Below are 72089 nucleotides of genomic sequence, written 5' to 3'. Positions count from 1 at the left end.
TCAAATTTGTCTTTTGTGTGCGAGTTCCAAACAACATGGCTCATCTCTTGTTCAATATCAATGTGTCCCTTGTAGCTATTTAGTTTGCTTGGGATCTTCTTCATGATGTGCCAGATACACCAGCGGTGAATTGTTGTTGGCATGCATAGCTCAATTGCCCTTTGAATTGACGCGCATTGATCGGTAAGAATACCTTTTGGTGCCTTCCCTCCCATGCAACGTAGCCAACACTCAAATAGCTATTTGAATGATTGGATGTCCTCATTTTTCATCAGTGCGCATCCAAGAAGTGTCGACTGGCCATGGTGATTCATGCCAATAAAAGAACCTAAAACCAAAGTGTACCTGCATAAATAACAAGCACACGGTGGTGAACCGAAATATATACACTCACTGAACATCAAATATATTTTTGAATGAACCGAATACCTGTTTGTGTTATAGGTGGTGTCAAATGAAACCACGTCTCCGAAATAATCAAATGCAGCCTTGTTTCTTGCATCAGCCCAGAATGCATGTTTAATGCAGTAATCACCTTCAAGGTTGAGCTCAAAGAAGAAAGGTTCTTCTCTTTTATTCTAACTAGGTACTTCCCAAATTCTTTGGCATCGTCTTCTTCGAAAATATTTCGTACTTCCCTTGTGATGTAATTCCTTACGTCTTTTTCTATAAAAGCTAGTTCACGGTGGCTGCCAGCTGCTGCAACAAATGATTGGTAAGTTTTGCTCGGTCTGATTCCGGCTTTCTCGTGGGTTTCAATGGTGTGACGCACGAACATGCTAAGCTCCCTGTGTTGTTTGAGCATTTCAGCCTGGTCTGGACAACAAGGATGTGAGTGATTCAAAACAACTTTGAAAATTGTCTAAAGACCAACATCCTTCATTATGTGTACATAAATTCTGGCCGGACAATTTAACCCAGCTGAAGGGTTTGTCTTCAAAGTTGGAGATATCTTTGATTTCCACCTCCCCTCTCTAGAGCATACAATTAGTTGATTCTTAATCTTGTCTCCGTCCTGAGTCGTGTTTCTGATTTTGGTGAAAAAACCAGCAAGTTTGGAATAATATTTGTAGAACTTTCTAGTTTCTTCTAGGGTCTTGAAAATAATTCTCACCTTTAGGACAAATTTTTCATCTACAACACAGCTGGTCTGCATGGTGAACCGAAGTCTTAATTATGGTGAAGAAATCTTAATTACGATGAAACTATTATATACTGCTTAGGAATGAAAACAAAACATATTTTGTTCTTATTATATTAAATTGTTATAAAAATGATTTTATTGTCATATATATTTTGCGTTTACTATTAACAAATTTTTTAGAACCATAATCTCTAACTATATAGATCCACTATTGGACAAAATTAAACAAATTTATATCGACATATTTATTATATCTATGTACGTAGGTCTTTGAGAAGAAATTGTTCAAAATGCAATTAAAGGATAAGTGTGGTGAAAAATTCAGCTCTTTTTTAGCCGACAAAGTGGCGGCAGTTGCAGGTGATGTTTCTCTTCACAATTTCGGAATCAAAGACCAAATCCTCATTGAAGAGATGTTGGATGCGATTGATATTATAGTGCACACTGCCGGAACTACTACACTTGATGAAAGGTGAAAAATGATGTACAATAAGATTTCATTAATGTAAGCAATAATAATAATAAGTAATGACACTTAGTTCAATAAAAATACTAAAAATATTTTTTATAAAAATATTAAGATATTTATTTAAAAATTTATTTTTTCATTTAGTTACATTTTAAATAAAAATAATATTTTTATAATATATCAAAATCAAAATCTATAAACTATCTAATAACTGAAAAAAGCATCTTTACATAAAGATAATTATACAATTTTCATTCGAGTATCCATTATAATTAATAAGCCGCTATATAGCTTTATTTATTTGGTTATTGTTATCTTGTTTATTTTTTACAGATTTGATGTTGCAATGGATATAAATACAATGGGAGCTTATAACGCTATAAACTTTGCTAAAATGTGTCATAGAATAGAAGTTTTTCTTCACGTATCAACCGGTATGTAATATCTCAATTTTATAAATATGTGAAGCCTCTACTAGATAGTTGAAAATCCTACCAGACATAAATGTTATTTTCAACAAAAAAGCATTAAAACTTGGGGAGAAAAAAAATTAAAAATTCCCTAAATTTAATTTCATGATCTAATTTTAACTAATACTATTCTAATGATACGGAATTTTTTAAAAAGGCAATAAAAACTAATTTTGCACGAAATCTTAATTTTACAATTATTTTCATTAAAGACTTTAAAACTTTTGATACAAAAATCAAATAACGATTTTTATTTAAAAGAAAAATGTGGCCTAACAAAAAATTATGGTTATATGCTTAAAATAGTAAAAAGTATAACCACGGTACCATAAATATCATAATCATAATTTTTTTTTGTTGACTACAATCATAATTATCATAAAAGCTTTAAATATTTACGATATGTTTGATTTACATGCAATATTCTCTCCCTTCACGTAATGCTTAGCCACCTAGGCCCTAGCTATCTAGTAAGCTAAGCTCGCTATTCATCAAATTTTAACCTTAAAAAGAAAAAATTTTTGATAAATTTATATTTTGGATTCAGCTTATGTTTGTGGAGGAGCAAAAGGATTAATATCTGAGGAACCATTTCGCCTGGGCCAAACACTTAAAAGCTCATCAGAATTGGACATCAACTTAGAAAAGCAGTTGATTGAGGAAAAACTTAGTGAACTCCAAGCACAAAATGCTAATGAAGAAACAATCACCTCAATAATGAAAGAATTTGGAGCAATAAGGTAAATCATAATTATATATACAAATCCTGAAAATTTGAGTTCTGCATGCAACGATTATATTGATGATCCATGCATACTATATTCTTTTAAGGTTATGTTTGTTTCTGTAAAAACAGAATAAAATAATACACTGAAAATAAGATATAAAGAACAGAGACACAAAATTTAGTATTTTTATATTCTGTTTAATGATAAATACTATGATATTGTGTTTCTATCTCAGTATCATGTTACTGTAAATAAATATAGCCTTATAGTCCCTTAATTTTCTGGTTATGTTTATGAAAATTCTAGGGCAAATATGTATGGATGGCAAAACACGCATACATTTACAAAAGCCATGGGAGAAATGCTTGTGATGAACATGAAGGGAAATATACCATTGATCATCTCACGTCCTACTGCTGTCATCGGCACTCATTCAGAACCTTTCCCGGGTTGGATTGAAGGTGTTAGGTAAATAATCACTCAATTTAATTATCACATATGTGCGTGTGTGTAATATATAATTATTTGAGTAATTAAATGATATAATTTTTTGTGACTACAGAACTATAGACTTTGTGTTCGTTGAGTATTTCAAAGGAGCAATAACTAGTTTTGTTGGTGATCCAAATAAAACTATGGACATGGTGAGTCTCACAGTATTCTTCAGATAATTTTTACTTTGAATTTTTTATTTTCGCACTCTTAATGTTACATTTTGCTTCTCTTACTTGATAATTAATTTTTTAAAATAAGATATCAAATGAATGAAGTGTGGATGGTGCAGGTACCAGCAGACATGGTGATAAACTCAATGATCATAGCGCTGTTGGTTCATTCTAAGTGTAATCTTTCCAACAATTTCATCTGCTACCATATTGGTACTTCCCTAAGAAATCCAATTAAATTTTCGGATATTCAAGAAATAACGTATCTTTATGTTACAAGCAATCCCTGGCTAAGAAATTATAAAAAGTCAGGGGCTTTGTTTGAAAAAATGGTATTCAACCCAAGAATTACTGAAGATCATGAATTTCACCAAACCAAGGTATTGGTTCAAATAAGTTACTATGGTTTATATTTCCAAAATGTTTATCCATATTGAATCATAATCTTCTATTCTTTATTGATAATACTTAATTATTGTCCCCCTTTACGGTATCAAGGATTCAAGGTTGAAGAGGACAATGAATCTTTATAGGCCTTATGGTCTCTTCGAGGGCATGTACGTACCCTATGCTATATATTCAATAAGATGGAAACTCAAGTGCAATCAATTTTACGTAAAGTTTATAATGGAGAGTCGTGAGATGAAAATTTAGTCAAATCAATCAAATTATTTATCAGTTCTCAGCTATCAACTTCACATGAAGTTGACTGTACCTGAGCTTTTATTATATGCATGTTGGAAATACTGTATATATGGAATTCGATCATTACATTGCTTTGTATATAATTTATTAACAGTTTTGATGATGAGAACACAGAGAAGTTGCGAATAGCAATAAAAGGAGTTGGCAATATGGATAAGGAATATAACTTTGATCCTAAGAGCATTGATTGGAAGGACTACTTGATGAATGTTCATTTCCCAGGTCTAATTAAGTATACTATGCAACCAAAGATGTAACCTTACAACAACACTCGTCCCTTTTGTTAGGATTTGGTGATTGCAGGAATTGCATTTGAAATTTCGAATCGCCTTAGTGTTATTTCAGATTGCTGGTTACACCTCTTTAATTTTGTATTGCCTAAGTGTACTAGCTGATATATATAAACCAAAGCAAATAAATTCTGTTGAGAACAGAACCAAAGCAGAATATCTCCCTAACTAACTTTCCCTCTTTCAATCTAATTTTCCTAACTTGGTGCTATCTCTATCAAAATCCATTGCTAAATATAGAAAGAACAGTAGATGGTGTCATCACAGTTCAAATCATGACAAACACAAGATACAAATGATTATATCCGAATTTTCAATTTCACAGAAATTGATAAATGAGAGTGTTATCTCCAAACACAACATATTTGGCTTTGATTTTGTTAATAATTATGTCAAACAATGGAAAAAATTTTGGTTAAATAATTATGTTGAAATTTGTTGAATGAATTAGAATGAGTAGTTGAAGATATATTTTGTTAGATGGGTAGGTGAAATGTGAGGTGCTTGGCTTCCCCAAAAAATAGAAGGCATATATATTGGCACCGTGCAATAAAAGAAGTAAAGCAAAACAAACCTTATATGGGCATGGATGTAATCATATTGTCTATAGTCTAACACTTTATTTTGGTTCATTATTTTCGTTACATTTCTCATAGTTCCTTTGCATTGAAATTTCTCCTTCTCATCACAAGAAGAACTACTTAATTATCTCAAATGGAGTTGAAAAGTGTATTGCATTTCCTTGAGGACAAGACCATTCTGGTCACTGGTGCCACTGGCTTCCTTGCGAAAGGTAGTCATATATTATATGTTGTAAAACAATGCAAGTTGTTTTGGAGTCTAATTACTAATACGTTTAATTTTATATGCTTTTAATTAATTATTAATTGTTATGGATTATTGCAGTTTTTGTAGAGAAGATACTAAGGTGCCAACCAAATATAAAAAAACTTTACCTTCTTTTAAGAGCTACCGATACTGAATCTGTCTCTCATCGTTTGCACCATGAGGTGACAAAATATTTTGGTGCAATATATATGATAATGTAAATAATAAACAATGTCCCTTATTATTCTAATTGACCAAATTTTTTATAATGTATAATTTATAATAATAAAAATTTTAAATAATATCACAGATATTAAAACTTGAATATTTAATTTAGCATATAAATGTATAAAAATTTTATTATACTATACAAGAGGTATCACACACTATTTTTTTGAGAAAGCATTACCATTGACATGTATGTAGGTCTTTGGGAAGAAATTGTTCAAAATACAAAGAGATAAGTGGGGTGAAAAATTTAGCTCCTTTTTATCCGAGAAAGTGGTGACAGTTGCAGGTGATGTGTCTCTTCACAATTTTGGAATCAAAGACCAAATCCTCATTGAAGAGATGTTGGAAGAGATTGATATTATAGTGCACAGTGCCGCAACTACAAGACTTGATGAAAGGTGAAAAAAACAACGTACAATGAGATTTCATTTAATGTAAACAATAAGCCGGTGTGTTTTGGAAATATTTAGTAATAAAAATTAAGGAGCCAAAAACTATCAAAATTTTCTTTATTTAATATTTATTAATTATTTAAATAACATAAATTTTGACTGTTTTTTTCATCTATTATTACCATTGTGTTAATTTATTTATTTAGTTATTTAAAAATGTTTAATAACAAAAAAATATTAAAAAAAAAGTAAAGTATCGTTTTTGTCCTCGACGTTTGGGGTAAGTCCCAAAGTTGTCCCTAAGTTTCAATCGTCATATTTAAATTCATAACGTTTCAAAATTGATTCAATGTTGTCCTGCCGTTAGGGATCCGTTAATAGAATTGACGGCGCGACAAAATTGAGACGATTTTGAAACGTTAGGGACTTAAATAGGACGAAAACATTGGGAATAAAAATGATACATAGAAATAAATCTTAATTTTATCCTTCAATAATATCATTTTTTTACTATACATAGTATTCAATTATTTTTTAATCACATCTAAATAAATTACACTTAATCATATTACTTTCATTTTAAATAAATTAATTTTTTTTATAATTTAACTCTTAAAGATTTTTAGTTATCATGAAATGTTTGTAGAATGACTAGTATATAAACTGGCAGAAAAGAAAAAAATAATATATATATATAATAAAATATAAATTATGCCTTTTATTTTTAATGTATCAAAATTCTTTAAAATTATAAAAAAAATAAATTTATTTAAAATAAAAGTAATGTAATTAAGTGTAATTTATTTAGATGTAATTAAAAAATAATTGAATACTATGTGCAGTATAAATTATACCTTTTGTCTCTAATGTATCAAAATTCTTTAAAATTATAAAAAAATTAATTTATTTAAAATGAAAGTAATGTGATTAAGTGTAATTTATTTAGATGTGATTAAAAAATAATTGAATACTATGTATAGTAAAAAATTGATATTATTGAAAGATAAAATTAAATTAAAATTTATTTTTATGTATCGTTTTTGTCCATAACGTTTTCGTCCATAACGTTTTCGTCCTATTTAAATTCATAACGTTTCAAAATCGTCTCAATTTTGTCCTACTGTCAATTCTGTTAACGGATCTCTAATGGCAGGACAACATTGAGTCAATTTTGAAACGTTAGGGACTTAAATAGACGATTGAAACGTTAGGGATAACTTTGGGACTTACCCCAAACATTGAGGACAAAAACGATATTTTACTCAACAAAAAATAGTCAAAATTTATTTTATTTAATATTTATTAATTATTACAACAATGAATGAATATTAAATAAGATAAATTTTAAAAAAAAATTTCCTCTCTAACATTACCATTATTATTATCTTGTTTATTTTGTGTAGATTTGATGTTGCAATGGATACAAACACAATGGGAGCTTATAATGCGATAAACTTTGCTAAAATGTGTCATAAAATAGAAATTTTTCTTCACGTATCTACCGGTATGTAATATCTCAATTTTATGAATACGTATAATAACACATACATATATAATCTCTTACTAGCTAGTTGAAAATCGTACAACACATGCAAAACTGAAATGTTATGTGATAAATTTGTATTTTGGATTCAGCTTATGTTTGTGGAGAAGCAAAAGGACAAATACCTGAGAAACCATTCCGTATGGGCCAAACGCTAAAAAGCTCTTCAGAATTAGACATCAACTTAGAAAAGCAGTTGATTAAGAAAAAACTGAGTGAACTCCAATCACAAAATGCCAATCAAGAAACAATCACCTCAGTAATGAAAGAATTTGGAACAATAAGGTAAATTGTACATATAGAGTCTATACATTAAATTTTTCTTATGAAACTTATCTGACATAAATAAGGCAGTTACTCCCATGAAGATGTCAAAAACATCTTCTCATGATGATCTTTGTTTAAAAAGTGTAACTTATTTATTTTACAACACTTTAAATAAAGATAACAGTTTTACTTTAAATAAAATCAAACCTTACAATCTATCATCCAATAGTCAAAATGATATATCTTCACATGATGACAATCATTAAATCTTCATTGGAGTAGCCACCTATAAATAATCCTAAAAACTTAATTTCAGCGTGCAATGATTGTAGTGATGATCCATGGTGTTTTTAATTACTTTATATAGCCCTCTAATTTTCTGGTTACGTTTATAAAAATTCTAGGGCCAATTTGCATGGGTGGCCAAATACGTATGTATTTACAAAAGCAATGGGTGAAATGGTTGTGACAAACATGAAGGGAAATATACCGCTGATCATCACACGTCCTACTGTTATAATCGGCACCTTTTCGGAACCTTTTCCGGGTTGGATTGAAGATGTTAGGTAAATAGCCACTGAATTTAATTAACATACATCTAGACATTTTTTTAAATGGAACTATATATATTCCGATCCATCCTATGAATAGATGATTATTTCAGTAGCTAAATGATATAATTTTGTGATTATTATATTGCAGAACTATAGACTATGTGTTTGTTGAGTATTTCAAAGGAGCAATAACCAGTTTTGTTGGTAATCCAAAGATAACTGCAGACCTGGTGAGTCTCACTCTTTAAATAATAGATCGTTTTTATTTTGAATTTTTTGTATCCGTTTGGTTAAAATATCACACAAAACTAAACGGATATGAAGTTGTGAAGCTAGTTTTTAACTTTTCATAATTATTTATTGTCTTTGGAGGAGATTATTAGTTTGATGTTTGAAGCGGATAAGTTTTTGAAACTCTTAGGTAGCGTTTGTTTTGAGATACTAGAATGGAGATTAGGAGATAGACTGAAATTTTTTTGACGGAGACTAAAACTTTAGTGATATTTTATATTTAAACTACCCTCATTTCAATTAATTCCAACTCTACCCTTTGTGCAAATTAAATTAGAATTTCATTCTTATTTCAGTTTCTGTCTCTCATTTTATACCAAACACAATACTAAAACTTCTCTTAATCCCTATTTCTCAGTTTCAATCTCTCTTTCAAATGTTACCTTAAGTATTATATTGTTTCATTTTTCTTCTGTCACTTTTAATTATATATACCATAAAATATCAAATCATGGAATTGAAATGATGATGCAGATACCAGTAGACATGGTGACAAACTCAATGATCATAGCGATGTTGGTTCATTCTAAGAATAATACTTCAAACAATTTGATCTACCATATTGGCACTTCGTTAAGAAATCCAATTAAACTTTCAGAAATTCAAGACATAATGCATCTTTATATTACAAAAAATCCATGGCTAAAAAATTATGGAAAGTCCGGGACTTTGTATGAAAAATTTACATTCAACCCCAATTATACGGATGATCTTGAATTTCCCCAATACAAGGTATGGGCTCCAAAATTAAGTTAGCAGTTTGTATTTACTTTGAATTTTTATTTTATGTTATAACTAATAATTTATTCTAATTTTCCCTTGATTGTTACGGTGTTAAGGGATCAAGGTTGAAGAGGATAATGAACATGTATCGTCCTTATCTTCACTTTGAGGGCATGTAGGTATCCCAATACGATATCTAACTAATAACTAATTATGTTATTGATGTATATATAAAAATGCAATAGTTTTTATTTATTTGTCAACAGCTTTGATGATATGAACACGGAGAAGCTACGAATGGCAATAAAAGGAGTTGGTAGTGTTGAGAGGAAATTTAACTTGGATCCCAAAAGTATTGATTGGAAGGAATATTTGGTGAATGTTCATTTTCCAGGTCTACTTAAGTACTCTATGCAACCTAAGATGTAACCTTACAACAACACTTGTCTTGTCTCTCTTGGAAATTGGGGTCCCAAAATAGTTTCATGATATTTTCAGTTTCGATTATGTCGTTTTAGATTGCCAGCTAAGCTTCTTATTATATGTTTCATCTGTGTGTTTGCGTAATGCAAATAAAATAGAAATAATCTTGGGTTTCTGGTTACATATTACATAAACAGTCTTTTATTATTATACTATTTAAAAAAAAAACTAAAATAAATACATATAGATAGATTTTATGTTTTTTAAATTTAAAATACAAATTTAAAAAATAGTTTAAGTAAAACTAATTAAAATTCAACAATTTAATTTTAAATTTTTTAAACTCTAAATACCTAATTATAACACATCCTGAAACAATCCTTAAATATTACAAAACACATGTTTTCATTTCATTAAACCTTTCACCCTTTACAACCTAAATCTGCAGTGCCTCACACCCCTCCTTTATCGCTGCACTCCTCCTCTTGCACCGCACTCTTTTTCATCTTTGCTCTTCTCATTTTCGCCGTACTCCTTTGTCAGCTTCATCAAAGCAATCTTTTTTTGTCACACTTTTTTATCAAAATTTAGATGTGTAACGTGCTCTTCATGTTCCCTACTTTTTTTAGTAATAGATTCTATCTTTTTAATTTATGTTTTTATTTGTAAAGAAAAAAAAATCATTCTTATAGGAATGATTTTGAAACTATTATAATTTAATAAATATACAATAACGGCTATTTTTATATTCATCTTTTTATTATTTTTAATAATTTTAGATGTGTTTACAAAATATGTAATTTATTATTTATTATTTTAGATGTGTTTACTTAATTTTACTAAAAAAATTTATCTTATATGTATTTTCAGATGTATTTTAAAAATATTTAATTTATTATTTATTATTTTGAGTATGTCTTGAATATAATTAAAAGATTATATTATAAATTAAATTATTTTTTTTAAAAAATACTACTAAAAAATTATAAATAACATGTTTTTTTTATCTTTTACGTCTCTTTTAACAAAAGATTATATCTTTTTAATCTATGTTTTTGTTTGTATTTGAGAGAAAAAATTTTAGTTTTATAAAATTTTGAAACTATCATAACTAAATAATCATAGTAATTATTATGTTCGCGCTTGATAATATCTATTTTTTTATTTTTGATAACTTTGGATGTATTTATAAAATATTTGGTTTGTTATTTATTATTTTAGATATATTTATTTAATTTTACTAAAAAAAATTATATTATATATTTTTAAATATATTTTTAAAATATTTTATTTATTCTTTATTTTTTTAGATGTGTCTTAAATATAATTAAAAATTATATCGTAAATTCAAAAAATAATAATAAAAAAATAATAATAATAATAAAATGATTTTTCTTACTAACTTGAAGTAATATCTTTACTTGAGGGAACTTCAGAATCTTAATTACCTGAACTAATATCTTACTTGAGGAGGTCTCTGAATACGTGATGTTCTTGTACCAAAGAGAGCGCGGTAAGAGAAAATGTGATGATGAATTGATGATGACATTAATAAGAGACAGAGAATAAAGGAACTGGTTTATTCAATTGATAGAAACTTAAAGAAATTTTTTAGTTGATAATATTTAAATAAATTTAATTAATAATATATTTAACTAAAAAATAAAAATATATTTTAATTAAAAGTTAATTAAATAAAAAAAATTGACCAAAAATTAAATTCTAAAAAATAAATAGTATTTTTTATATAAATATATATTATTTAATTTATTTTTAATGTATATTTATATTAAATATATATTTTTTGTTAGTGATTGATTTTAATTTAAATGTTTGATTCTGTTAGAGAATTATTCATATTATTTTGTTTTATAAATTTAAATTTTTGAAAAAAATAATTTTATAATATGATATAAAAATTTTATTTTTATATCTAAAAGATTATTTAGAATTTAATCTTTGGTGAATTAAAAAAATATATAATTAAAAGAGAGAAAAAAAATATTATATAAAAATTTAAATAAACTTAAAAGAGACTTGAAAAACGTGTTAAAGATATAATTCTTTATAGAGTAAATTACCAATTATGCACCCGAATTTGTAAAACGCTGACAAAAATAACCCTAATATTTGATAACGACATTAGTACCCTCGAAAAATTTAAAAACGCTACAAATCTGACCATCCGTGATGAGAAGCCTTCTCCGTTTAACGGAACTTGGTGATATGTCAAACGGCAGTCCAACGTGACCTCCGTATTAGGCTTCTCAACCTTTTCTCCGTTATTTAGAATCGTAAAAGAACGTTTTCCCCAAATTGAGCACAAAGCAAATCCCTAATAAGAAGCATGCATGGTGGAAACTCAGTCATGTCCAGTTATAATCGGAGGACACAGAATATGGAAAATAGTGGATCTGAAGGGCTCGAAGAACATGTGAGGAAGCCATATGATGGCACATGCTTCTGCCGCCTTCATGTGGTGGCGTTGAAGTCGAAGACGAGAAGAAACCCAGGAAGATGGTTCTTCAGGTGTCCTCTGTGGAAGGTAAGCATGATTTTTCTGCTTCATTTGTTCCCCCGATTGACAATTGAGCTTGATGAATGGTATTTGTGTTGGGCAGACGAAGAACAGTGGGTGCCGTTATTTTCAATGGATGGACGAAACGAATGAGGAATCTGCTGGGGTGGAGGAATGCTCTAAGAATGGCACAGTAGTATGCAATGCATGTGGAGTATTGGAAGGGAGGTTTACCAATGTTGAGAGTGAGACGACACAGAGAGATCAAAAGATGTTGATAGAGCAGATGAAGAGAGTTGAATTGCTTCTGTATTTTGTACTGGGTGGAGTTGTACTGAGTTTGAGTATGAGTTTGATGTGTTTGGTTAGATAGGACAAGGGATGCATGCAGTATTGGGTTTATTGATGAATGTTATGTGTTATTGTTGCATAGAATTTATGTTGACATTGCTGTGCCTATTTGATTACTTGTTAATGAATTGGACCTGTGTCTAGAATTTATTTTGACATCAGTAAGAAAAGCATGAATGGAGTGAAGTGCAACTAACTAAAAAGCCAAGTCACATATGTTAAATAAGTTCAAATAGACCTAAGAAAGCAAAATTGGTAAAAGCACAACATAAAAACCGAAACAACTGGTCTGCATAACATTAAGCATTAACTAGATATTAGCATAACATTTCAGTCTTCATACCAGTCACCAAAATAAACAAATTGTCCAACAAAGGGCAATAACCAACCATACTAAATATTAGCATACAACCCAAAAACTAGATAAAGTCATAAGTAAATGCCAACCATACTAAATATCAACATACAACCCAAAATACTGAAATTGTCCAACAAAGGGCAACTAAACATCAATTTATAACCCAAAAGAGGAAGTAATCATATAGTCAAGGCTCCTTTAAGCTGACTGATTTGGCATAAACTTTGAGAACCTAGAAGTGGTTGCCTTAGATGCTTCATTCATGGTTTCATTTGACACAATTGGAGTCCTTGTGGAGTCTGGAATTCCTGAACCAGTAGCAGCATTTGTAGCAGGTGCAAGGGGCCTTAATTGTGGTGGCCTAAATGGTGGGTTGGGCCTTGGAGTGGCTTGTGGACCTGGAGCTGTGGGCTTAACATGGTATTGGGCTGCTGGAGCTGTAGCTGTGGGCCTTAGATGCGGTTGGGCTAAGGGGGGTCTCATGATAGGCATCTTGACCCTGATTCTTTCCCTGTTAGTAGATGCTGCAGCAGCCGCAGCAGTGTTGGAGGGAGTTTTAGGAGTTGTTGCAGCACTCTTGGTTGATCTTGGTGCTCTCCTTGCAAGGTTAGATCTGGCAGCTCTCCTTCCTTCACCATGACTAGTTGAACCGAATGTGTTCATGTTGGCCTACAATAAATTAACTTTAATTACTAGATCTGAAGTTAGTATTAAGAGCAATTATTGAAAAAGGTGGTACCTCTTCATCAGCTTCAGAGTGTGGATGACCTTGTGTGAGCTCCTCTTCGACTGCATCCATGGTTTCCTCCCAATACATCTCCTGCTCTGAGTCTGACATGTCTTGTAAGCCCCTGGGTGGCACAACTCCTCCTGTTGCTGGCTGACCTGCTTGATCTCCTTCTTGTGCATTTGCATCTTCCCCAGCTGCAACATGATTCTTAACAGGGCAGGTCCTTGAGTTGTGTCCCACCTATGAAGACAATATCAGTTCAACAGAAAATAACAGATAATAGCAAGAGTTATAGAACAAGTGACTTTTTTATTTACCTTTCTACAATATTTACAACTTGTTTTTCCATAGCTCCTCTTGAGTTTGTACTGGCTCCCACTCTGACTCTCTGATTCATGTCGTGTTCTCTTCTTTGTAGGCCTTCCTATTGGCCTCTTATAAGGTGGAGGGAGACACGGCAGGCCCTCTGCATTAGCCCAATATTCCTGACTAGGGACAGTGTTGATGTGAAATTGATATGTTCTGTTGTATGCCTCCATGGTCAGCCAATGGTGGGCATAATCCTCTGGTCGTTGATTTTTTCTTTGAATTGCAGTAACTCCATGAGTGCACGGTAGACCTGTCAGTTGCCACTTTCTACAAGTGCAAGTCCTGTCCTGAGTGTTGACTCGAACTGTTCAGCCATGCCTTCTAACTTCGAAGACATTGTGGTCATCGTCTCCCACCCATTGAGCTTCTCAGTAATTTCCTTCCTTCTTTTCCTTCTCCAATCTACTCATTTGGATAGGAGCCAATTTCCCTGTGTAGGCCATTAGTGCATCTTTATGCGTTGCCATATTCTTCATAAGGTAATATCTAATCTCCTCTAGCATGGTTATGATGCTCTTGCCTCTTAGCCCCACCATGGTTGCATTAAGTGACTCAGCATTGTTATTGGTTATGTTATCCACTTTAGGCCAAGTTGAGAACCTTGATCTTGACCAAGTTTCTTGCTCATACTTAGAGAGATATTCCCAGGCAGAAGTATTAATTTTCTTGATAGCATCCATACCTTCATTAAACTCCTGGTCAGTCAATGCCCTTGCACATTGAAATAGCAACTGTTTAAGTTCTAGGTCTTTCCAGCGCTTGTTGAAATTTCTCCACATATGCATAGTACAGAACCTGTGATTAACCCCTGGCATAACTTCTTGTAGAGCAGGAATTAGGCCCTGTTAATAACTAAGTTAGTCATCATATGCAATAAAATAATTTAACACACAAGTTACAGACAAGTTACCTTCTGTTTGTCGGACATGAAGTGCCAATCAAACTGCCTGTGATCCCCAATATCTTCCAACAAATACTCTAGAAATTCTTTCCAATTATTCTTTGTTTCTGCATCAACTACACCATATGCAACTGGGAATAGATGGTTGTTGGCATCCTGAGCAACGGCTGTCAGCAGCTGCCCCCCAAAATAACCCTTCAAAAATGCTCCATCAAGGCATAGGAAAGGCCTACATCCTTGCTTGAATCCCCGTTTGCAGGCATCTAGACATATGTAAAGATTTCTAAACTTTGGCAACCCTTCCTGTTGTGGGGTTGTGCTCATACGGCAGGTGGATCCTGGGTTGGCCTTGCGGAGCTCATTCAAGTAAGTCCTTAACTTCAAATACTGTTCCCTTTCTGTGCCCTCAATGACATCCTTAGCCTTCTCCATTGCCCTAAACATCATCCTCTCTCCGACACATATATCAAAATCAACCTTGAATATATCTCGAACCTCTCTATGAGACAAGTTAGGACAGACCCTAATCTTACTAATCAACTCCTCAGAAACCCATTTACAAGTGACTGACCTGCTTTTGTTACTCCTTGGACATGTATGCTCATCGACCAATGTTTTGATTTGGTAACTAGGTGGCTGGTTTCTCCTTGCACAGTAAACTTCCCATGGACAAGTTTCGTTGTAACAGATGACCCTGCACCTATGTGGTTCAACCTTGAGAAAAAAAGCCTCTCTGCCCAGCTGAATACTGTACTTTCTGACTGCATCCTTAAACTGCTGCATCGTGCCAAACTCCATTCCTAATTCCAGTATGATTTTGCCAAATTTCGTATCAGGATTATGCTGAGGGAACACCGGATTTTCATCCTCAGAATCAGAACCGGGTGGGGTGTGCAGCTCTTCAGAATGATACTGATACTCAGTGGGCTCTTCATCATGGTCTTGTGGGTTAGGAACAACCACCCTTGGAGCCTGATTTTCTTCCCTAGGTGGTAGAATCCTCTGTCCAGATGGACGGGGTCTTCGATGATACCGCCGGCCTTGAACCCCACAAGATGCATCTTCATCTAAATTTACAACATTATGCATTCATATGATTAGGTTATTAATTAACGAACAACTTATGACAAGTAAAACACAATTCCAACAATATTCAACATTACTACATCAGTTCTACAACTCATGTACTTACCAGCATGTGCATCACTATTGTTTTGTGGTTCAGGTTGAGATCTACCAGATGGTTGGGGCCTCGCATGTTTCTTCCTGCGCTTTCTTCCCCTGCCTTGGGCTTCTTCAGGATTAGATTGCCCCTCCTGATCTTCAACATGTGTCTGATGGTTGTCTCCTATGTTGGGGGTCTCCTTTTCAATTGTTCCAGCCTGATTAGAAAGGTTTTCAGTAGCAGCATCATCTGGCAAGACAGCATCAGACCCACCTTTGTTCAACATTGGTTCATCCTCTTCTTTCTCTTCTTCCTCGTGTTGTGGGGGATCATCATCCTCTTCTTGCTCTTGCTCTTCCTGTTGTGGGGGATCATCTTGATGATTTGCTTGATTTTCTGAAGGATCTCCCTCTACTTCTGTATTTTCATATCCTTCAGCCTCTTCATTTTGTTGGAGTTCCTGGTGATGAATTTGCTGATCCCTTAAACGAGGAATCTCAACTTCTTCATTACCAATAACCTCAGCCTCATCAACATACTCTGGATCCGCATCAACTGGATGCTCAAAATACAGATGGACCCTATTATCATTCCTTAATGCAGCTAACCACATCGGCATCCCTTCTCAGCACCCGTAACCCGTTACCTAAATCCTTCCCTGGCTCCAACCAATAAACTTCATTATACCTAGTATACCCTAAATCTAGAAACAAGCCTTCCACAAGGAATAGATTACATGTATCAACGTGCACCCTCTCGATGATACTCACTGAACCACCATTATACTTCAGCACACCATCCGCATCTTTCTCTAACCAACCCCGATGGTGATAAACAAATGTGATATGTGTAGCCATCTGACAAAAGTAATCACAAAAGTCATAATCAGCTAACACAACACATCAACACACCATCATCATACCTCCATATTCAAACCCCAAGTGACTGATAATAAGAACAACAGAAACATAAAATGCTTACCAAAATCTTCGTAGTTCCACGACGATTACTTCAGTCAGTATCAACGCCAAACGTGACACTGCATGTGACGTTACCAAATCCAAGAGACGGATATAAAGCGATAGCAGACGAAGCCAAACAGAGACCACCCCCAAGAAACTCTTCAGTTTCGCGCGTCCAACATCGTCTTTGTTAAAGATGGTCTTTCACTCAAAGGTTAATCTAGTCATTTCATTTGAATTGCCCAATTAGGGTTTGATAAATTAGGGATACTGGAAGAAAAGGGATTGAGAAGCCTAAAACGGACGCCACGTTGGACTGCCGTTTGACACATCACCAAGTTCCGTTAAACGGAGAAGGCTTCTCATCACGGATGGTCAAATTTGTAGCTTTTTTAAATTTTTTGAGAGTACTAATGTCGTTATCAAATATTAGGGTTATTTTTGTCAGCGTTTTACAATTTCGGGGGCATAATTGGTAATTAACTCTTCTTTATATTATTTTTTTATATCAATTTAAATTTTAAAAAAAATAATTTTATAATAAATTCTAATGTGCATTACAAAGTGTGAAGATTTTTTCTCGCATGAAGTTCATTGATCATCATTATTAGTTATAGATATACAGAGAATAATCTAAAACTTTTTTATTTAATTTTATATTTATAATTTGTTATATAATATCTATAATAATATATTTATTGTATCTAATATTATTTAATTATTTTAGTAAAAATTGTAAAATATAAACCATAAATAATAATTAAAAATATAAAATAAAATAACTTTAAATTATTTTTTAACTGATTCTATTACCTTTTAAATATTTTTTGCATTATAAAATGTGAATTTTTTTTTTACTCCCACAAAGTTACGTTCCCTGTATAGAATTTCTGGAAAGAAAGCTTGCTGAGCAAGCAGAATAAAATTGAAACTTAGAACAGATCAAAATTGTAAATTGAATTAACTAATTTAACAAATAGGATCTTGATCTCTTGAACAGACATTTAAATTTTTTAAAATTTAAAAATATATTTAAATTTTTGATATTTTTAAAATTTAAATATATTGATTCTTTATATTTGTTTGGATTTATCAAACTCAACGAAAAAATCAAACATGATTTTTATTGTACTAACCTAGTTGATATGTCCAAATTGGACAAATTAAACTTAGAAATCGATATGTCCAAATTTTAAAGAGATCAAGAATTTAAATATATTTTTAAATTTTTAAAAATTTAAATACTTATGGACCGAAAAGTTAAAGATTGATTTATCCTTTTCTCTAATGAGTATTAAGCTTATATACAGGTGAATTGCTGAGATACAAAATTAAAGTTCTTTAACCAACGTATAACAAATTGCACAACAAATCTTAAAACTTTTTTAAACTCAAATTGTTCTTGCTTTTCATCACTAGCGTTAACACCCGAATCATCATCATTAGTGCTTACTTACAGATGTTTTGACAAGAAAATAGACAAAAATAATTAGTTAGACCATAACTCACAAAAATAACCGTTAAAATGTTGAATCCCCAGCAAAGTATTAATAAATTATTAATTTATATATTTTATGCTCTAAAAGTATATATTATGAACAGTTTATTAGTAAGTTGAAGGTCTTGACGGTACCACTGAAAAGACGGCATAAAGATAATTTTAAGAACATTAATAACAGGATAAAGAAGTTTGAGAAAGAGGTTAAGAAGATTGATGACATGGTTAGTATCGGTAATTATGATGAAACATCGGACGCTAGACGAAAGGCTCTTGGAACTTATTGTGCGAAGTGATATGCCAAAAAAGAGATTTATTGAAAGCAGATGTGTCAATCTCAACATGCTAAAAATATGGACAATGCAAGAACACCATCCAGGTACTTCCATAACCTCGCATTGACTAGAAGAAGGACAAAATTGATTTTCTAGTAATTAATGGCAGAGTAGTGAGGAACCAGGCCAGAATAAAAGTTACAATTACAGAATTTTATAAAGAACTGTATCAACAGGAATATTATATATCTGAGGATTGGAATCCGTGATGGGTTGGTAAAGCAGATTAATGAGGAAGAGGCAGCAGAGTTAGAGGTGATGCCATCGCCTGAGGAAATACGAGAGGTAACATGGGATTGTGAGTCCAGTAAAGCGCCAGGTAGTAGTGATGGATACAATATAAACTTCATAAAGAAATGTTGGGGTGAGATTGGCCAGGAGTTTACTGCAGCTATTTTGGGTTTTTTCCAAAGTGCGAAGCTATCAACAGATGCTAATGTAACATGGGTGGCGCTAGCTCTAAAATTTGTGGGAGTTAAGGAAATCAAAGAATTAAGGCCAATTAGTATGGTTGGTTGTGTCTATAAGGTGATATCCAAAGTCTTGGTGAGAAGAATGCAGTCAGTAATGCCAGGTTTAGTAGGAGAGACTCAGTCTGCGTTTGTAAAGAGTCGCAAATACATGATGGTACTCTCATTGCTTGTGAGACGGTCCAATGGTTGAAGTTGCATAAGAAGCAGGCAGCAATTATCAAACTAGACTTTTAGAAAGCTTATGACAGAGTGAGATGGAGTTTTGTGGATGTTGTGCTACAAAAGATAGGTTTTGGTCTTACATGGAAGGCATGGGTCAAGGAATGTGTGACTACACCGTCTATGTTGGTGTTGATTAATGAGTTACCATCCAAGCGGTTCAGGATGGAGAGAGGTCTTAGACAAGGAGATCTTCTTTTTCCTTTTCTATTCGGTTTGCGTTTGTAAAGGGTCGCAAAATACATGATGGTGCTCTCATTTCTGTTCATTCTGGTTGTTGACGTCTTGCATAGGATGGTGGGTGAGGCAATCAGGATGGATGCATTTCTCCACTGTTGGTGGGAAGGGATAATATAGAATTGTCGCATCTCCAATTTGCGGATGACACAATTTTATTTTGCCCACAGGATACAGAAACAATACTAAACTATAAGAGACTTTTGCATTGTTTCAAGTTTATGTCTGACCTGAGTATTAACTTTGATAAGTCAAATCTGATTTCGGTTAACTGTGAGCAGGAATGGATGACGAATATGTGTGGTTTGTTGGGATATGCCGAAGCTACTTTACTTGTCCAGTACTTAGGAATCTCTTTAGGTGCAAACCCCCGGTTGGTGAATGGAAACTGACCATAGACAAGGAGAAAGATAAGCTTAGTTTGTGGAAAGCAAAGTCCCTCAGCAAAGCTGGCAAGCTAGTTCTCATAAAATCTGTTCTAAATAGCTTGTCGGTTTACTACTTAAACTTGTACAAGATGTCAAAAGCAGTTGCAAAAAAGATAATCGAACTACAGAGAAGGTTTTTGTGGAGTAAAGAAGATGGGAATAGCGGTATACCACTTGTGAAATGGGAGATGGTGCAAGTTTCGAAAAAGTTAGGTGGTTTGGGGTTGGTGGTGGCGTTTTTCGAAGGAAGATTTTCCATTGTGGAAGAAGGTTGTATGTTCTTGTAATCATTTGAACCCTTCTGTAATGTTGTCAAAACAGCCACTATTGTTAAGGGGTGGTCCGTGAAAAGATATTTGTCAGCTTAATATTAAAGAGCCACATACAAGAGATATGATGATCAGTGGTTTGGCTACGGAGGTAGAAAATGGCAAACGTATTCGTTTCTGGGAGGATGATTAGCTACAAAGTGGTCCATTGAAAGATAATGTTTCGAGACTTTTCTCTATTTTAAATCAACAATGATCTATCATAGGGGATTGTGGGTTATGGGATGGGATAGAGTAGGTGTAGAACTTTCAGTGGAGGAGAGAGTTATTCCAATGGGAACTTGAGTTGCTCAATCAACTTCATGACCGATTGCAACTAGTAAGAATGTCGCCTAGTAGAGAGAATACAATTGTATGGAAACTTGATAAAACATGTATTTATTCTATTAATTCATTTGTGTAGGTGCTGCAGAAAGAGACTATCTCGAAGGACATCACAAGCTACAGCTTCACTAGTACCATTTGGAGATCAAAGATTGGTTCCTCCCAGAGTTGAACTCTTTGTGTGGTTTGTCTTAGCAGGCAGGATCAACATTAAAGAGAGACTGAGTAAGCTAGGAATTATACATCATAGCGATAATAAGACTTATGTTTTGTGTAAAAAAGAAATAGAATTTGTGCACAATTTATTTCTTGGTTGTGAATTTACTTGGCATGTGTAGTGCGCTTGATTGACGGGTGTAGATAGAGTTTGAGCTATTTCGGGGACTGTCAAAGAACTGTTTGAGAGTTGGATTGAAGTGTTTGGTCGTAATTCTGAGCGAAAGAAGTGGCTGATAGGATTCTTTGCGATTATCAGAAACATTTGGTTAGAACGGAATAACAGAATTTTCCAAAAATCTGAGACAGGTGTTGATAGAATCAAGATTAAGTCATTTCTATATTATAAGGAATGGTGTAGCGTTGATCCATTTGATTGTTGATGGTAATGCCGAGATGACAACAGATTATACGCTATAGTTTTATATCTTTATATTGGTTTCTCTGTTGTTTTCTTGTTCATGCTTGCTCCACTTTAATGTGTCGAGCACACTTTCTTCAAATATACATAATGTATATATATATATATATATATATATATATATATATATATATATGTGTGTGTGTTAAATTTAAAATTTTAAATTTTTTTATTAAAAATATGAAAATTTTAAGTTTTTAATATATTTATTTTGTATTAATTAAATAAAAATATTTAAAATTTTTCATTAATAGTAAGTTTATCATAGGCTCTTAGAACATATGTATGTTAGTTAAATTCATAAATTATTTTAGTTTTAATTTTATTTTTAATATTTTAATATTTTTTAATTATATACATAGATGTAACAATAATATTTGTCGTGACAATTCTATGGTGCTATGTTAGATTATGATTGTCACGTTAACACATGTTTAAAAAATGTCAAAAAAATGCTTACCTTTAATATTGTGTATCGATATCTCATATTCAACGCTTAAATTCTTGAGATTACTACATTTTATCTTTACATCTATTAAATGACTAAGCTAATGACTCAGCCATGACTCATATATACAGAAGCCAAACATGCTTTAGCTTTTAATTAGTTGAATGGATGAAGTGTCATCACAAGAAAATAATTTTGGCTTAATATGAAGCATTTATTTCAATAATCAAACCAAAAATGTATTTTCATATAATTAAATCTACATCACACAGTTGAACTCATTATTATAATTTTATTCTCATGTTCTCATATAATAAAACAATCAGTTTGCATATATATATATATAATAATAATAATAATAATAATAATAATAATAATAATAATAATAATAATAATAATAATAATAATAATAATAATAATCAGACGATGAATACATTTTTTTTTTACAAAAAGGGTCAAACGAAATCCTTTCACATGATATATTTTCATATAGTATATTTGGAAAAAAAAATTATATATAAAAGTTAGAGTAAATGATATTGATAACAAAAGAAAACGAAAACTAAAATAACTAATAATAAAGAAACACTAAATATATATGATATAATTTAATCTATTATATCCAAACAAAAAAATACATAAGAAAAATTAGTAATCTGTTTTCTGTAAGCTTTATTTTATAACACAAAAAAAATAATTGATTCAATTGCTTTACAAAATTATTACCACAACAACAATAAAATTTTGTCCTACTAACTAGGATCAACTACATAGATCAAACGACGTCATTGAACTCTATTATCTATTATGTCTACAGATAGACCGTTTACATATAGATCTCGTTTGACTACCTCATGGATGGTCTTCATAAGTTTTCCTGTGCTTTTCACCCATTGACCATCTTTCATTTCATCCACCCTCCTGACTGAGTGTTCTATCGGTCTTCTTCTCACATGTTCAAACTATCTGAGATGTGATTCTACCATCTTTTTCACAAAAGGTGTTATTCCAACTATCTCTTATATATCTTCATTCCTTATTCTATTCAATTATCCATCTCAACATCTTCATCTCTACCACACTTAACTTATGTTCGTGAACTCCTTTGACCGCCCAACACTCTGTACCATAAAGCATAGCTGGTCTGATAGCAGTGCGATAGAATTTACCTTTAAGTTTTAAAGACACTTTTTTGTCATACATAAAACCAGAAGTACTCCGCCATTTTGACCAACCTGCTTGGATCCTATAATTTACATCCTGATTAATCTCTTCATTATCCTCTATAATGCAGCTAAGATACTTAAAACTTTTAACTTTTCGTAGGTTATTTTTCCAATCTTCACCTCTATATTAGAGTTTCTCCTTCAGCGGCAAAACTTACATTCCATATATTCTGTCTTGCTACGGCTTATGTGCAGACCATACACTTCTAGAGCTTCTCTCCATAAATCCAACTTCTTATTTAGGTCTTTTTTTTACTCTCCCATAAGGATGATATCATTGGTAGAAAGCATGCACCATGGCACAGGCTCTTGGATATTCTTTGTGAGTACTTCCAAGACTAATGTGAAAAGGTATGCACTTAAGGATGATCCCTGGTGTAATCCTATACTAATAAAAAATTTCTCTGTTACACCACCTTGAGTCTTCACACTAGTTGTAGTCCCATTATATATATGTCTTTGATTGCACGAATATATATGATCCTTACTCTCTTCCTTTCTAAAACCTTCCATAAGACTTCCCTTAGCACCCTATCGTACGTTTTTTTCAAATCAATAAACACCATATGTAGATCCCTTTTATTACTACGATACCTAAAGGTTACAGAAGGTTTAGAGAAGGGGAAGTTGAATGTATGGCCTTAGTTTGCTTTAATAAATTAGTCCTTTGTTACACGACTTAAACTTGAGTTCTGTTTGAATTGAGCAGTAGAAGATTTATGAGACAATTTCATTTTATCTCATGAATATCATAAAACAAAACATAGAGAGAGAAAAAAGTTGACACAATCATGTATCATAGTTCAGTTGTCTTGTGCAATGCAACCTACATCCAATCTCTACCACAACAGTGGTGAAATTTTCACTATAGTAAAAGTATTACATACATCAATTTTCTAGGATTCTCACTATCCTATTTGGACACACAAGTTTCTTCATAAGCTTGACTTGGTTATGCTAATACCTAACTCTTTACACTAAGTACTTACCTAACTTAGTAAGGGGCACCTCACAAGTACTTGACACAAGATAGAAAATTACAACCAAAGAAAATCTGAAATCACTCTTGATTTTTCTCTCAAGTGTTTCACTCAACCTTTTTTACTATTAGGCTTTTTCTCAATGTCTCTCTCTCAACCTTTTACCTCTCAAAGACAATACAGAAAGATATACATTGAAACTGAAATATAAAACTGTAAAACATGAAGGAGATTGATGCATAATAGCTTAAACACTATGAACTGAACCCAACAACATATCTCAGTACTTTATTATTCATCTTGGCGAAGTGCTCCCTTTAGTGTAGGTGTAATAGTTTCAAGACTTCAAACTTGGTTGTGAGATTTCAGACAAAGCTCTCTATTCGAGTTCTCTCTCCTTCTTTTTTTTTCTTTTTGTACCTCTTGCAGAGTTATCCTTTTGGATTTATTCTAAGTCAACCCTTTGAACTATGTGTTTTCTGAGCTTGTCATCTCACTTTCTTCAATCAACCCTTAAATTAGGGATTTTAAAGCTGGTTCCTTTTCTTGATCGAAGACTTCAGAGCAACAAAAAAAAATTTTTCAATTGTAAACCCAAATCCAAACTCTTGAGATAGTGCTTTGTCCCCAAGAAACAATTTGACCATTTGATTCACAACAGTGATTATCAGAAATTACTTTCTCCATATATCCCAAATTAGCATTGCAGAACATTAAAGAAGGAGTGAAGAAAATAAATTGCATGCAAATGAAAATAAATCACATTTATCTTCTGACTTAGCTTAGCTTGCTATGATTAGGACGATTAGACATTTGCTTTTGTGATTTACCTTTCTCTTTCTTTCTTCTCTGATGAATGCACTAAGAAAAAGCTTTCTCTCTTTCTTCTTGAGTCTAACCGAAGAAAGCAATGTGAACAATAACTTTGGATGGCTTCAACTTGAACGAGCAACTTGGGCTTGGATTGGCTTCTTTCCATTCAGCCTGAGTGATTTCTTTGTCACACAACATTTGGGCTTTGTTTGAGAATTTTGCATACTTTAGCAGCTTCTGTTTCTTAGTTTCATTTATTTGGGCTGCTGCTATTTTATTTCTTTGGTCTACAATACTTAGCAAAAGCTAATCAAATAAACAATTGGATATTTAACCTAACAAATTAATGTTTGTCATCATCATTAAACTAATTGCATTCTTATCTCCACAATACTTCTCTATCATCCTTCTTAACAGGTATATCGCTTTAGTGGTGGATCTACCTAGCATAAAATTAAATTGGTTCTATATTACTTGTATCTCTTATCTCAACTTCCGTTCTATCACCCTTTTCTATAATTTCATGGTATGGCTCATGAGTGTGATCCCTTTATAATTTTTGCAACTTTGTATATCTCCCTTATTCTTTTAGATAGGTACCAAGGTGCTCTTTCTCCACTCATTTGGCATCTTATTTGATCTTAAAATCTCATTAAAAAGTTTGGTTAACTAACTGATACCTTTCTCTCCAAGATCCTTCCAAACTCCAGTCAGAATATTATCAGGTTCTACTCTTCTGCCATTTTTCTTCCACTTTAGAGCCTCTTTTACCTCAAAGTTTTGAATCTTTCGATAGTAGTTAAAGTTCTGATCTTTTTTCCTCATGCATAATCGACCAAGGCTCGGAAGAGTCTTCAGTCCTTCATTAAATAACTCGTAGAAGTAGCTCTTTTACCTTTCATTAATCTTCTCCTCTTAAGCCAAAACCTCTCTGTCTTTATCCTTTATGCACTTAACCTGATTCAAGTCTCTTGTTCTTCTTTCACGACTCTTTGATATATATATATATATATAAAAGTACGTGGAGCAAGAATAAGAGCCTATGAGGGTCTCTACCAGTCTTTAGGCACGAAAGACTTCTTCTTTCGTGCCTAAAGACTGGTAGAGACCCTCATAAGCTATATATATATATATATATATATATATATATATATATATATATATATATATATATATATGTCTTTTTCTCCTTCTTTCGTGCCTAAAGACTGGTAGAGACCCTCATAGGCTCTTATTCTTGCTTCACGTACAACCACTTTTGTCTCTTTCTTAGTCGTCTTATATTTTTCTCAATCTGCATTGTGATACAAAGATCATTCCTTAAAGCACTTTCTTTTTGCCTTTATCTTTTCTTGTACACTTGCAACCCACCACCAGGACTCTTTATCTCTTGGTCCTATTCCTCTAGATTCACCAAAACTTTCTTTTGTTGTTCTTCTAGTAACTTCTGCTATCTCCCTTTACATCTTCTATGCGCTTCCATCTCCATCCCACTTTGCCTTTTCTCTTACCCATCTTAGGAAGCTTCTGTCTTCTTCACCTTTTATCCACCACCAACTCGTCCTTGGATTTTTCGTATGATGTCTTTTTCTCAACTTTTGCTCAACACGAAAATTTATGACGAGCATCCTATGTTGTATTGTTAAACTCTCTCCCAAAATAATTTTATAATTAATACAAAATTTTCGGTTGATTCTTCTCAATAAGAAGAAGTCGATTTAAGAGCTTGCCCTGCTACTCATATAGGTTATAAGATGTTCGTCTCTCTTTTTAAAATACGTATTTGCAATGAGAAGGTCAAAGATTAAGGAAAAGTCCAAAATAGTTTTACCCTCGGTATTAACCACCCCGAAATCATGGCCTCCGTAAATACTTTCATACTCAATCATTTCTCTTCTAACATGGCCATTTAAATCTCCTCCTAAGAAAATCTTATCTCCTGAAGGTATGTCTTGGACTGATCAAACTCTCTAAATCCTCCCAAAACCTTATCTTGTGTTGATCGTCCGAATCTATTTGCAGTACATAGGCGCTAATCACATGAAAAGTACCTCCTTCCACCACAAGTTTGATAGAGATGATCCGATCCCCCACCCTCTTGACATCCACTACGTCCTTCTTCCATTACTTATCCACAATAATACCTACTCCATTTCTATTCTTCACCTTTTTCTGTATACCAAAGTTTGAATTTGAAAGTATTCAACTTCCTAACCTTCACACCAACCCATCTTGTTTCTTGTAGGCATATGATGTTAATCTTCCTCCTTGTCATCGTATCCACCACCTCCATGGATTTTCCTATTAGAGTACCTATGTTCCATGTTCTAAATCTCAATCTTTGGTCGCTCTGACCTTTACCTTTACATTTTTCTTTGTGAATTTGCTTATTTATCCTGGTCTGTTCACGAAAATGTGGGACCCCTTACTCATTTAACACTACACTCGGACACCGATGCAACAGCTCTAACTCATTTGACACTGTACGCGAACCACACATCGTGTTGCTTCTGGGCAACATAACGACCTAGTTTTAGCGCAATAACGTTTTCTATCCATGTCATGAAAATTCAACTAAATTTTTATGTTGGCTGTCGAAGACTCAACCCTCCTCCTTTATTTAAGTTTGGAACCGGCTATGTACCGCAGGTGTAGCATAGGCAGAGTTGCTTTACAAAATTATTAATGGTGATAAATATCAAATTATAAAAGATTAAAAAAAGTTTATATGTTTTTATTCACTTATAAAAGAAGTATTTTCTATTATTTCGTCATACATCTTCTTAATTTTTTTAAAAATATTTTTAATTTGTCATTTTAATCTTTTAATAATATTTTTGTCGACATTTAAATTTTTTTATGATACTTTAGTGGTTTATTCTATTCAAAATATTTAAAAATATCAACATAATAATAAATTATCTGTAAATTAATTTTTAAATTATATAATAATTGAATTAGTTAATATCTATAATATTAGATACTTTCATTATAAAAATGTTTATATTCGTAGGATATGAGTAATTTTTTAATAAAGTTTTCAATTTGGATTTATATTAATAAAAAAAGTAAATTTAAAAAAAAGTTCATTTGAAAAATGAGATTATAAAGAAGAAATTTTAAAAAAGGATTATAAATAAAATATTATATCCTAATAAAATTTAATTGAGATAATAAATAAACTATGGATTCCATGTATCCAACATTATTTTTGGGAGTAAATAGTCAAATTAATTTTTGAAAGATTTTTAAATTAGTTATCGAAATTTTTTTTAATCAAATTCGCTTTTTCAAAGATTTTAAATTAGTCATATTAATCATTTCATCACTTTTATTACTATTGACATTAAAATTTGTTGATGTGGTACATTAAGTGATATCAAAGGATACACATCTAGTAGTTCTAATTAGTGGCTAATATGATAAGTTTATAAAATTAGATCAAATCAATTCTAAATTGAGGAATTCTAATGCCTCAAATTTTTCTATCAATTAGGTATTGATTTTATCTATTTTTATAAATTTATTATGTTAATAGTCAATTAAGACTCTTAGGTGTGTATTGTGGAATCACTTAACGTATCACATTAGTAAATTTTAAACCCTAAATCCTAATGTGATTAACTTCAATTTAAATATTTGAAGGATGAATTTGATTAAAAAACTCTTTCGAAAGCTAATTTAAAAAATAAATAATTTTTTAGGGACGAATTTGACTATTTTCTATTATTTTATTTTTTTGGAGTATGTTATTCAGCATCTTGTGACATGAGATTATTGGTGAAAAAGATCAAGAGTAAAAAAGTAATTTCACAAGTCTAAACGTATTTTGGATATTAATGAAAAAGTTTAGAAATAAAATAAAAATTTTATAAAAATGTAGGGCTATTTTGGTCATTATAAAAAATAATAATAAGTATTTTAGTAATTATATAAAAATATTAAGACAAAAGTATAATTATTAAAAGTTCTAAAATCAAAATATAAATAATTAAAAATTTTGTGCTAAGTTATAATTTCTAAAAGTTTAAAGATAAAATAATATTAAATAAGTTTTAATAATAAAATATTAAATAATACTATTTTATCAATAATATCAAAATATTAATAATAATATAATTATATAGAGATAAAATGATAATTTTAGCTAAAGATCGGAGATAAAATGATAATTTATTTTAAAAAGTTGTAGAAAGACAATTTAAAGTCAAAAATCTTATAATTCTCTTCATAAAAGATCTAACGTGAGATAAGAAAAGAAGGTAAAGATTAATTTAAGATATTAAAAGAGATCAGAGAAAGGACAAAGTCATCTAATAACTAGAGACAGAAATTGAAAACTGGTAACTAAAAAGAATGGTTAAAGAAGTAAAACAGAAAAAGAAACTAAAAAAGGTTTACAAAAAGAACTAAAATATATAGTGGGACGCTCACAACTGAGAACTGTTTTTCAGGGGTACGCATATTAAAGTCAACTGATGTGGCTTCGGCCATATGATTGGTATGTAACTAATGCAACAAGAGCTGTTTTTCAGTGGTACACATATTAAAGTCAATAGATGTGACTTTAACTATATGACCGGTATGCAACTGATGTAACGGGAAAGCCATATCTAGGACTTATTCCTAAGTAATGTCGAGTTGCAGGTAGTCAATTGACACATGAACTCATGGCCTACATAGGGCTAGACATGCATCATCTTTGTTTGCGCATATTTCTCTGTTATGTATTCTGTGTGGATGTGTGTGTTTTATGTATTTTCTTTCTATGTGATTTTTCTGTATTCTCTGTGTGTATATTATTTTTTTGTATTCTGATGTTTGTACGTTAAACAATAAATAATTAATGAACCTAATTCGTAACCCCGACCTTACTAAGAATCCCAAAGTTCTTACCCAGTCCTTTTTCCACAGATGGAGACGGGATTCCTTTTTCATGAACTTCTAAAGGTCGCTTTGTACGAGGGTTTCGCTTTGGGTAGTCTTCTGAATCTAGGGCAAGCTTTGTTTCTGTTTGTATATATTGTGAGACCTGCCATTTTCTACACCCACTTTATCCCGAACTTTAGTCTGGATTATCCGGATAAGTTCCATATAACATGGCTACATGATGGAGCATTAATGGGTTGCCCAATGATGGGACATATGACCGTGTAGAAAAATAGCGGATGATATTCTTCCTTTTGATAACATCCAGCTTGAACCAAATTTTGAAGACCTAGAAGGTAATTTTCTTGCTTTTGTAGTCTAGAAGGATCAAGAGAGTATATAGTCCAGGCTATCTTGAGTGCCAGTTTAAGAACTTCTTGAACATGTCATGGCCTGAGATGTTGTATGTATACATATTTATATAGTTATTATATAGCTACTACTAGGGGTGTCCTAACTGCGATATATACTTTGCTAAAGGTTGAATAACTGAGTACCGTTAACTGCTTGATATGTATACATGTGTAATTGCTTATAATTGCTTTATCTATTATTATTTATGATTATATGTGTGTATGTTCTACTTGTTAGACCAAATATTTTCAAAAAAAAAAATTACCCTGCAATCGCGAGGAAGAAACCCCAGTCACCAACCATTTTTTCCTTGTGATTCAACCTCCGGAATGACGCATGTGAACGGCTGAGATCTGAGGCAAGGCGGCAATGATGGCACGAACAGGAGCTGCGTCGAAGATGATGCTACCGCCAAGGGGAGGCAGAGAACATCCGATGGCTTTGCTACGGCGACCGAAAGCTTGCTCTATAGTGCAAGGCAGAAGACGGCAAGGCTAAGAGAGGAGGAGGGTGGTTGTTGGGTTCTGAGGGAAGGAGCAGAGCCATTCCTTGCGCACAAACTTCTGGGAAGGAATGAAATGGAAGAACATTTGTCCCTTTTTCAAGGACTCCACAAGGGCCATAGTCCAAGTCCAAATGAATCAGCCTCATATATTAAATAATAGTTGAAGTTAAGAAAAGTAAGTTAGTAACGCTTAATTTCTAGTATGATTATGGCGTGCTAGAAGTTGGGTCGTTACATTAGCTCTGCCGTTCTTCTCCGATAGTGGCTAAACCACTGGCGCTCATGGCGGTGATGTTTCTTTGGACTCGCGAGGAAGAAACCCCAGTCACCAAGCACTTTTCCCTTGTGATTCAGCCTCCGATAGTAGTTGGTGGAATGACGCATGCGAACAGCTGAGATTTGAGGCGAGGCGGCAACGATGGCACGACCAGGAGCCGCGTCGAAGACGACGCCGATGGCTTTGCTACGGCGACCGAAAGCTTGCTCTATGGCGCAAGGCAGAAGACGGCAAGGCTAAGAGAGGAGGAGGGTGGTTGTTGGGTTCTGAGGGAAGGAGTAGAGCCATTCCTTGCACACAAACTTCTGGGAAGGAAAGAAATGGGAGAGCATTTGTCCCTTTTCTAAGAGTCGGACTCCACAAGGGCCATAGTCCAAGCCCAAATAAATCAGCCTCCTATATTAAATAATAGTTGAAGTTAAGAAAAGCAAGTTAGTAACACTTAATTTCTAGTATGATTATGGCGTGCTAGAAGTTGGATCGTTACATTAGCTCTACCGTTCTTCTCTGATAGTGGCTAAACCACTGGCACTCATGGCGGTGACGTTTCCATGGACTCGCGAGAAAGAAACCCCAGTCACTAACCACTTTTCCCTTGTGATTCAGCCTCCGACAGTAGTTGGTGGAATAACGCATACGAACGGCTGAGATCTGAGGCAAGGCAGCAACGATGGCACGACTAGGAGCCGCATCGAAGACGATGCTAGCTACCACCAAGGGGAGGAAGAGAACGTCCAATGGCTTTGCTACGGCAACCGAAAGCTTGCTCTATGGCGCAAGGCAGAAGACGGCAAGGCTAAGAGAGGAGGAGGGTGGTTGTTGGGTTCTGAGAGAAGAAGCAGAGCCATTCCTTGCACACAAACTTCTGGGAAGGAATGGAATGGGAGAGCACTTGTCCCCTTTCCAAGCCCAAATTCAAGTTAAAGTTGATAAATATGGGTTTCTATTGGATTTTGTCTATCAAATTATTAAATTGAGCTCAGTCATAGGAAGACAAAAATTATATGTAATCTTTACCAGGAAACTTATTTTAACAATAGAATTCTGGGGGTATAATTTTTATTTTAAGTAGTAGCATAAAAACTTTTTTTAAGATTAATTGTTTCTTTATTAATTGTAATTTCCATTTACAATTTTAATTAGGATTTATATTTTTTTCGTAACCTTAAAAACAAAATTGTTTTGAAAAAAAGGATAACACTAGAATTAGTATTAGGTTTATAGTCCAATTAAAAAATTATATTATAAATAGAAATAGAATGCAATAGCATAATTAATAAATATGATGTAATTGAAAATTCTATTTTTTTTTCTTTAATTTGACCCTAATTTTAAGAATCTCTATTCTATTTTTTTTTTTAATTTTTACTTAATTCTTTATTTCTTATTAATACGATATTTATATCATATAATCTCTTATCTTTCTCTCATCATATACTTTTTTTTTTTTAGATTTGGTAAAATTATTTACTCATATTCATCTTAACAATCTATGAGAATAAACAATTCCATTTGTTTTAATTAATTTTACCAAGCATGAGTTCTCATTATACATTTTTTTTAATGAAACGTTAAAAGAATATATGAAAAAAGATTTGGAATATATTAAAATATTATATGTATAATATTTTATGTAATTCTATTTAGTCATAAGCAAATTTAAAAATCTTGTAAAAAGCCGATAACTAAAAAATTGTATAATAAAATATAATATATATTTGATAATTTTTTTTTGTTCTCACAATATTATTTTTTATTTTAATATGAGTTTTATTTAAAAATTTATTTTTAACTAATAGAATATTACATGCAGAAGATAAGATCCAAACTCCGACACTTATTTAAATGAATGAATGAACTAACTACTCGACTAATCTAAGTCAGTCAATTTATTCGATAATACATATTCATAATTAATATTTTTCTTTTATTTATAAAAAAAATTGTTAATGAATCCTGGTATTTTCTTTTATTTATAAAAAATTGTTAATGAATCCTGTTTAAAAAGAGGCTGCCCAAAATTTATAACTGTAATTAAAATCAACATTAATTTGTCTTGACTCTTAATCCGATAAATTACGGTTGACAGAGCCAAACTACATAAAATTTACTAGGCGTTTTCATATAGCTTTAGTTACTACAGCTATTTATTATTTCAATTAGCTATGGCAGAGTTCACAAGTAATAGTGTTGAGGAGTATTTGAAGGGAAAGACCATTTTAGTTACTGGTGCAACTGGATTCTTAGCCAAAGGTTATTACCGCTGCATCTATATCCATTAATTAACGTTTTCATGGCGGTTTTTTAAACTTGTAATTTTGTTTACAGTATTTGTGGAGAAGATTCTGAGGGTTCAACCCAACATAAAAAGGTTATATCTTGTTGTCAGAGCATCAAATCCACATGTAGCTCTCCAACGCTTGCACACTGAGGTTGACACACACACACACACCCCTTAACCTTTTCAATATATATTCTAACTTATTTTATATTAGATTATATCTTTAACTATATGGATCTATTATAGGAATAAAATTACACAAATTTTATATTGATATATATAGGTTTTTGGGAAGGAATTGTTCAAAATACAAAGAGAAAAGTGGGGTGAAAAATTCAGCTCCTTTTTGTCCGAGAAAGTGGTGGCAGTTGCAGGTGATGTTTCTCTTCACAATTTCGGAATCAAAGATCAAATCCTCATTGAAGAGATGTTGAAAGAGATTGAAATTATAGTGCACTCTGCCGCAACGGTCAGATTTGATGAACGGTATGTAATAAACTAAGCAATAATAATTAATGAGCAATGCTATATATATGGCACCATCAGTAAATATTATTATTTTTTGTCAATATTTACTACTTAATAATAATTTATACTTATATTTAATTTATAAAAATTTTATATTTATATTTATATTTATCAAAATTTATATATATAAATTAATATAATTTATATTTATATTTTTTAAAATTTATACACATAAATTTTTAAAATTTATTTATTAAAAATAATTTAATATTTATACTGATTAAACAATAATGACAAAAAATTAAAAATTGCTTTCCTCTAAAAATTTCTCATCATTAATAAACCGCTTTATTTATTTGTTTGGTTATTGTTATCTTGTTTATTTTGTGCAGATATGATGTTGCAATGGGTACCAATACAATGGGAGCTTATAACGCTATAAACTTTGCTAAAATATGTCTTAGAATTGACATTTTTCTTTACGTATCTACGGGTATGTATATATCAAGTTTATGAATATATGTAATAACATATACGATATAATCTCTACTAAAAAAGCTCGTCAAGGAGAAGTAGAATTTATTATTTTTTTGTTATTATTTTTAGTTATTTATTTTTTTGTTAGTTTAATAAGTTAATAATATGTTTTTAGTTTATACTTTTAAATATTATTAATTAAATATTGGCCTAACCTAAAACAATAAATTCTATTAATTTTCTAATATTTTTTAATTAGTTGAAAATCCTATCACACATAACAAAAAATTTATTTTCAACAAAAAGCATTAAAACTTGCAGAGGAAAAAAACACCCTAAATTTAAATTCATGGTTCTAATTTACATGTAAATATGATATTAGTGCATACGGGATAAAAAGAAAAAGGTTAAAAACAATTGTTTATGAGTATATTTAAATATAAGTTGACGACTAGACGAGAAAAAATAAATTTTTGTATATTCTTTTAGTTTCTATAATATGAATATGTTTTTTTAATATAAATTTGTAAGTATGTTTACTAATGTGAAGAGATACATAATGAAATATATATATATATATATATATATATATATATATATATATAAGTTTGTATCATATATTTATTAGTAAAATCTAAAGTCAAGATTATTTTTATTTATTGTTTTATTTGAAAAGCTAACTCTATGATGGTTGTCGTACCTAGTCACTATCATTATGGTGGTTATGAAATTTTAATAACACTTAAAAAAGATAACTAAATGTATAAAAAATAACCTTATAGAATCACATAAGTAATTGAACGAAGAAATTATTAAATTGTCTCAAATAATAAAATAGATCATAAAATAATGATTTTAATAAGTCATGATGATAGGAAATTTTTGAAGTCAATACAAAATGACTTTGCACAAAATCTTAATTTACAACTGCTTTTATTCAAGACAAAAAAAAACTATTTGACAAATTTGTATTTTTGGATTCAGCTTATGTTTGTGGAAAAGCAAAAGGACTAATACTTGAGGAACCATTTCGTATGGGTCAAACAATTAAAAGGTCTTCAGAATTGGACATCAACTTAGAAAAGCAGTTGATTGAAGAAAAATTGAGTGAACTCCAAGCACGGAATGCCAATGAAAAAACAATCACCTCAATAATGAAAGAACTTGGAACAATAAGGTAATATATATATATATATATATATATAAAAGAGAGATGTGTCATATTTTAATGGATGTTTATTTATTTTAATTTTTTAATAGAATTTATTAAATGACTAATTTATCTAATAAAATAAAAAATAAAAAATTGATTTTGGATCATTAAAATTTGTTAGAAATTTAACAAAATATTTGAAAAATAATGTTATATATTACTCTTTTATTTTCACACAAAATCTCTGATTTCTAACAAAAATTAAATAAATATTTAAATCTTCATAAAAAATAATTACAAACTAGCTACATTAATTTTTTTTTTTAAAAGATATAAAGTGTTTCAATTTTTTTTTCATATAATTCGAAACTAAATTGTATAGAATAAATTTTTAAATTTAAAGATCTATTTGACATGATATCCTTTTTAAATTGAAAATTTTGCGGTCACACTAATTTGTGTTTTTATTTTTAATTTGTCACATCAATATTTTAGTTTAAAATTTAGTTAATATAAAAAAATTTTTAAATTAATATTTTAATAAATATATAACAAATATATTAAAATAAACATCGAATTAGAATGTGATACATTAGAAAAGATAACTTATACTTACATGTTACTTTAAAAAAAGTAGAGTAACATTCACCATATTATATATATATATATATATTTTATGGCCCTATCTATAAATAATAGAGTAGATAACATTATTGAAGTAATAAAATAAAAACTAAGCTACTTTCTGTTATGAGAAACAAATTTAGTTATTATTCTATTACTTTAATAAAAAATATTTGGTAACAAAAATATAATAATAAAAAATAAGTCAAAATTTAGCATTATTTAACATTTAATCAGAACTTATTTTATTTAGTTTTGACACTTTTTTTTTGTTTCTCTAATATTATTAATTTTATAAAAATAAAATAAAATAATAATTATCAATTAAGGGGTGAAAAGAATCTTTAAAAGATAAGTTTGGATAATTAAATTATTTTAAAATTTTTAAAAATGGTATTGTCAAAAAACTCTTGTATAATATAACATTGTGTATAACACTGTTATATGATAAATAAAAAGAAATTAATAAAAAAAATTGTATTCAAACTATTGTTATGTATAAATTAATTTAATTTTTTATTTTAAAAATAATTAAGAATTTTATTAGAACTGAAAACTAATTCATTAAATCTAAAAAGAAAGCATTTAAGCATTTTTTTAAGAGTGACTAACTTCTAATAAGTCCTTTATCCTCATTAATGTTTGATAAAATCAAAATATAAAAAGAGTTTAATTTATATATTCATCAAGAGATTATAAAACTTAATGAGAGGACCAAAGATAAAAAGCTAAGAATGATCAAATTCTCAATATATTTTATATATTCATCAATAGATTATAAAGGATAGTGAGGGGGCCAAAGATAAAAAAGAATGATCAAATTCTTAAGCCAACATGTAACTCCGCCCCTCCCCCTAATTTTCTGGTTATGTTTATGAAAATTTTAGGGCAAATTTGCATGGGTGGCAAGATACGTATGCATTTACAAAAGCAATGGGAGAAATGGTTGTGACGAGCATGAAGGAAAATATACCATTGATCATCACACGCCCTACTGTTATAATCGGCACCCTTTCGGAACCTTTTCCGGGTTGGATTGAAGATGTTAAGTAAATAGCCACTCAATTTAATTAACATCTAGACATTTTTTTATAATGGAACTGTATATAATATTCCGATCCATCCTATGAATAGATGATTATTTCAGTAGCTAAATGATATAATTTTGTGATTATTGCAGAACTATAGACTTTGTGTTTGTTGAGTATTTCAAAGGAGCAATAACCAGTTTTGTTGGTAATTCAAAGATAACTTTAGACCTGGTGAGTCTCACTCTTTAAATAATAAATCGTTTTTACTTTAATTTTTTTGTATTCATTTGGTTAAAATATCACACAAAACTAAACGAATATGAAGATGTGAAGCTAGTTTTTAACTTTTTATAATTATTGTCTTTGGAGGAGGTTATTAGTTTGATGTTTGAAGTAGATAGGTTTCTGAAACTCTTAAGTATTATATTGTTTTATTTTTCTTCTTTCATTTTTAATTATATATAACATAAAATATCAAATTATGGAATTGAAATGAGGATGCAGATACCAGTAGACATGGTGACAAACTCAATGATCATAGCGATGTTGGTTCATTCTAAGAACAATACTTCAAACAATTTGATCTACCATATTGGCACTTCGTTAAGAAACCCAATTAAACTTTCAGAAATTCAAGACTTAATGCATCTTTATATTACGAAAAATCCATGGCTAAAAAATTATGGAAAGTCCGGGACTTTATATGAAAAATTTACATTCAACCCCAATTATACGGAAGATCTTGAATTTCCCCAGTACAAGGTATGGGCTCCAAAATTAAGTTAGCAGTTTGTATTTACTTTGAATTTTTATTTTATGTTATAACTAATAATTTATTCTAATTTTCCCTTGATTGTTACGGTGTTAAGGGATCAAGGTTGAAGAGGATAATGAACATGTATCGTCCTTATCTTCACTTTGAGGGCATGTAGGTATCCCAATACGATATCTAACTAATAACTAATTATGTTATTGATGTATATATAAAAATGCAATAGTTTTTATTTATTTGTCAACAGCTTTGATGATAAGAACACGGAGAAGCTACGAATGGCAATAAAAGGAGTTGGCAGTGTTGAGAGGAAATTTAACTTGGATCCCAAAAGTATTGATTGGAAGGAATATTTGGAGAATGTTCATTTTCCAGGTCTACTTAAGTACTCTATGCAACCTAAGATGTAACCTTACAACAACACTTGTCTTGTCTCTCTTGGAAATTGGGGTCCCAAAATAGTTTCATGATATTTTCAGTTTCCATTGTGTCGTTTTAGGGCTCATGATTCGGTAGTCCAAGAACTTTTGGACCACTTAATAGTCCCATTAGAAAACATGTTTTTAGAGTGTTTTTAACAATTGTTACATAGTTTTTGAACTAATTTTAATTACAAATTAATCTCATATATTTTATTTAATTATAAAAATTAATTTTTATTTTATAAATTATTATTTTATCAATTATCTATTATATTTATTAACAATCAAATACAAAAACAACAACCAATTATATCCTCCATTGATACTAATAAAGTTTTTGGCCATTCCAATCGATTAAAATATTAAATTTGATCTCGTGACGTTCGTCCATGGCTTCTAAATCGTGTTTCCTTGAAATTCAATCGATTGAATTGTAACTCAATCGATTGAATTACAGTGTATCACAAAACAATCGATTAAAAATTGTAAGGTAGAATGATTTTCGCTCAAACCAATCGATTGTTTATACTTTCCAATCGAATGAATGCCAAAAAATAATCGATTGTTTTTGTTACTCATTCGATTGAATTCACGAAAACAACATGGATTTGCCAAATACAATCGATTGGAAAGTGATGACATTGAAGTTTTAGCCAAATTCAATCGATTGGTAATATAATCCAATCGATTGGAAGGTGATGAAGTTGAATTTTTTTGCCAACTTCAATCGATTGGTAATGCTACCCAATCGATTGAAATGTGTCCTGCGCCTATTTCAATCTTGTTATCTTCTTAGAAATTATCTTATTATTCATCTATCTTATCTTTAAAATTCTATCTTTAATTTTTGCTGTTTTATTTTGATGTAGATAAACTAATCTTATCTTTTCCTTAATATTAATGTAAATTTTTAAAAATTGAATAAATTTATATTTATTTTGATTACATTCAAAAGTGAATTATATGTATTCTTATAATAAAAAAATATACTTAACTTCTTTTATAATAAGTAAGTTTTTCAATAATTTAATTTATTAAAAAAATCTCATCTTTTTATTTATCCTACAAAATAAAAATTCATATTAATAATTTTGAATAAGACAACTAAAATAAAATATAAAAATAAAGTTTGAATAAAAAAATACAAAGTTTTCAATCTAAAAATATAAAATAATTAAAAAATAAAAAAAAACTATTTAAATATGATTTTTCAAGACACTCTATAACTTAGATGAATAAATATTATTTTTAAAATGAATCAAGATATATTGATACAAAACTTATTGTGTGTAAATTTTTTTAAAAACTAATAAACCTCTCTCGTTAATAACAATATTGGAACTTAAATTTGAACGCTAATTGATATTATATATTGTGTAGGTACTTAGAGTATATTAGAAAAGTATGTTAATAATTTGAAGAGAAAAATTATTAGTGTAAATTTATTTTTTTTAAAAATTAATCCTTATTGAACTATTTTACTTTTATTCCTTCAAAACATATCTTAATAAAAATATTTGTAACAATAATTTACATCCAATAAGAATATCTTAACGAGCAGTTACATCATTCTGTCATGGGTTAATGCAAAATTTACAGAACGTGAGTATGTGATTGAGTATGTTATTTTAGATTATAAACATAGGGGTAAAATAGAAAAAAATAATCAACACCAAACCCTCTGTATTCCTAATATAAATTGTTATAAATAAGTATAGTTTCTTAAAATTTTGGGTGTCCAGACCACTACTCGCCCCCTCTAGGTCCGTCCCTGATTACTAGCTAATTAATTAATAATAAAAAATAATAACATCTATTTACTTTTTAATATTTCTCAATTTTTGTGAATTAATAAAAGATAAAAAAATATTTTTTTCTTACACAATCAATTTCACAAATAAAGTATCGAAACGAATAATTGCAAAATTAGAGATTCTATTCACTGACCTCGATTTTGTAATCAAAACGATGATTTATTTTTTGAACACTATAATGAAAAACTTGATTGGACCTTTGCTGATTACTGCAACACGGTGATTAACGATGAAAAAATAGTTGATATTAAATAGACGGATAAAAAATTTAAAAAAATTGGATATTGAGTAGATAGATGTTCCAAAGAAAAATAATTAAATTTTTTATAATAAAAGAAAATGATATACAATTTTAATGGTGGGATTGAATAATTAGTGATGGATTATTCACCAATTTATAATGTTAATATTAAGGAAAAGATAAGATTAGTTTATCTACATCAAAATAAAACAGCAAAAATTGAAGATAGAATTTTAAAGATAAAATAGATGAATAATAAGATAATTTCTAAAAAGATAACAAGATTGAAATAGGCACAGGATACATTTCAATCGATTGGGTAGCATTACCAATCGATTGAAGTTGGCAAAAAATTCAACTTCATCACCTTCCAATCGATTGGATTATATTACCAATCGATTGAATTTGGCTAAAACTTCAATGTCATCACTTTCCAATCGATTGTATTTGGCAAATCCATGTTGTTTTCGTGAATTCAATCGATTGAGTAACAAAAACAATCGATTGTTTTTGGGCATTCATTCGATTGGAAAATATAAACAATCGATTGGTTTAAGCGAAAACCATTATACCTTACAACTTTCAATCGATTGTTTTGTGATACACTGTAATTCAATCGATTGAGTTACAATTCAATCGATTATTTTGATAAACCAATCGATTGAATTTCAAGGAAACACGATTTGGAAGCCATGGACAAACGTCACGAGATCAAATTTAATATTTTAATCGATTGGAATGGCCAAAAGCTTTATTAGGATCAATGGAGGATATAATTGGTTGTTGTTTTTGTATTTGATTATTAATAAATATAATAGATAATTGATAAAATAATAATTTATAAAATAAAAAACAGTTTTTATAATTAAATAAAATATATGGGGTTAATTTGTTATTAAAATTAGTTCAAGGACTATGTAGCAATTATTAAAAAACTCTAAAAATATGTTTTTTAATGGGACCATTAAGTGGTTCAAAGATTTTGAGACCACCGAATCCTGAGGCTCGTTTTAGTTTGCTAGCTACGCTTCTTATCATATGTTTTATTTGTGTGTTTGTAATGCAAATAAAATAGAAATAATCTTACGTTTCTAGCTACGCTTCTTATCATATGTTTTATTTGTGTGTTTGTAATGCAAATAAAATAGAAATAATCTTACGTTTCTGTTTATATGTTACATACAAGTACGATTAGATATCTTTTAAATTTATCATTTAAACAGTTTTTATTATTATATTAATTTTAAAAAATTAAAACAAACATATCTAAATAAATTTAATATTTTTAATTTAAAATACAAATTTAAAAATCAATTTAAGTAAAATTAAAATTCAACAATTTAATATTAAACTTTTTAAATTCTAAATTCTTAACATATCTCAAAATAATTATTAAATATCCCAAAACACAGGTGTAAAACCTTTCATCCTGTAAAACTTAGATCTGCAACGCCTCACGCTGCTCCTCCGTCGTTGTGCTCCCCCTCTTACACTGCGCTCTTTTTTCATTCCGTGTTCCTCCCATTTTCACCACGTTCTTCCGTCAGCTTTATCAAAGCGTTTTCGCCGTGCTTTTCTGTTGAAATTTAGATGTATAACACACTCTTTATCTTTCCTAACTCCTCTGATAATAGATTCTATCTTTTAATCCATGTTTTTGTTTGTATAAGAGAAAAACTTTATTCTTATAAAAATGACTTTGAAAGTATTATACATGTTTGATTTTGATGGAGGATTATTCATATTATTTTGTTATATGTTAAATGCGTGCGAGAAGGATAGTAGCTCTCATCGAACCCTGTGGAATGAGTTCTTGAGAGGAGAAGAATATGAAAGTAGGATAAAAAATAGAGAGGTTGGAGATGCAGAGAAGATGAAGAAGAGAGAGAATAAAGGGAAATAGTTTTGTGAAGTGAAACAGAAAGGTTGGGATTTTCTATTAGTCATGAGGCTAATATATATACATCAGGGAATGAATTCATCTGTAACAAACTTATCAAGTGACCAAAAATATCTACAACTAATTATCACTTTGTTAGCTATCTCTAACTGCTTTGATTTACAAATTAATTATCTCTAACAAACTATTATTAACTTATTGGACTGAACCAATCAAGTCACAGCCTCCCGCAAGCTAAGACGATGGAGATCAAGCAGTCCTAGCTTGGACAAATTGGTGGAGAAAGGTCCTGGTGCCAAAGGTTTAGTGAGGAAGTCTGCCAATTGATCAGCAGAGGAAACGGGCAATAAGTGCGTCAAGCCGCTTTGTAGCTTCTCACGAGTAATGTGGCAGTCAACTTCAATGTGCGTAGTACGCTCATGGAAGATGGGATTGGCGGCAATGTGAATTGCAGATCTGTTGTCACAAAAAATGGTAATCGGAGTCGTAAGTGGCATGCCAATGTCTTGGAAAATGAAAGAAAGCCATTAGGCCCGCAAGTAGCATTTGCTAATGCATGATATTCAGTTTCAGATGAAGACCTGGAGGCGGTTGATTGTTTCTTGCTCTTCCAACTAATCAATGCTGACCCAATATAAAAACAGTAACCAGTGATTGAACGTCGTGTATCTACACAAGCAGCCCAATCAGAATCGGAGAAACCAGTTACTAAAAAGTCAGAATCAGAAGGAAAGAAAAGGCCAAGTGTGGGACAACCCTTGAGATACCTCAAGACCCTAAAAGCTGCCTCGAGGTGAGCAGTAGTTGGGCAGTCAATGAATTGACTCAATCTACCCATCACATAAGAGATGTCCGGACGTGTGTTGGCTAGATACATAAGGCGACCAACTAGTTGCCGGTAATTGGTGAAATCGGAGAGCAAAGTGCCATTTTCGGAAGATAGTTTCGCATGGTAGTCCATGGGGGTACTGACAGGTTTGCAATCCAAGAAACCAAAATCTTCAAGAATGTCCAAGGCATATTTTCGCTGACAAAGATGAATACCTTTGGCTGAACGTGCAACTTCCATGCCTAAGAAAAACTTCAAGTCACCAATGTCCTTGATTTTGAACTTGTCATGAAGAATTCCTTTAATTCGATTAATCTCCGAAATGTCATCCCCCGTGAGCACTAAATCATCGACATAGACAAGGATAATGGTGATCCCTGAAGCTGTAATTTTGGTAAAAAGAGAGTGATCTGAAACGGACTTCTTGTATCCCAAGGTAATAAGTGTGGCTGTCAACTTCAAATTCCATTGTCTACTTGCTTGTCGCAAGCCATAAAGAGATTTCTGTAACTTGCACACCATCCCTTGCTGTTCATCCAAGCACGGAGGGATTTTCATGTAAACATCTTCATTTAGATCGCCATGTAAGAATGCCGTATTGACGTCATGTTGTTTCAAGTGCCACTTCTTAGCTGCTGCAACTGCTAACACTAATCTCAAAGTAGTCATTCGAACCACAGGACTGAATGTATCAATGAAGTCGACCCTTCAATCTGTGTGAAACCTTTCGCAACCAACCTAGCTTTGCATCTTTCAATGCTACTATCTGCATGAAATTTGGTTCGGAAGACCCACTTGCAACCAATGGCTCGCTTACCAATTGGAAGTTTACAAACTCTCCAAGTATTGTTTAACTTCAATGCCTCCAACTCACTTTGAATAGCCTCTCTCCAGCAATGATGAGCAACAGCCTCCTCATAAGTGCGAGGATCAGGATTTGAAGAGACGGCCAAACAAAAAGATTTGTAATTAAAATTTAGCTTATTATATGAAAGAAAGTTAGAAATTGGATATCTTTGAGTAGAAGGAGGTGCTAAACCTGCTGTGGCCAACATACAATGATAGTCCTGTAAGTAGGAGGGTGGTTTGCGGTTCCTAATAGGTCTTGTTGATGCAATAGGAATGATGTCAGCAGAAACATGTGTGTCTAAATTCTGCTGAGATGCAGGGTGATGTTGTGTTGTATTTAAATCCTCATGTGGTGTGTCTAATGAATGAGACTCATAATGATTTAATGAATGAGATGTATTATTTTCTAATGAATGTGCTGCATTATTTTCCAATGAAATGGGAATGTCAAGAGAAGTTGCATTTGAAGAATGCGGTGATGCAGGTGAGTGATAAGTGTAGGAAGTAAATGGATCTAAATCTTGAAATTGAAGATTATTAGTCTTGCAACCAACACCAATAGTTGAAGTGTAAGTGGAATCATGCAACTGTGAAGACTGAGACAAGTAGGGAAAATAATTTTCATAGAAGATAACATGTCTTGAAGTAAAGATCTCCCTAGTATTAAGATCAAGTAAAATGTAACCTTTTGTACCATCTTTAAAACCCAAGAATACACACTTCTTAGCTCTAGGGTCCAATTTAGTTCTTCCATGAGCAAGTGTACTAGCATAAGCCAAGCATCCAAATGCTTTCAAATTTTGTAAATTCGGCAAAGTTTGAAATAGAATCTGATAAGGACTGCAATGGTCTAAAAAAATGCTTGGAACTCGATTGATCAAATGAATTGCATGAGCTATGGCAAATTGCCAAAAAATTTTGGGTATGTGAGACTGAAACAGCAATGCCCTTGCAACGCCAAGTATGTGTTGATGTTTGCGCTCAACGATACCGTTTTATTGTGGAGTTTCTACACAAGAGATGTGATGGACTATTCCACTCTTAGTGAAGAAATCTCTCAATAAAAACTCAGGTCCATTATCAGTTCTAATGCATTTTATTTGTGCATTAAACTGAACGTTAGCATATTGCACAAAATTTTGTAAAAGTATGGATGCTTCTGACTTTGTTTTCATGAAATAAGCCCATGTGTATCTACGCTTGTCGTCTACCACCATTAAAAAATATTTGTGTCCGGAACTAGAAAGTGTGGATAGTGGTCCCCAAATATCCATGTGTATAAGATCAAAACAATTTTTAGATTTACTAATACTATGAAAAAATGGTAATCTCTTTTGTTTAGCGAAATGACATGGGTCACAAGGTGTGACTTTGCTTTCTTTACATTGGATATAAGAAAAATCTTTCTGCAACATTGCAATTTTATTAAATGGAATATGTCCTAACCTTACATACCATAGATGTTCATCAGAAATAGAAACTACATCTAAATGCTTATTATTCTGACCTAACGAATTATTGGAAGAATGAAGTGTTAATGCTGCAGATTTTGATGAATCACTATGTATTGTAGGGCTGTTCATTGTATATAGTCCATCGATATATTTAGCTACTCCAATCGTCCTCAATGTAGCTTGATCCTGAATTTCACATGTTTCATCATCAATAAGCATTTTGCATTTTAAAAGTGTTGTAAGTTTTGACACTGAAATCAATTTGAAATCAAAAGATGGAATGAAAAGAACATTTGTTAAAAATAGATTGTTAGAGAACATGATGGTACCTACAATGCTACTAGTTGTAAAGCTGCCATCAGGTAATTTAACAACCAAGGGCTTAACCCTTTAATAAGTTTTGAAATTGGTTAGATCAAAAGAAACATGATCTGTTGCTCCAGTGTCTATGACCCAAAGAGCAGATTTTGGTCTAACCAATGATAAAATTCTTGCACTGAATTGCAAAAAATGAATTTTAGCTTGACCTGAAACAGGATTGGATGATTTCTGACCCTGGTTTGCATCATGAGAGTGTTGCTGAGCACATTGTTCTTTGAGAAGGGACATCAAGGCTTGCCTTTGGTTCACTGTTAACGCAACACTTGCAGTTTCACTCACTTCTTCTTGGTTCATAGCCAATTTATTACTATTGACTTCATCAATTTTCTGCTCAGTAGTCATCATTTGATTGATATTGCCTTGCTGCCGCTGTCTTAAGTGTGGAGGCAATCCATGCTTTTTGTAGCATGTGTCCACAATGTGTCCCATTTTTCCGCAGAAGGTGCACTGCATCTTGGTGCCCCTACCTCTGCCTCTTCCATTTGTCCGACCACCTCTGTTTCCATCTCTGCCTCGGCCTCTATTTCCTGAGCCATCTAAGTAGTTTATCCTTGCATTATTCAGTAAGGTTTTGGAGTCAATCAAATCCAGATTGCCAAACTGCCTCTCTTGTTGAGTGAGCAAAGAAAATGCGGTGTTTATGTCAGGAATAGGATTCATAAGCATGATGTGGGATCTTACAGTCGAATATTGTTCATTGAGGCCTCTGAGAAACCTCACTGTGTAACTCTCTTCTCTGTATTCTCTCATTTTAGCCAGGCCACACTTACAGTCCTCAGTACACATTACACAATTAGGAATTGGTCTGAATCCATTTAATTGCTCCCAAATAGCCTTCAACTTTGTAAAATATGTTGTAATTGTCAATTCGCCTTGTCTCATTTGGTACATCTCTTCCTCTAACTCAGCCACTCGAAACCGATCTCCCTGACAATATCTATGTTCCAAATCTCTCCATAGATCAGAGGCAACATTATTCCAAATCACACTTTCAGAAATTTCAGAACTCAAAGACAGATTAATCCACGAGACAATAAATGTATTGCATCTTTCCCATGTCTCAAACAATGCATCTGTTGGATCTAGCTTCTTTATTGAACCATCTATGAATTTCAATTTATTCTTTGATTTTAATGCTAACAGCATTGCTCTACTCCAGCTATGGTAATTATTTGTATTTAGAGTAATTGATATCAGAGGCGAACCAGGACTCTCACCAGGATGTATGAAGTAAGGACTTGCGGGATCTGAAATCGGACTTGAACCAACTTTGGAGATTTGAGCTTGTAATGTGGACAATTGATTAAGAAAGCTTGTAATTTGATGCACATCCATGGATCCCAGTTGTGCTCCACTAGAGGATCGATTGAAACCCTCTGGATTTTCTTCAGCCATCAAGAAATCGCTACTGTTGAACATCTCACTTGATTAGGAGAATTTGAAAGTAATTCCTCAGCCAATTCAACTTAATGACTTTGTTTTATCACAAATTCAAATCTTTCTCTCATGAACTCGTCGATCGGAACACCACTACCTTCTCCACGCTCACCGCACCATGTTAAATGCGTGCGAGAAGGACAGTAGCTCTCATCGAACTCTGTGGAATGAGTTCTTGAGAGGAGAAGAATGTGAAAGTAGGATGAAAAATAGAGAGGTTGGAGATGCAGAGGAGATGAAGAAGAGAGAATAAAGGGAAATAGTTTTGTGAAGTGAAACAGAAAGGTTGGGGTTTTCTATTAGTCATGAGGCTAATATATATACATCAGGGAATGAATTCATCTGTAACAAACTTATCAAGTGACCAAAAATATTTATAACTAATTATCACTTTGTTAGCTATCTCTAACTGCTTTGATTTACAAATTAATTATCTCTAACAAACTATTATTAGCTTATTAGACTGAACCAATCAAGTCGCATTATATCAATTTAAATTTTAAAAAATAATTTTTTGACATGGTACAAAAATTTTATATATATCTAAAAGATCTAGAGTTCAATCCATAGTGAACTAAAAAAATATAAGACTAATAAAAGGAGAGAAAAAAATTTATGTAAAAATTTAAGTAAACTCAAAAGAAACTTGAGAAAACTTGTTAGAGATATAATTATTTTTATTATTTCTTTTATTAGTTTAAATTTAAAAAAAAATAATTTTATGATAAATTCTAATGTGCATTACAAAGTGTGAAGCTTTTTTCTCCCATGAAGTTCATTGATCATCATTATTAGTTATAGATATACAGAGAATAATCTAAAACTTTTTTATTTAATTTAACATTTATATTTTGTTATATAATATTTATAATTATATATTTATTGTATCTAATATTATTTAATTATTTTAACAAAAATTATAAAATATAAACTATAAATAATAATTAAAAAATATAAAATAAAATAACTTCAAATTATTTTTTAACTGATTCTATTACCTTTTAAATATTTTTTGCACTATAAAATGTGAATTTTTATTTTTACTCCCACAAAGTTACGTTCCCTGTATAGAATTTCTGGAAAGAAAGCTGGCTTAGCAAGTAATGCAGAATAAAATTGAAACTTAGAACAGATGAAAATTGTAAATTGAATTAATTAATTTGACAATGAGTAGTTCTGTAATCATTTTTATGATTACGATTAATTATATACGTAGTGTAACAATAATATTTGTCGTGACAAGTCACAAGTCTATGGTGCTATGTTAGATTATGATTGTCACATTATTAACACATGTTTAAAAAATGTCAAAAATATGCTTTACCTTTAATTAAATAGTGTATCGATATCTCATATTCAACGCTTAAATTCTTGAGATTACTACATTTTATCTTTACATTTATTAAATGACCAAGCTAATGACTCAGCCAAGACTCATATATACAGAAGCCGAACATGCTTTAGCTTTTAGTTGAATGGATGAAATGTCATGATCACAAGAAAATAATTTTGCCTTAATATGAAGCATTTAATTCAATATAATTAAATCTACATCACACAGTTGAACTAATTATTATAATTTTATATATTCTCATGTTCTCATATAATGAAACAATCAGTTTGCATATAAATAAAATTGTTAATGAATCCTGTTTAATTAAAAGATGCTGCCCGAAATTTTCCCGCAAGGGAAATGTATTTATTGCGTGCAACAATAAGATGCTGCCCAAAATTTATAACTGTAATTAAAATCAACATTAATTAGTCTTGACTCTTAATTCGATAAATTACGGTTGATATCAAATATCAGTTTAATTAGAGGACAATGATTTTGTTGAACAATATGAACAACGGATCCTAAAAATTAGTCTAATTAGATTATTAACATAGGTATACCCGTAAACACCCCTCTTCAGTAAATCCTAATTTTAATTATCTTAATTACCACCATCCTAATCATCTCATCTACTCCCCCTTCTTTGACCCAACGGTCAAAACCTTTCTCCTTTCCTATTTTTCAAACAGCGTTCAATAAACATTAGCCTTCCCTCACCGCCATTTGAAACGGCATTGACAACGGAGGACCTTCCCACATTAGCCGCTTCTTTTATGTAGCAACCAGGCGTCCATTCTGCCACTCGCCGAACAGAGCATCCCCCGGTACCTCCATTGTGAAGACGAGCAGCAGCAGGCGAACATCCTTGGCCCTGTCGCGTAGAACTCGCCCAGAAATCACTGGCGTTGTCCTTTAAACGCAATCTCCCTAAGTTGTAGCCGTTGCATGTTCGCGTCACTTGGAGTCATCCATGGATACAAGAAGAGAAGTCGTGGGGTGTGTTTTCCTTCCCAAATTGAAGGTCAGTAACATGATAACCGTTTATTCAAGGTTTAGATGTTCATAGGAACTTTTATGTTATGTTTGCATAGAAGGGTTTTATTGATTGCGAAAATTTGTGGGCCTGTTTGACTTCTCCAAGTGTTTGTGAACATAAGGAAGTTGAAAGGAACAATGACCCGTACATGTTTCTGAGCATCCGATTTTTCGCGTCTTGTTTTTTAATGATTTACTGTATTTGGGTTTGTGTTGCCTCCGGGTATTAGTAAGTCGGCAATTCGTGTGAAGCACGTGTCATGAATATGTTGCTTTGTGAGTTGTTTAAGGAATCTAAGTCGGATGGTCATTTTTATTCATGAAGCAGATGGTTGAATTTGCAAGTTAATTGGTCCTTTTGATTTAATTAATACTTGGGCCGCAAAAAATTATACTAGATGAATGTTTAAAGTTGGGCGTTGTGACATGATATAAAGCATTTACGAAGCAATTTCTATTGATACAAATATCTAAAGCCTATAAAGCTGATTATATTATGACTTGTGTTGGGGACTTTCGTAATCAGAAGTTTAATTTTGACTGCCACGCTTCCAGGACCTTATGTTACTTGTTTTTTTGTTATTTGCCTGTGTTCTCATAATGTGCACCACTGGTGTTCTGCCGGTGATATTCATATTTTTTTTTTTTGAAATTACAGCAAAGATAGTAAAATCACATGGTTAATGGATGGCTGGACTAAAGCGAACGGTATAAAATTTGATGGAGTTTGGACTTGATATTTTAAAAGTCTTTTCTTTGTATGTTTCTGGTTCATGTGATTGAGTTTTAAATTCAAAGAATTAGGGGTGTTCAATTTTGTAAGAAACAATTGATTAAAAAAAGAGGTGGTTTTTAGTGGTGGCTTAACTAGATATAAGTTAAATTGGTTGTCAATGCTATACTTGCATAATGTTTGACGTCTACATATTTATGAATTTTTTTGTTTTTGATCATGGATGTTGTAAAGACTCATGCTAAAATTTTTAAAATAATTCATAGTTATATAGAATATGAATAGTTCTTCTGACAGAGCAGATCGAAATAAATAATGCGTTGCTTTGACTTTGCAAGTTAATTGATCATTTTGATTTTATTAATACTTGCAGCGAAAAAAATTATAATAGATGAATGTTTAAAGTTTAGACTTGTGACATGATATAAAGCATTTAGGAAGCAATTTCTATTGTTACTAATATCTGGAGTCAATCAAGCTGATTATATTATGACTTATGTTGGTGACGTTCGTAATCAGGAGTTCAATTTTGATTGCTACGCTTCCAAAGACCTTGTTTTACTTGATTTTTTGTTATGTACTCATATTGCGCACGACTGTGGGTGTTCTGCGGTTAATTTTCGTTTTTTTTTTAAATTACAGTAAAGATAGTAATATCATATGATTCATGGATGCTTAGATTAAAGCGAACAGTATGAAATTTGATGGAGTTTGGGCTTCATATCTTAGAATTCTTTTCTTTATATGTTTCTGGTTCATATGATTGACTTTTAATTTCTATGAATTACGGATATTTAATTTTGTAAGAAACGATGGATGCAAAAAAGAGATAGCTTTTAGTGGTGGCTTAACTAGATATGAGTTAAATTGGTTGTAAATACTATAGTTGCATAATGTTTGATGTCTACATATTTATGACTTTATTATTTTCGATCATGGATGTTGTAAAAATTCGTGTTAAAATTTTAAGAATAATACATAGTTATATAGAAATAATATTTTTTATGCGTGTGAAATTTTCTTTTCTAAATAATGCGAGCGGACTATTGATGAACCTGTGAGGAAGAACCGGAATCAGAGAAAGCAATAAATGTACCTAAAGTCCGTTTGGGAAGTAGCAGAACCTACTTTTTTTTTACTTTTAAATTATGAAAAGTCACAATAAAAAACTAAAAAAAGCAACAAAATATACATTGACACACATTTCATATTCATTTTTTATTTTCACCTACCATATCATGCACAATAAAACAACAAGTACTAACTATATAATAATTTCTTTTGCATTGCCATCAAGATTATTATGAATTAGAATTTTAATATCCATTCTCTTGTGTAAAAAAATTATATTTTTTCAGTTATTTATCTAAATACTACAACTTTAAAATAAATACTTTTATAACTAAAAATCAACACAAAATAACTTATTTATAAGTTGCTATTAATAAAAGTCCTTCTACTTTAAGCTCTTTTTCAAAAGAGCTTATTTAAGTTGTTAACCCAAATTGGACCTTAGTTTTAAGACCACAAATACCTTTTTCACATTGTTTACGTATTTTCGTGGTAGAATTTTGTTACAACAGAAAGGATAAATTTTTATGGTGAATAACATTTTTATTTCTCTAACTACATTGATTCTGTTTCAAGATATTAGCGAAGCGTAAAAGTTATTAGTTAAGAATAACCATATGGTACCAACAAAAATAACCATCTGCTATCATATGGAATCGATCATCCAGCCTCTACTATTTGTTACTATTTACACACTACACTAAGGCTCTTCTAAATAACCATTTAGGTGATAATAGAGATAACCATCTGTTAGCTTATAGAATCGAACATCCAACCTTTATTACTTATAACTGACCACATACTCTACACCAAGACTTACAAATAACCATTTGGGTACCAGTAAAGATAACCATGCGCTACCCTATTGAATCGAATATCCATATTAAAATACTTGCAACTGATCACACACAGTACACCCAGATTATTCGAAATAACCATCTGGGTAACAAAAGAAATAACCATTCACTTTTCTATTGAATCAAACATCCAGTTTATAATACTTTTAACGAATCACACATACTACACCTAAACTATTCAAAATAACCATATAGGTAACAATAGAAATAAACATCCGCTATCCTATTAAATCGAATATCCAGTTTAACATAATTGCAACTAATTATACACACCACACCAAAGCTATTACAAAATAACCATTTGGGTACCAAATAACCATCCGTTACGCTATTGAATAGAAACCGACTTTCTTTGCATATGTTGCATAAAAATCCTAAGCCAGCTTCAAATGCTCAAACCGTATCCCAACTCTTGGTATTTCGTCTTCGACAAGACAACTATGATCTGATAACTGCGTATCAGTTCAAAACATACATCATTCAATGAACATGAGGATTAATGGTCGATTCAAATATGCAGTTCACGAAAAAACAGCAATATACTAGAGACCAAACCTCATCAACAAGATCCGTGTCATCACTTCCAGTAATGTCCGTACATTCTATGACCTACAATCAAACATACACAAAATAATTAGATATCGTACTATTAAACAAGTTTCAACTAAAAAGATTTTATTAATACTTTTTTCAAAAATATCATTAAAAATTTATTACTATACATAACTTAAAAGAAATAATAACAATGAAAAGTGTACTCATAAAAAATCTCACCTAATTAGTTAGGCTTATATTAAGTATTTATATAGAGCATGCATGGATCTGCTACATCTGAATCACACCTACACAATCTAAAACCAAGTTCATTTCTATGCTTTGAAAAGTCAAAAACTTCATTATTTTTTCTTGGATGTGAACGATACATTCCCATTCTCCATTTTTGTTTCTTCAATTCCTTCCTTGTCAATCCTCTCTTATTTCTTCTTCTCCTTATTTGTTTATTAATTAATTTATTTTTCTTATAGTAGTAATCAGTATTGTATGTATTATGGACTTACTAATTAAAATTTTGGGACCTTTGAATACTATATTGTATCTTATGCACAACTGTACATATATTTTCTAGCAATATTATATAGCGTGAAAAAATAAAAAAAATATAAAAACAAAAAAATACATTTAGTGAGCATCCAAAATGAACAACATCTCTATTTAGAGCATATATTTTCACCTGTAAAATGAGTTGTGACCAAATTTATTTGTTCATGCATGGTATGGAAGCATAAGAATGAGAATTTAAAATAATCTAATGGCAACTATGTGGAATGTTTAAAACATAACTGAATTGGTAGTTTCATTCAATTCACTTAACTAAACATGATATGCATTTCTTAAATTACACTAATCAAATGACTAAATTTAAAATTTTAAACCAATTTGGTGTTTAAACAAAACTAATAATCAAGTGCCATGTCAAAACTCAATCTAAACATCATTAAAAATAGCATAACATTACACAATTTTGAATTATAATGCCTAAAGATAACAAAATTTAAGACAAATGCTGGCCAAACATAAGAATTAAACAAAAAGTTTCACTCAGGTATTTCATCGAGCATATGGTGTGCACAATATGTAAACAGGGATTTTAAACTCAATTTAAGCAGCAATCAATCTAGAAAAATCAGTCATCAAACATTTTGCAATCCAAAAAGTATCAATCCATTAATCTAAGCCTAATATAAACACTAAAAACAGAATTAAAAATTAGTTAAAATAAATAAACGAAATAACACGAGTAGGAGGAAGCATGGAACCTGCGTTGGTGAAAGAGGAAAAATGGAAAGAGAGGGGTAGTAGAGGCGGTGTTGTAGCAGCACAGAACTCAGCTACTGTTGGGTTGCACTGGGATTTCTTGCGCGGAATTGAACTTTGCACAGAGATCAGGAATAACGTACATGAGATTGAGGAGAAATGGAGAAAGAGGGAAGACAAAGAGAAGAGAGCGAAGAGAGAGCGGATAAGTGACGGTGGTCGCCGGTGGTGATGGCAGTGATGTCAGACGGAAGGTTGGGGCTGGGTTGAGAATGCAGAAGAGAAAATGGTCCACCAAGAGAAGAAAGAGATAAGGTGTAAAAGGATAGAAAACGTGTAACACTGTTTCCTACTAAAAAATCTTATATTTTAAATTTTGAAAAATAATTATTATTATAATTAAATTAATTACATCATTAATTAAATTTATGAGTAATTTTTATTTATAACTCTATTGTATATATTGTTCACTAGGATTATTGTTCACCTATACTTTTTCATAAATATATATATAGGAGCATTTCGTGGGGCAGTTATTGACAGAACCAAATTACATAAAATTTAGTAGGCGGTTTCATATACCGTTAGTTACTGCAGCTATTTATTATTTCAAGTAGCTATGGCAGATTTCACAAGTAATAGTTTTAAGGAGTATTTCAAGGGAAAGACCATTTTAGTTACTGGTGCAACTGGATTCTTAACCAAAGGTTATTACCGCTGCATCTATATCCATTAATTAACGTTTTCATGGCGGTTTTTTAAACTTTTAATTTTGTTTACAGTCTTTGTGGAGAAGATTCTGAGGGTTCAACCCAACATAAAAAGGTTGTACCTTGTTGTCAGATCAGAGCATCAAATCCACATGTAGCTCTCCAACATTTGCACACTGAGGTTGCCATTTTCTGTTAAATTTATTTGTTTCATGATCAATTGCATTAGTTAACTATACAAGCATATCAAAAATGATTGATAACTAAAGAAAATAAATTAAAAACAGTAATATTAAATAAGACAAATTCTAGCTATTGAAGTTAACATTAACTTTCTAACTTTTTTTACTAAAAATACAGGCTCCTTAATATTTTCAATATATATTCTAACTTATTTTATATTAGATTATATCTTTAACTATATGCATCTATTATAGGAATAAAATTAGACAAATTTTATATATATATATAGGTTTTTGGGAAAGAATTGTTTAAAATGCAAAGAGAAAAGTGGGGGGAGGGAGGGAAATTCAGCTCTTTTTTGTCCGAGAAAGTGATGGCAGTTGCAGGTGATGTTTCTCTTCACAATTTTGGAATCAAAGATCAAATCCTCGTTAAAGAGATGTTGGAAGAGATTGAAATCATAGTGCACTCTGCCGCAACTATTAGATTTGATGAAAGGTAGAGGTAATAAGCTAAGCAATAATAATTAACTAGATTTACAACCGTGTAAGGCTCAAAAAACTAATAAACTTTTTTACATCATCGTAAGAGATAAGTAAAAATAATAGATAAATTTTTATTTCATAATTAGTTATAAAATAATTTATATCATTCTTGAAATAAAGAATTATATCAAAATAAATTCTATGATAATTATTAGTATCGTTTTATTTGAATATTTTGTAATTAAAAATTTGTTATTATTATTATTATTATTACAATTTTAATATAGAGATGTTAATTACATTAGCCATTGAATTATTGTAATTAAAATACACAATGATATGTAGTAAATATAATTAATTAAGAGTATTGATTAAAGGAATATATTTTTTATTGTAAAAAAAACATAATCATAAATTTTTTTTAATAATTATCACCTATTTAAAATAGTTAACATGATAAAAAAAAATAATTATATAATATTAGCTCATTTCTTGATAAATAACTTAGTATTAATTTTTATATAATAAAAATAGATAAGCCGTTGTATTTATTTCGTTGCTTATTGTTATCTTGTTTAATCTGTGCAGATATGATATTGCAATGGGTTCCAAATTACCAATACAATGGGAGCTTATAACGCTATAAACTTTGCTAAAATGTGTTCTAGAATACAAGTTTTTCTTCACGTATCTACGGGTTTGTATATCTCAAATTTATCAATATGTGTAATAACATACACGATATGATCTCTACTAGCTAGTTGAAATCCTACAACACATAACAAAAATGTTATTTTCAACAAAAAAAATTAGAACTTGGGGAGAAAAAATAATTAAAAAACCCGAAATTTAATTTCATGTTTCTAATTTACATGTAAATATATATGAGATTAGTGCATAAGGGGAAAAAAGAAAAAGGCTAAAAACAATAATTGTTTAGTATATTTAAATAATGACTCGACTTTTATGAGAAAATAAAAATTCTTTTATATTCTTTTAGTTTCTATAGTATGAAAGTGTTCCTTTAAAAATATAAATTTGTGAGTATGTTTGCTAATGTAACGAGATACATAATGAAATATAAAAGTATAATTTTTTTTTTAGTTTGTATCATATATTTATTAGTAAAATCTAAAAACAAGATTATTTTTATGTTGTTTTATTTGTAAAGCTAACTCTATGATGGTTGTCGGACGTAGTCACTATATGTAGTGGCGGAACTTAAAAAAAATTTTTGGAGGGGCAGAAATTTTAATAAAAAATTATATAATAGTATTTATATTAAAATAAAATTTATAAATATAATTATTTTATTTTTAAATTTATTATTAATATCTAGGATTATATATGGTTAAGATTAATAAAAAATAATTCTGATTTTGATTAATAAATTTTTTTGTTTAGATTAATAAGCCAATTTTATTTTAAATAAAAAATTAATTATAAAAAATCAGTTTTTACATGAAAAAAATTAATTTCTGCATATAAAAATTTATTTTTATTTAAAAAATTAATTTTTTATCTAAAAATTGATTTTTCTTTTAAAAAAATTGATTTTTTTATTTAAATTATATACAATTAATTTTACTTTTGGTAATATTTATTTCTCAAAAATTTTAAGATTAATTATTTTTATTATTATTTTTATTACAAATTAAATAATATAATACAACAAAATAAAATCTTAAATTTTTAATAAAATAAAAATATCAAAATTTATTAATGTAAACAGTTTTATACTATAATGACATTAAATGTGTAAAGTTGATTTAAAAATAAAATAATAATTTTTTATTAATAACTAATATTACTATTAGTTATATTATAATTGTTCATACCCTGGCCCAATAATAAAGGTCCAAGTCCAAAAGAAAGGCTTAGTCCAGAAGATTGAGCCTTACTACGCACCGACCTGGTGTCAAGAAGTCGGTGCTAACTACGATTTGTCTTAAAGAAGTCGGGCACGAGATTAGCTGGCAGATAAACACTCATTCAAATGAGTAACCGCCCCTAAAATCTCTCTAACCGCTTCATCAAGCCATATCTTAACCTCCCTAAGATAGTGGGACGGTTAACACCCAAAAGATATGGCACTACTCCAACGGTGGTTATTGGCTCACCACTATAAATACACTGACACCCCTCAGGTATCTCTAAGCCCAATACTCTCTAGACCTGCTAACACCCTTGCTAACTTAGGCATCGGAGTGTCTTTGCAGGTACCACCCCCCATTCACTCACGTACACAAGTCGGAAGGAGGTTCCAGAGCGCGAACCTACTCGGAAGCCACCCTCCGCAGACGATTGGGCCAACCAACGCCATCCATTCTATTAATCTCCGGTTACCCACCGTAACATTGGCGCCGTTGCCGGGGACCCGAGAGATCATCCATCGATGGCGGACAGATCCCACGAAGAAGGCCATGTGGAGACGGATTCTGAGCAAGAGAATCTGGACACAGGCAATAACGATGCGGACTTTACCCTCCACCAGGAAATTGATAATCAGCACAGAGAAGGCACCTCCGGAGTAAAAAACCCGAAGGTAAACTCTTCAGAAGGGCGCGAGTCAGAAAAAGAAGGACCCTCCCATGTGACTGAACTCATGGGATTAGTCCACAGCCGCCTGGAACAGTTGGAACAAGAACGGGAGCGACAAAAGGAAACTGAAAAGAGCCTAAAAGAGGAGATGGAACGACGAAAAGAGTTAGAAAGAAAACTCTTAAAGTTGGAATCCTCCCTCAAAAGTCACAACTCCCGTGACGAACAAGAAGAGCCGCCCTTAGGTGGGGAGGATCCTTTCAGCGAGGACATAATGAGGGCAAAAGTTCCAAGGAACTTCAAAAGCCCTGATATGGACCTCTACGACGGAACCACGGATCCAAAGCATCATCTGAGCAACTTCAAAAGTCGGATGTACCTAGCCGATGCTTCCGACGCTACGCGATGCAAAGCCTTCCCGACCACTCTATCAAAAGCAGCGATGAAGTGGTTCGATAGCCTCCCCCCGAGGTCGGTTACTAGCTTTGAAGACCTCTCAAGGAAGTTTTTGATGAGGTTCTCGATCCAGAAGGACAAAGTGAAACATGCACCGAGCCTCCTGGGAATAAAACAGGAGATCGGAGAATCTTTACGAGCCTATATGGAAAGGTTCAACAAAGCATGTTTGGAGATTCAAGACCTGCCTACCGAGGCAGTAATAATGGGGTTAGTCAATGGGCTTAGAGAAGGTCCCTTCTCGCAGTCCATATCCAAAAGACACCCCACCTCCTTGAGTGATGTACAGGAAAGAGCTGAAAAGTACATCAACATGGAGGAAAACGCCAAGTTAAGAGACCTGAGTTGGTGACCTGGGTCCCCTCCCTCAACAAAAGAGAGGGAAAGGGAAACCAAGAAAAAGGAAGAACTCGGTCTCGAAAGGCCAAGAAAATATCACTCTTATACTCCTCTGAAAGTTTCTATAGTGGACGTATACAAAGAGATTTGTAACACAGAGAGATTGCCACCCCCTAGACCCATTAAAAATAAAAAAGGGAGGAGCCGCAGCGATTACTGCGAGTACCATAAAATATATGGTCACTCCACAAACGACTGCTACGACCTTAAAAATGTGATAGAAAAGCTGGCTAGAGAAGGTCGGCTTGATAGATATCTCATAGAAAGGTCATGGAAAGAGAAAGCGAGATGATATGGATAGAAGAGACCCACCACCACAGACTCCAGAGAGACATATCCATATGATCTCAGGAGGGTTCGCGGGAGAGGGACTTACCAAATCCTCTCGCAAAAGACATCTCAAAAGAGTCTACCAGGTCGGGAAAGAGTCACCCGATCTCCCTACCATTTCATTCACAAAAGAAGATGGGCAAGGAATAATCCCTGGACACGATGATCCAGTAGTAATAACTATGATCCTAGCAAATGCCCATCTCCACAGAACCCTAGTAGACCAAGGAAGCTCGGCGGACATTCTTTTCAAGCCCGCTTTCGACAAGCTAGGGTTAGATGAGAAAGAATTAAGAGCCTACCCCGACACCCTATATGGATTAGGGGACACGCCAATAAAACCACTAGGATTTTTGCCCCTTCACACCACCTTTGGAAAAGGGGAAAAATCAAAGACTCTGAGTATAGACTTCATAGTCATTGATGTGGGGTCAGCATATAATGCTTTAATCGGCAGAGCTACCCTTAATCGGCTCGGAGCAGTGGTATCCACTCCCCACCTCTGCATGAAATTCCCGACCTCAGCGGGAATAGCAACGGTAAGGGGAGACCAAAAATTGGCGAGGAAATGCTACAATGAAAGCCTAAATCTGAGAGGAAGGGGCAGAGAAGTTCACACAATAGAGCTCGGTGGCGCAAGGGCCAGAGAAGAACTGCGACCACAACCGGGAGGAAAAACCGAGGAGATACAGGTCGGTAAAGAGGAAGGAAAAAATACTCATATAGGAGCCAACCTAGGAGAAACTCTAAAACAAGGATTGGCTAAGCTCCTAAGAGATAATTCCGACCTCTTTGCCTGGAAGGCCTCTGATATGCCTGGGATTGACCCCGAGCTCATGTCCCACAAGCTCTCGGTTTATCCGGGGTCCCGACCTGTACAGCAAAAAAGACGCAAGCTCGGTCCAGAACGAGCCCTAATAGTAGAAGAGCAAGTGCAGGCGCTCCTGGAAGCTAGCTTCATCAGAGAAGTCAAGTACCCAACATGGCTAGCCAACGTAGTGCTAGTCAAAAAACAGAATGGCAAATGGAGAATGTGTGTCGACTATACCGACTTAAATAAGGCATGTCCCAAGGACCCTTATCCCCTGCCAAGTATTGATACCCTAGTGGACTCCAGCTCGGGGTACCAATACTTATCATTTATGGACGCTTACTCGGGATATAATCAAATCCCGATGTATGAGCCAGACCAGGAGAAAACATCATTCATCACACCTAGAGCTAACTTCTGCTACGTGGTCATGCCATTCGGATTGAAGAATGCAAGAGCCACATACCAAAGGTTGATGAATAAAGTGTTTTCCCCTCACCTGGGGACCCTAATGGAAGTATACGTCGACGACATGCTAGTAAAAACCAAGAAAGAAGTCGACCTCTTGTCAGACCTCTCGCAAGTCTTTGACACCATAAGGCTGCATGGGATGAGACTAAATCCCGCAAAGTGCGCCTTCACGGTAGAGGCAGGAAAGTTTCTAGGATTTATGCTAACACAAAGAGGGATCGAAGCCAATCCCGATAAGTGTAGAGCCATCCTAGAGATGAAAAGCCCGACTTGTTTGAGAGAAGTCTAGCAACTGAATGGCCGACTTGCAGCCCTTTTCAGATTTTTGGCAGGATCGGCACTAAAATCCCTTCCACTATTCTCCTTATTAAGAAAGGGATGCCAGTTCGAATGGACTCCTGAATGCGAGGAGGCGTTCCAGGAGTTCAAAAAGTTTCTAAGCCAACCTCCTATTCTGACCCGACCAGTAGCTGGAAAAGACCTCGTCCTGTACTTATCCGTAGCAGACAAGGCTGTCTCATCAGCCCTGATAAGAGAAGATGAGGTCGGACAACATCCAGTCTATTTCATCAGTAAGGTTCTACAAGGCCCTGAGCTAAGGTACCACAAACTAGAAAAGTTTGCCTACTCTTTAGTAATAGCCTCACGAAGGCTACGACCTTACTTCCAGGCTCACACAATAAGAGTCCGTACGAACCAACCCATGAAGCAAATCATCCAAAAGACGGATGTTGCAGGGAGAATGGTCCAATGGGCAATAGAGCTCTCCGAATTCGACTTAAGATATGAAACTCGGACGACGATCAAAGCCCAATGCCTCGCCGACTTCGTTGCAGAATACGCAGGGGATCAGGAGGAAAAACCAACTACATGGGAACTCTATGTAGACGGATCCTCCAACAAAACAGGAAGTGGCGCAGGCATAATATTTGTAGATGAAAGAGGAACCCAGATAGAGGTTTCTCTAAAATTTGAATTCCCAGCTTCAAATAATCAGGCAGAATATGAAGCCTTGATTGCTGGGCTAAAACTAGCAGAAAAAGTCGGTGCTACAAAGGTGATGATATACAGCGACTCGCAAGTGGTGACCTCCCAGATAAGTGGAGAGTATCAGGCAAAGGACCCAAATATGAAGAGGTACTTGGAGAAAACTTTGGAGCACCTCGGGCGCTTTGCAGAAACTGAGGTCAAACATATAACTCGGGATTTAAACAACAGAGCGGACGCCCTATCCAAGTTAGCAAGTACCAAACCAGGAGGGAACAACAGAAGCCTGATCCAAGAAACCCTCCAGGAACCCTCAGTAATAAAAATAAAAGACAAACAAGAAGTACTTGAGGTAGTCGGTTTAAACCTCGGATGGATGAACCCCTTAGTCGAATACATGAAATTCGACATCCTCCCTAAAGAGGAGAAAGAAGCTAAAAAGATCCGAAGGGAAGCACAACACTACACCTTGGTGAGAAATATTCTCTAAAGAAGGGGGATATCAACACCATTGTTAAAGTGTGTACCGACCTCAAAAACCGCCGAGGTACTGGAGGAAGTACATAGTGGGATCAGCGGAAATCATCTCGGAGCCAGGTCGCTAGCCAGGAAAGTTATCCGAGCTGGATTCTATTGGCCGACCTTGCAGAAAGATGCCACAGAATTTGTGAGAAAGTGCCAACCATGTCAGATGCATGCAAATTTCCACGTGGCTCCCCCAGAAGAGCTCATTAGTTTAACTTCTCCATGGCCTTTTGCAAAATGGGGAATGGATTTGTTAGGTCCTTTTCCCCAAGCGCCAGGACAAGTCAAATACCTGATCGTGGGGATAGATTACTTCACAAAGTGGATAGAAGCAGAACCATTGGCCACCATCACCGCTCAAAGAAGTCGGAAGTTCCTCTACAAAAATATCATCACAAGATATGGGATACCTTATTCCATTACTACAGATAATGGGACCTAATTCACCGACGCTACCTTTAGAAGCCTAGTAGCCAGTATGAAAATCAAACATCAGTTCACCTCGGTGGAGCACCCACAAGCCAATGGGCAAGCCGAGGCAGCCAACAAAGTCATACTGGCAGGGCTAAAGAAGAGATTGCAGGAAGCAAAAGGAACTTGGGCTGAAGAGCTCCCTCAAGTGCTATGGGCTTACAGGACAACCTCCCAATCCGCCACGAGAGAAACACCTTTCCGACTAGTTTATGGCGTAGAAGCCATGATACCAATAGAAATCAACGAGCAAAGCCCAAGGGTAACTCTCCATGACGAGGTCGGGAACATACGGGGACACAAAGAAGAGCTCGACTTGCTCCCCGAAGTCCGAGAAGATGCCCAGATAAGAGAAGCAGCATTAAAACAAAGGGTGACTACAAGGTACAACAAAAAAGTCATTCGAAGAACATTTGCCCCGGATGACTTGGTCTTAATCAGAAACGACATTGGAGTCAACAAATCAGGAGAAGGAAAGCTCGCCGCAAATTGGAAGTGACCATACAAAGTCAATGAAGTTTTAGGAAAAGGTTATTATAAAGTAACCAACCTGAACGGCACCGAGTTCCCAAGGTCGTGGCATGCTTATAACATGAAAAGGTACTACAGTTAAAAAGCGAACTCTACTCCCTGATGTACTCTTTTCCCAACTTCATGATTTTTTCCCAAAATTAAAGGGTTTTTTCTGGAGAAGGGTTTTTAACGAGGCATCATAGTAGAGGCTAAGGGAAAATAGGCTATTAAAACCCTTAGTAGCAAGAAGGTACCTCCCCAATTAATAAAGATCTTTTTTCATCTACAATATCTCTTGTAAATTCCTTTCTATTTTTCTAAGTCTTTTCTACGAAACGCGCCGACTTAAGCTCGACAAAACGTGAAAATCCCATGAACCGACCTAGATGGTCGTCAGGATAAAACGACGAGGTACAAGTCGATGTAAAGAGGTTATATGAGTTGATCGTAAAAAACTCGGGAACAATCCGACTCATAAGTCGAAACGAAAACCCGAGTAGAACAGCTCGGAAATACTTCGACCCGTAAATCGGAGTGAAGGGCCGAGTAGAAGAAAAACGCATCGCAAAAATAACCTAAGTCATAAAAACTCACTAAAGCAAAGTTGAGTATAAGGGATAATAAAAAGAGATTGAAAAACCTAGGAAAAAGTTTAAAGGCTGCCCCAAAAGTCCTTAAACAAAAGGCTCAGAAAAACAAACAAGCCAAAGGTTTTCAGAAAAGATCAAGGGGACTTCGAAAAATCAAAATCAGAAAAGCATACACGCATAAAGGTAACTTAAACCCTTATCCAAAAAAGGGCATTTATTTTGCTAAGTTAACCCTTGTTAAAAAAGGGTACTTATAAAATATTTTTGTTTACGGCCTTAAAAGGCCAAAGAAAATTGTTCAACCAACACCACCAACCAAAAATAAATAAAAGAGTTTAAAAACGGGGGCCCACAGGCCGGACCCCCAAATAACCACAAATTATTTTTTAGGAAGAAGAGTAGACGGATCACCACCACCGGAGTCAGGAGGAGCGCCACCAGAGGCATCCATGGGAGATGAAGAGATAGGAGGATCTACTGAAGAACTCGGAGCGTCTTTAGAACGAGGAGGGGACTCAATAATCCTCTGCCCCCGAGTCTTCAACTCTGACTCGGAAACAATTACGGGGGCAGGAGGATCCACAATGGCACCGCCAGCCCTGGCCCGGGACTTTGCCTTAGCCTCCTGAACTCTCTGGTAAGATTCCTGAGCATTCTTCTTTGCCATGTCTGCAAAAGAAATAATTAGCAAAAATAACAAGTCGGCAAAACTCAAGTCGACAGATACAAATTGAAAATAAGAAATGCATATACTACCTAGTTGCGACCGAACAAAGGTCGGCGACCCCTGGAGGAATTTTCTAGTGTCCAAGTATGGGGCCCTCCCCCACACTTCTCGGAAAAATCCCACAATGGCCGCATCCACCTCATCCAGGTCATCCAGACCGTACTTCTCACAAGGGGAGGCCTCCAACCAATAGAGGGGAAAGCGAGGGGAAGAATTCTCATCCAGGAAAAAGGGGTGGTGACCCTCTACGGCTTGCACTTTGAAAAAATAATTTTTGAAGTCATGAAAAGATTCGTCAAAGAGGGTGAAAATTCTCCGACCTTGTATGGCTCGAAAAGACACCCATTGCTGCTTGTTGTTTAGCCCACTAAAGGGCTTAGTCATGTGAAAAAGAAAGAAGAAAATCCTCAAAGAGGTCGGAAAGTCCAAAGCGTGACTAATAAATTGATAAATTTTCAGAAAATCCCAAGAATTGGGGTGAAGTTGGGTAGGGGTAACTCGACAGTGGTGCAAAACAGATATTTCGAAATCCGAAAAAGGAAGAAAAACACCCAAACGGGTGATCATACATTCATACATAAAGAAAAAATGAGGGGCCGCCTCATTGGTCCTCCCAAAACAAACCCGGTCTTCCGGACCCGGGATTACCAAGTCATATTTTGGCTCGTCCTCCTCCGAAGTACAAATCCTGTGGTGGGTACGAAGATGAGTAATAAACTCAGCGTCGACCAAGGGTTCCTCCCCTAGGACCGTGACATCAACCCACTGAGAAAGAGCATCTACGGAAGCCATTTCTTTTTTTATAAAAGGTGACAAAAACCTACAAAAGAAAAAAGAAAAGGAAAAATCAAAAAACACGGTCTCTAAAGAGAGGAGATACGGAGCCAAAATTTACAAACCAACCTATCTACCCACAAAATAAAAGCATGCAAACACAAAGCATGTCATGAAAGAAGAAAAGCTAACATTTATCCAAAAGTGAAGGTTGGAAGAAGCAGAAGTTTCCAAACGCAAGAATGCAGCACGAACGAAGAAAGAAAAAATTTGAAAGATTGCAGAAATGGAAAAATGAAAGAGAGGGAAAGTATTTATAAACATGCTAAGGGGCATAATGGTAAAAACGGAGCAGTCATTAATGAGAGTGCACCGTTACCAAAGCCATCAATCCCTAAATGCATCCCTAACGGACACGACGCTTGAATAGACGTAACTGTCAGAAACAAAAGGTCGCGAAAATCACATCGGTTTAAAAACCCGTGTTTCCTCCAAGAAAGTAGGCTACGAACCCGAGTTAAATACTTGAACCCAAGCCCTAAAGAAATCTTGGGCTCAAGTAGGGGCACTGTTCATACCCTGACCCAATAATAAAGGCCCAGGTCCAAAAGAAAGGCTTAGTCCAGAAGATTGAGCCTTACTACGCACCGACCTGGTGTCAAGAAGTCGGTGCTAACTACGATTTGTCTTAAAGAAGTCTGGCACGAGATTAGCTGGCAGATAAACACTCATTCAAATGAGTAACCGCCCCTAAAATCTCTCTAACCGCTTCATCAAGCCATATCTTAACCTCCCTAAGATAGTGGGACGGTTAACACCCAAAAGATATGGCACTACTCCAACGGTGGTTATTGGCTCACCACTATAAATACACTAACACCCCTCAGGTATCTCTAAGCCCAATACTCTCTAGACCTGCTAACACCCTTGCTAACTTAGGCATCGGAGTGTCTTTGCAGGTACCACCCCCCATTCACTCACGTACACAAGTCGGAAGGAGGTTCCAGCGCGCGAACCTACTCGGAAGCCACCCTCCGCAGACGATTAGGCCAACCAACGACATCCATTCTATTAATCTCCGGTTACCCACCGTAACAATAATTTTTATTATTTTAAAAATAAAATAATGCATGAAACTATATGAGTAGCTAAATATAATTTAGTGTTAATTCTATAATGATATTTAATTTGTAACATTGATTTAAAGATATGTCACTTGTTGTTGATTTAAATATATGCTATTTGTTATGTCAAATAGAATAGGATAAAAAGTTTGAAAGAATGATAAAGATGGACATAAAATTCAAATACATAAATTGAAAGTATATCAATTTAATCAAACAAACTAATTTTATTTTCTTTAGAGTAGAATTACTAATATTTTTACAAAATTTTTGGGAGGCCATGCCCCCTTTGTCCTAACAAAGCTCCGCCAAGACGCTATGATTATGGTAGTTATGAAATTCTAATAATACTTAAAAAAGATAAAACTAAATGTTTTTAAGTGTGCTAGTTCTAATGATACGGAATTTTCGAATTCAATACAAAATGACTTTGCACAGAATCTTAATTTTACAACTATTTTTATTCAAGACTAAAAAAATCTATTTGACAAATTTGTAATTGTCGATCGATTCAGCTTATGTTTGTGGGAATAAGACAAAAGGATTAATAACTGAGGAACCATTCGGTATGGGTCAAACATTAAAACCCTCTTTAGAATTGGACATCAGCTTAGAAAAGCAGTTGATTGAGGAAAAATTGAGTGAACTCCAAACACGAAATGCAAATGAAGAAACAATCACCTCAATGATGAAAGAACTTGGAACAATAAGGTAAATTATATATATATAAGTCTGATAATCCAAATCATTTTAACTTTAAAATTACGTCAATATTTTATTTTAATTTTTATTATAAATATGTCCTAAATAATTTTATGTAAATCGAATTAATTTTTATTACAAATATGTCCTAAATGATTTCATGACAGTTTCATACATTTCATTTTTATTTCTTTCTACTTGAGACTTTAGAATTTATCTTTTTTTTTTATTAACAAAAATGAAAATAAATTTTTTTTAACTTAAATTTGCTTCTTCACTATGGCAGATTTTTTTTTTTTTTGAAAAATAAAATCTTGAAGTCTTTCTTTAAATTATGCTTTCAATGACAAAAATTTTTCTTTTGTTTTTTTTTAATTTTCATTCTTCATAATCTTTTTTTCACAAGCTTCTTTGTGATTTCACTTTTCTTCTGATAACTTCTATCTTCTTCTTCCTCTGATGGATGTAACCGCAAGACAAAAAAGAGGAGAGAGAAGAGAAAAACTTTTAATAGAAGCCATCAATATAAATTAAATTGAATTGAATTGAATTTAGAGTTTTAGCTAGCAAAAATGTAGTAACTGAAGCATACTTTTAATGAAATTAAATTCAATTGAATTTTTATATATTTTCAGTAACCAAGAATGATAACTTTGCAAAGTGAAACCCTTTAATTTTGTGATCAGGTATGATTTCTTGAAGGTTTTGGGCAACTTTTGATTTTCTTCCTTTTAATTCATGAAGTTTGTTTCATGGGCTTGTGATTGGACTTATCTTTTCTTTCTCAAAATTCAGCAACTAAGTTTTGGATCAAATATTTTGATAGAATTTGACCAAAGAAATTGTTGACTTGGGCCTTAGACATTTATTTTTTGGGCCAATTGATTTCAGTATCTTTTTAAAATTCAGCCACATAATTTGAAATAAATTTATTTTAAGCTAAACTTGTTTATGGTTAAATTGCGCTTGCAATGACGGACCAGGATAATAATTTTCTTTCCAACCAAATTCATCAAATAAAATAATTAATTAATAATATTTAATTATCATCTTAATTTTTTAAACTCAGCACTATTAATACAACATATATATAAATAGAAATTAGTTGATTCGATTTACATTGAAAAAGTGTAAATCGAATCTAATTGATTCGTTTTATATAGAATTATTTAGAACATATTTAAAATTAAAATTAAAATAGGACATTGATATAATTTTAAAGTTATTAATAAAATGGTTTATTATTAGTGTGTTTTATTTTTATCCCTTATAAATATGAGGTTACAAGTCCTAAAAATTTGATTTCCGTATGCAGTGATAATAATTCATAGCGTTATTTATTCCTTTATAGCCCCCGCGAGCCCTAATTTTGTGGTTGAGTTTATAAATATTTTAGGGCAAATTTGCATGGGTGGCAAAATACGTATGTATTTACAAAAGCAATGGGAGAAATGGTTGTGACGAGCATGAAGGCAAATATACCATTGATCATCACACGCCCTACTGCTATAATCGGTACTCATTCAGAACCCTTTGAGGGTTGGATTGAAGGTGTTAGGTAAATAGCTACTTAATTTAATTACTATATATTTGAGTGACTAAGCTAAATGATGATATAATTTTGTGATTACAGAACTATAGACTTTGTGTTTGTCGAGTATTTCAAAGGAGCAATAACTACTTTTGTTGGTAATAATCCACACATAATTCTGGACCTGGTGAGTATGACTCTTCAAATAAACCATTTTAACTTTGAATTTTTTGTATCCATTTGTTTAAATATCACACAAAAATAATGGTGTATGAAGGTGTGAAACTAGTTTACAATTTTTATAATTTTTTATAATTTTTATAATTTTTATAAACTCAATTATTATAGTACTATTGGTTCATTCTAAGAATAATTCTTCGAACAATTTGATCTACCATATTGGCACTTGGTTAAGAAATCCAATTAAATCTTCGGATCTTCAAGATATAATGCGTCTTTATATTACAAAAAATCCATGGCTAAAAAATTATGCAAACTCCGGCACTTTCTATGAAAAATTTACATTCAACCCTAATTATACGGAGGATCATGAATTTCCCCAACACAAGGTATTGGCTCAAATAAATTAAGTTATCATAATTTGTATTTAATGGAACTATTTTTTTTTATATGTAATTCTTAATTAACGTTGAATTTTATTCTATATTTTAACTAATATTATATTTTCTCCTTGATTGTTACGGTGTAAAGAGATCAAAATTGAAGAGGATAATTGACCTTTATCGTCCTTATTTTCCTGATCAGCTTAAACCTTGCAGAATCTAAAATTTATTATAATTCTGACATCGCATATCAATCAAAAGTGCACAACGACATTTTGCCATCAGTACATACTCTTAAGTTCCTATATAACATCAGATGTTCTTCTGGTATTTCCAACCATGAATAATTAATATTAAAAATAGGCACCCCTATAATATTACTAAGGAACATAAACCACTTCGCTAGACTATGTAATAGGATATGATTGGTGATTACAAAGCTTGGAAACACATCATTGAAGCAAGAAGCTTATCAAGGAATGGTCATATATAGAGATAAGGTCTTCATTCCCCAAATGACGACTTTTACTGCTTCTGATCATAGAATTATACCATTCAGATTTTAATGCAAATAATTTTCTATAATGATATATATTCTATGCATTATCGATCAATTAACAAAAGTTAAGGACAATCATTATCAAATATAAAATTAATATTAAAAAATTATTTTTACACATAATCAACTCTATACGTTGCACTTTTAAAAATTATTCATAAAAGAAGTCTATAGACAACATGGTAATCAGAGGTGACCAATACTTAATGTTTGCCTATATTGCTCACAGACAAGCCCATCCAAATTATATGGTAATCACCATTGAGATAGCAGTGTTCTGACGGGTAAAAAATTATCCAATGGTGATTAGTTAATCACCAACTAATGGATAGACGCAGAATAGTAAATTTAATGATGATTATTAAATTTTTTTATTTTCACAATATAATTTAACCGCCTTATTTAGATGTATCAATTTATTTTATATAATATATTAAAATATAAAGCGTTCAGTATATTTGGCGAATATTATGGTTGTGGATAAAATAAGGCGAAGCTAGTGTCCTATTTTTTAAACCATATATAGAAACAGTACACACTAAAAAAATCCACACAAATTCAGTACACAAACATTAATGAGGACTAAGAAATGACATGCAAACACCAACAATAATAATACGCTTTTTATTTTTGATATGGAGAAGAGGATTAACAGTGTGAAGAAGAGGGATGCTTTCCATACATGTAGTGTCAATAGTGTTTTAGTAGAAATTAGAGGGTTCGTTTTGAGTTTGGAAAAAAATAAAAAAAAATAAAAATCTTAATTAGAGGGTCCGTTTTGATTTAAAAAAGAAAAAAAAAAGAAAACAAAATTAATCGGATGGTCCAATTTGTAATTTTGAAAATAAAAAAATTAATGTTAAAATCAGACCGTCCGATTTTCATTTTAACAAAAAATAAAAAATACAAATCGGACCCTTTAATTTGGAGTTTATTTTTTTCTTTAAGCAAATCGGATCTTTCGATTTGTAGTTTATTTTTTTCATCAAACAAATCAGACCATCCGATTTAAATAAAACACCATATAAAAAAAACACATAATCTTCCAATAACAATGTATTGCATATATATTTAATCAATATAAAAAAAATTAGCCATAATAATACAGAGTGCACATTATTTATATATATAAAATAGAAAAATTTTAAATGTATCTGAAATATTAGTATTTTGAGGTTACTTGAAACGTTAATTTTAGATTTGAGCGTGAGGTTCAGATTTTTTTTAGGCAGTATTCGACTTGTTCCAATACCGAGGTGTCGTCGTTCAAGTTCCTCGTGAGAAAGTGAGAGGTGGTGCCAAGAGACTCCAATGCTTAAGTTAACAAGGGTTTTAGGCAGGTTGTTGATAGATTAAAATGTAAACCCTAAGAGGTGTCAGAAAATTTATAGTAGAGTGTTAACCACCTTTGTTAAAGTAATTCCACTTTCATTGGTGGATAATCGTTCCTTTTATCTTAAAAATTTGTTAGAATCTATCTTTTAGAGGAGATAGATAGAGATAGCAGGAGAGATTTGGGGAGACGATTACTCACTTGGATAAGTAAACCGGTCCTTTGTCGACGTGTCTGACCTCTTTAAAGAGATCGGGTACGGATTGGAGGCCCCTTTATGAATTGAGCCCCTTATCCTTGTTGAGTCTGTCTTTGTTTATTTAGGACAGGGTATGAACAATCAGTATTTCAATCATTTTTACTGTTAATTTTAATTATTAAAAATATATAATATATATTAATCGAAATTAATAATTAAAATTACTGACATAATAATGATATTTTAGATACATTTAAAATTTTTTTTAGAAGATATAAAGCTCAAAGAGTAAAGTATCATTTTTGTCTCCAACGTTTAAGGTGAATCATATTTGTGTCCTTAACGTTTAAATTGTTCTATTTGTGTTCTTAATGTTCAAATCATCCTATTTGTATCCCTAACGTTTATAAAAGTGATGATTCAATGTTATCCTGCCGTTAATTATACTAACAGATTAGATTATATCTTTTCATTATTCTCATTTGGATGTATTTATTCTCAATTAGGTCTCACTTAGATGTATTCAATTTTAATATTGTACCCAAAATTTGTGTTCAAGTTCAATTATGTCCTAAAAAAAAGTGAATTATGTAAATGTTGCAGGAATTAGTTTTAACTTTTAATGAGTTATTATCCAGAGTTGATCAATCGGTTCTAACCCAGACATTTGTATTCTAACTTTAAGAAGAGAATTTTAGAACTCTAACTAAAGCTCATGATGTGTAATTGATGGCAAGATAATGTTGAATCATTTTTTTAAACGTTAGGGATATAAATAAGGCGATTTAAACGTTAGGGATATAAATAGGACTTACCCCAAATGTTAGGGACAAAAACAATACTTTACTCAAGCTCAAAAAAGATTGAAAAAGACTCTTAGACTACGTTTGTTTTTAAAAATAGGACAAGACAAGACATTAAGAACAAGACATAAATAACAGAGACACAAAATTTAGTGTTCTTGTATTCTGTTTGATAATAAAGTAGAACAAAATATGAAAATATAATTTATTCTCATTTTTTCATTCAAAAAATT

At 32.4% G+C, this 72089-nt stretch overlaps 4 protein-coding genes and 1 pseudogene across 4 annotated transcripts; 4 read left to right on the top strand and 1 right to left on the bottom strand.

Annotated features, from left to right (window-relative positions):
- The first annotated feature begins 1434 nt into the window (after positions 1-1434).
- On the top strand, positions 1435-4438 carry LOC130945769 (probable fatty acyl-CoA reductase 4). Its single transcript, XM_057874473.1, has 8 exons — positions 1435-1616; positions 1947-2047; positions 2631-2823; positions 3118-3279; positions 3374-3455; positions 3596-3856; positions 3975-4033; positions 4276-4438. The coding sequence occupies exons 1-8, from the start codon at positions 1435-1437 to the stop codon at positions 4436-4438; spliced, it is 1203 nt and encodes a 400-aa protein (XP_057730456.1).
- Positions 4439-5185: 747 nt separating this feature from the next.
- Positions 5186-9479, top strand: LOC130946959 (probable fatty acyl-CoA reductase 4). The gene is made up of 9 exons (XM_057875868.1): positions 5186-5264; positions 5378-5481; positions 5726-5928; positions 7326-7426; positions 7558-7750; positions 8137-8298; positions 8435-8516; positions 9052-9309; positions 9417-9479. The coding sequence occupies exons 1-9, from the start codon at positions 5186-5188 to the stop codon at positions 9477-9479; spliced, it is 1245 nt and encodes a 414-aa protein (XP_057731851.1).
- Positions 9480-33254: 23775 nt separating this feature from the next.
- On the top strand, positions 33255-38305 carry LOC130945768 (probable fatty acyl-CoA reductase 4). The gene is made up of 10 exons (XM_057874472.1): positions 33255-33342; positions 33418-33521; positions 33654-33856; positions 34231-34331; positions 35300-35492; positions 36980-37141; positions 37273-37354; positions 37628-37885; positions 37993-38051; positions 38143-38305. Exons 1-10 carry the CDS (start codon positions 33255-33257, stop codon positions 38303-38305), a joined length of 1413 nt encoding a protein of 470 aa, XP_057730455.1.
- Positions 38306-42627: 4322 nt separating this feature from the next.
- Positions 42628-43770, bottom strand: LOC130945767 (uncharacterized mitochondrial protein AtMg00810-like). The gene has a single exon (XM_057874471.1). The coding sequence runs from the start codon at positions 43768-43770 to the stop codon at positions 42628-42630; it is 1143 nt and encodes a 380-aa protein (XP_057730454.1).
- A 10918-nt stretch (positions 43771-54688) lies between these two features.
- On the top strand, positions 54689-68989 carry LOC130945766 (probable fatty acyl-CoA reductase 5; annotated as a pseudogene).
- The last annotated feature ends 3100 nt before the right edge of the window (positions 68990-72089 follow it).

Source organism: Arachis stenosperma, chromosome 8 (assembly GCF_014773155.1).
Source record: "Arachis stenosperma cultivar V10309 chromosome 8, arast.V10309.gnm1.PFL2, whole genome shotgun sequence".
Classification (NCBI taxonomy): Eukaryota; Viridiplantae; Streptophyta; class Magnoliopsida; order Fabales; family Fabaceae; genus Arachis; species Arachis stenosperma.
This window is presented reverse-complemented; position numbering and strand designations above follow the sequence as displayed.

Excerpts from the sequence above, each read along its gene's own strand:
- LOC130945769 (XM_057874473.1), top strand. The coding sequence starts at position 1,435 with ATGCAATTAAAGGATAAGTGTGGTGAAAAATTCAGCTCTTTTTTAGCC. Across the intron at positions 1,617-1,946 it reads ACTACTACACTTGATGAAAG|ATTTGATGTTGCAATGGATA; the intron begins GTGAAAAATGAT and ends TATTTTTTACAG. Across the intron at positions 2,824-3,117 it reads AAAGAATTTGGAGCAATAAG|GGCAAATATGTATGGATGGC; the intron begins GTAAATCATAAT and ends TGAAAATTCTAG.
- LOC130946959 (XM_057875868.1), top strand. The coding sequence starts at position 5,186 with ATGGAGTTGAAAAGTGTATTGCATTTCCTTGAGGACAAGACCATTCTG. Across the intron at positions 5,929-7,325 it reads ACTACAAGACTTGATGAAAG|ATTTGATGTTGCAATGGATA; the intron begins GTGAAAAAAACA and ends TATTTTGTGTAG. Across the intron at positions 8,299-8,434 it reads GGTTGGATTGAAGATGTTAG|AACTATAGACTATGTGTTTG; the intron begins GTAAATAGCCAC and ends ATTATATTGCAG.
- LOC130945768 (XM_057874472.1), top strand. The coding sequence starts at position 33,255 with ATGGCAGAGTTCACAAGTAATAGTGTTGAGGAGTATTTGAAGGGAAAG. Across the intron at positions 33,857-34,230 it reads ACGGTCAGATTTGATGAACG|ATATGATGTTGCAATGGGTA; the intron begins GTATGTAATAAA and ends TATTTTGTGCAG. Across the intron at positions 37,355-37,627 it reads CAAAGATAACTTTAGACCTG|ATACCAGTAGACATGGTGAC; the intron begins GTGAGTCTCACT and ends ATGAGGATGCAG.
- LOC130945767 (XM_057874471.1), bottom strand. The coding sequence starts at position 43,770 with ATGACTACTTTGAGATTAGTGTTAGCAGTTGCAGCAGCTAAGAAGTGG.